Source organism: Lethenteron reissneri, chromosome 31, assembly GCF_015708825.2.
Source record: "Lethenteron reissneri isolate LAM-NWPU_2019-01 chromosome 31, ASM1570882v1, whole genome shotgun sequence".
Taxonomy (NCBI): Eukaryota; Metazoa; Chordata; class Hyperoartia; order Petromyzontiformes; family Petromyzontidae; genus Lethenteron; species Lethenteron reissneri.
Window position 1 is genome coordinate 13,076,268 of NC_083809.1, and position 72,089 is coordinate 13,148,356.

General features: G+C 49.9%; 1 protein-coding gene across 2 annotated transcripts; it reads left to right on the forward strand.

The window, feature by feature from the left end:
• Positions 1 to 12,859: 12,859 nt before the first annotated feature.
• On the forward strand, positions 12,860 to 41,918 carry LOC133349844 (odorant receptor 131-2-like). Of its 2 annotated transcripts, XM_061563647.1 has the most exons (4): positions 12,860 to 12,977; positions 29,888 to 29,945; positions 39,538 to 39,618; positions 40,740 to 41,918. In XM_061563647.1, exon 4 carries the CDS (start codon positions 40,745 to 40,747, stop codon positions 41,720 to 41,722), a length of 978 nt encoding a protein of 325 aa, XP_061419631.1. In that variant the 5' UTR covers positions 12,860 to 12,977; positions 29,888 to 29,945; positions 39,538 to 39,618; positions 40,740 to 40,744; the 3' UTR covers positions 41,723 to 41,918. The 2 variants fall into 2 exon arrangements, with proteins under 2 accessions (XP_061419631.1, XP_061419632.1); XM_061563648.1 differs by lacking the exons at positions 12,860 to 12,977; positions 29,888 to 29,945 and adding an exon at positions 37,497 to 37,552.
• Positions 41,919 to 72,089: the final 30,171 nt, after the last annotated feature.

Below are 72,089 nucleotides of genomic sequence, written 5' to 3' on the forward strand. Positions count from 1 at the left end.
GGCTGCGGACATTATATCGCCATCTAACAGCCCATGGGGCGCGCCTGTGGTTTTGGTTAAGAAAAAGGATGGCACATTGCGATTTTGTGTTGATTTTCGCAAATTGAATAAGATATCGGTGGCAGATGCGTATCCCCTGCCGCGTATGGACGACTGCCTCGATGCATTGTCGGGGGCGAAGTTCTTTTCTACACTGGACCTCTCTTCGGGATTTTGGCAGCTTCCCCTTGACGAGCCCTCACGGGAGAAAACCGCATTCCGTACGCCGCAGGGGTTATTTCAATTCAACTGCCTTCCGATGGGGCTGAATGCGGCCCCTGCCACATTTCAAAGGCTGATGGAGCTCGTGTTGACGGGGTTGCAGTGGGAGACATGTCTCATATATTTGGACGATATTATTGTCTTCAGCCGCACATTTGATGAACATTTAAGGCGGCTGGAGACGGTGTTCACGAGGATGCGCTCCGCGAATTTGAAATTCAAACCAAAGAAATGTCACCTACTGCAACGGTCCGTCCGTTATTTGGGGCACATCGTGAGTGCTGAGGGGGTGTCCACGGACCCGGAAAAAACGGCGTGCGTCCGGGATTGGCCAACTCCGGCCACCGTGGGGGATGTACGTCGGTTTTTGGGATTTGCCTCGTATTATCGAAGATTTGTACCGAATTTTGCGACAATCGCGAGGCCCTTGCACCTCCTCACGGGTAAGGGACGTAAGTTTGCGTGGGGACCGCCGGAAGAGGCGGCCTTTCAGAGTCTGCGCGATCTGTTGGCTACGGCCCCAACATTGGATTATCCCGATTTCGATCGCCCATTCATTCTTGATACGGACGCGAGTGACACAGGTATTGGCGCGGTATTATCCCAGTCTAAAGGGGGCGTAGAGCGCGTCGTGGCGTATGGTAGCCGGGTCTTGTCTCCCGCGGAAACCCGCTACTGTGTCACTCGCAGGGAACTCCTAGCCGTTGTTTTTTTCCTACGTCAGTTTCGACCGTACCTTTACGGTCGTTCCTTTATCGTGCGTACGGATCATGCGGCTTTGCAATATGCTCTTAAAATGGATCAACCATCCGGCCAGTTGGCGCGTTGGTTGGACACGCTGCAGGAATTTTCCTTCCAAATTCACCATCGGAAGGGGGTGCGCCATGCGAACGCAGACGCACTTTCCAGATTGCCGCAGCGCTCTCCTTGCAAATGTGCGTCGGGGACGCATAGATGTACGCCCAGTCTATCCCCCCCTCAGCCGCTGGCGTTAGCTGTCGAGAAGTCGGATGCTCCTATGGAACCGGGCCCGACTGATGGGGTTTTGAATCTGCCGCGGTCTGTTTGGATTCGGGAGCAGATGATGGATGAGTCGTTATTGTCCTTGCGGAAGCGATCTAAGGTGGAGAATGGGAGTCCGGGTACGGATGGGGTGCCAGAAACCGCTCTCCGAGATGGTCTGCTCATGTGGAGGGAAGGACTCCAGGAACGCTGGCGTCTGGTTGTGCCAACGTCCCTGCGATACGAGTTAATTAGAACTCTCCATTGTGACACGCTATTACATCTGGGTGTGCAGAAGACCTTATTGACGTTGCAACGTCATTACTTTTGGCACGGCATGGCGACAGATGTCGTAGGGCACGTCCGCGCGTGCCCTGATTGCGCCCGACGTAAGCCACCTAAACATCCTTATGTGCCGCCTATACAGTCAATTCAGGTGTCTCGGGTTAATGAATTGGTGGCACTGGACATTTTGGGACCTTTCCCACCATCGGCGAGGGGTAATAAATATTTGCTGGTTGGGGTTGAGTACCTCTCCCGTTGGCCGATGGCCTGGCCGTTGCCCGACCAATCGGCCGTGACCATTATCGACGCCTTTTTGTTCGGGTACGTTATGGACAAGGGTGCGCCTGAGAGACTCCTCACGGACCAGGGCCGAAATTTCTCTTCTAAATTATTGGCGGAAGTGTGCGCGGGCCTTGGGACTAAGAAAGTACGGACATCCCCATACCATCCGCAAACGGATGGTATGGTTGAGCGGCTAAACCGGACATTGTCTGCCATGCTGTGCCATACGGTGAGTGAACAACAATCGGATTGGGACCTGCACATCCCGGGGGTGCTTTCGGCGTACCGGATGACTCCTCATGCGGCTACAGGTTATTCGCCGTTTTACCTTATGTATGGTCGGGAAAACGTGCCGCCGATGGATGTGCAATTGGGAACCGGTGTGAGGGGACCTCGTAAACCACTCCCAGATTACATTCGGGACACTGTTCGCCGGGTCACGGAGGCGCGGGAGAGTGCCAGCGCGGCTACGGCCAAAGCCCAGGCCCGGAACGAGAGGTATGCTCGACGTTCCAAGGGGGAGTGCCCCTGGAAGGTTGGGGACCTGGCCTGGCTCCATTGCCCGCAGGTGCGGCCGGGAACCTCTCCTAAATTTCACAAACCTTGGCAAGGGCCCGTCCGCCTCATTGAGGTTCCCAACCCTCAGTCGGCGCGTGTTCAGGTTGGATCTCGCCGCTGGTTTGTTCACACGTCGCGCTTGAAACCGTATGTTGCTCCCCTACATGATACGTCATCTCCTAATGTTGCCTTGCCGGGGTCTGTTGCTGCCGACTCTCCCCTGCCTGCGTCCATTGATCTTGCGAGAGCGCCTGTCGTGCCTGTTCCAGACAGACCGGCCGTGACGCCGCAGGTGACGAAGGGCCCTGCTCGGAAGGTGCCTGCCAGGACTGTGGGAACTCCGGGCCCTGCGGCCCTTCCGACCCCGCTGCAGGCACATTCACGGGACACGTCCGGGGCTGATTCTTCAAGGACACGGGACGTTGGTGGACCTCCAACATCGACAGGAGAATTACGCCCTGTCACTCCTCAAACTCCATCACGTTCCCGCTCTGCGGGTGGGCCGCCGACCGTCCGGGACGGGCCGGCGACCCGCACACGTTCTAAATCCCTTACGTTTTGTTGATTGTTATGTTGCATTGTTGTTCTTACTGTTATATTTATTGCCTGCTTCTCGTACTTTCGTTGCTTGTTATGTTGTGTTGATTGTTCTTACTGTTATATTGCATGCTTGGTGTCCTTTGGTGTGTCAAGGTCGGTTTCGCCCGCATTACTGTTGGTATTGTTCAGCCGAGGTCGGCTGGGTTTTTCTCTACAGGGGAGGGTGGTGTAATGCGGGCGTGAGCGACCTTCCGGATATGACGTCACGAAGAGGTGGAGTTATGTGACGTGGGAGAAAGGTTCGGGTCCTTAAAGGGTGTAACCGGAAGGAGACGGGAGAGAGTGGAAGACTGAGCAAGGGTGAGGCCACGCAGGGCGAAACTAAGGAAGGGTGGCACCGTCGGCCAGCGGTGGCCAACCCCGGGAGCAGCCAGCGGAGCTGCGAGGAGGAGACAGCAGTGGGGCTGCTGGAGAGGGAGAGCGAGGAGGAGCTGCAGCGAGTACAGCCAGGGAGGCTGTGTACGGGAGACAGCAGCAAGGCTGCTAGGAGCTACGGGAGCGACACGAGGAGGAGCTGCAGCGAGTACAGCCAAGGGGGCTGCGTGAGAGTAACAGCAGCGAGGCTGCTAAGAGGCTACGGGAGCGACGGAGACCAACAGCGGGGCTGTTAGTGGTGACGGGTGTAACAACAGCGTCGGCACCGTGTGGGAAGTCTCAAAGGAGGACAGCCGTGTGGGAGACAGCAAACGAACCGAATAAAGGACACCAAGCCAGAGATCGTGGTCGAGTCTTTTATTACAACAGCATGGGCTAGAGAAGATATAGCCATAAGCGACGAATTGCACTCGTGACGAATTGGCATGTTCTGTTTACATGACAACCCTTACTGGTTGGCCGTGTCAGGTGGTGGCGGGTTTTAACGACACATTTATATATTTATGCGATCTAACCCCAAAACCTCTTATGGATGGTACATGAATGCTTTATTTACTTGGCAAATGCTTTTACACGTGACTGCACAATTAGAGCACCAGATATGGACGAGTCTGCCCAGCATGACTAGAGATTAGGAGACAGCTATCATTCCCATACTTCTCGTACAATTCTATACTCGGATCACTAAAAGTAATCTACTTTAAAGTAATAAAATGGTAATATAAACATGTATTGTGATATTTTATTATTTTCGAGGAATTTAAGAATGTCTTCCAAACTTGTTCTGCTGTTTCAATTTAATTCAGTATTTTTTGTTGCATCGAATATTCTGTTTAGCCAGGTATCCAGCTAGTTTCAGTGGTAACAGCCCCAGCCACTAACAATAAAGTAATTCTGGACAGGCTTTCGCGGTTTTTGGGTTAGATCATGTAAATATAGATGTCTTTAAACCCACCCCCATCCGACACAACTAATTACTAAGGTTTGTCATGTAAACAATGCATGCCAATTAGTTACTAGTTCAGCACACCGGGGTGTTCGAGAGTAAAACCACTCGAAGCACTACAAGTTAGGGAGTAAACCCACTAACACTGCCAGCAGGCAACCAGAAAACTTTAGGCATCGATTCTATTTAATCGTATGCTTTCAATGACCCACTTGTATTTCTTCCCATTAAATTTTCAGTTAGACATCAATTACCAAAAGACAAACATGCCTCAACATGTCACGCATGGTGTGCAGTAGAGGCATATTTGACACTTTAATCCCCCAGCAATTAAATATCTAAGGAACAAGACCTCGTTAGCATAATTTACAGCTATGCATCGCGTTCTCTATTCTGAACTATTTAAAGCACTACATTGATGTCACGCGATATTCTGTTGTGTTATGTTGCCTTGGTGAAGGTTGGGTTGGAGAATTATATAAAGCATAGAAAACCGTCATAAACAAGACAACAGGTCAAGTGCTGCTTTCAGGTGCGTAACTGTCACTTCAGAAATAACATATTTGATAAGCATGTATAGTATGTGCAGTTGTTCCTCTGAACATATACATTACAAACAACTTGATGTTGATTGTAAATATAGGCAAAATCTGCGTATCAATGTAAAATCAAGCATTATTGTTTTATAACGTAATAAATTGCATGAGAGATTTAAAACATATTTGGAGTTGGGGGTTCTGTTGGAATATCTATGCATTTGGAAATGTTGAATCCCTTGCTAAGTTTTAGTCAATGCAAATTATTCTGTTCACATTCATCATCATCACAATCCAGTGGGCAGATAGCATATAGGTGTCCATTGAACATTTCGTTATTTGTTTCCACTTTCCTCTCGTGCCAATATGCTCAAGTAGTGTACATCTTCCTGGCACCAATCTCTTCTGTCGTTAAGCCATTCACCGTTAGGTCTTCCTCTTTTTCTGGTTTGTTCCGTTTTTCCAAACACACTTCTAATTTTTCTGTTGTTGTCCATCCTACATGTGTCCAAATAGTGCCAGTTTCCTTGTCATCACTGCCTGCATCAGGTCTTCTTCTATGTGCAATCTTTTCTTACTTCTCCGTTGGTCACTCATTGGGGCCAGTTTAGATGCAGTATCTTTCTGAATCAATACATTTTGAATACCAATATCTTACCTCTGTCAGTCTTTTTCAACGTCGAAGTCTTGCAGGCATACAAAGCTACACTGAACACGCATATCCTTAAGATGTTCAGTTTGGTCTTGTATCTGATTTTCTTGTCTCTCGAGATGTTATCGATTCCTGCCATTACTCCTTTTGCCTTTGCGACCTTCGCTCTTATGTCTTTCATGCAGTCGTTATCCTTTGTCAGTCGACTTCCCAAGTTTACAAATTCCTTTGCATTTACAATGTTTTGAGTGTTACTTCTTTCTCAATGTCCTCCCTTCCGAAAACCATCGTCTTTGTTTTTTCGATGTTAATCCTCAGTCCTGCATCCTTTCCTGACATATGCAGTGTATGAACACCTTCCTTCAGTACTGCACAGCTTTCTTCCATCAGGTCAATGTCGGCCGCAAATCTCCGGTTATTAATTCTCTCCTTGCACAAATATTCCTGTGCCGTTGTCCTGAATGACATCCATCACTCTTTCCAAGTATGTGATGAAGTCATTTTGTGATAGTGGACCTCCCTGTCTCATACCTATTGTTGTTGAGAACCACTAATTTCCCGTCCAAACTTTCCTGCCGACTTTGACCTTTCACCTCTATCCTGCAGAATCTGTGTCAGTTTTCTCCCTCCTCCATATGTTCTTAATGTTGCTCACGTTATATATTGCTTAGTCGAATTGAATGCTTTCTGGAAATCTATGAAACATTTTTCGATTTAAAGCTTTCGTGACTGCAGGGATTCATATTCTTGGTTCTTTCGGTAAAGTCACGTAGAAGGGAGATAATAAAATAAAAATAAAACAATAAAATTCTCACGACACTGCAGTGTTCATTAGGACGCTGTCTTTCCGACAGCTCTGTTCTTCACCTGAGGACGGCTGCTTGCGTTGTGGCCGAATTTTAATGTTTTATTATTATTATTTCCCTTCTACGTGACTTTACAGAAAGAACCAAGAATATATACGAAACAGTTGTAAACCAGCTTATTTTTTCGATTTGCTTGATCTGCTATCAGCTTTAACATTAATCATTACAAACCCTCTATTCAAACATAGCATACTGGCGATATATCCACTAGTGTAAATAACACGTTCCTTCGGAGTGGGCAGGTAGGGACTTGGTTGGACAGCGCATTCGTGCGATCCGTGTCACGCTGGCACAAGCTGCGCGGGGCAGCGCGTCACGTGATGCTGACCTCGCCCGAAGCGCTCTATGAAATACAAATCGAGGGCGTGGCTATGCACGACAGACAGACAAAAAATCCCTGGTGGGCAGTGTGTAACTGTTGTTCCTACCTGTATTATCCCTGCACATATGCCATCCACTTAAAAATTTGGACTACTAATTATGGAGAGGCTTTTAATTCAGTCGCTACATTGAGTGATTACATTACTTAAAGATCAATAAAGACATCGTGACAAAAGCTATTGATGCCGCCACACCTCACCAATGCTTTTTACCACAATTACTGCACAGTAGACACGACCTCCAACATTGCCCTGATTGTATTCCACCACCTGCCATTAGAGTTCCTCTTGTAGCCAGACTCGTGGAGACCACTAATGCCTCTAAATGACTCTCCCATCTTATCGACACTTACCTGCCATGTTTAATTCTGTATTGCTCATTTTTTGCCACTAGATTTCTAGCATCCGTGTTAGATACCTTTTCTAAAATACAAGCACTTTGAGCTGCTTAAAGTTAGCACCCAGCTCTCCGATTCATGCAGGAATACAGATACAAATCCTACCTCGAATACCCGTTTCTTTACACCCATACATATCTCTTCCAATCTCAGACGTACTTGCGCCGCTAATTCTCCACCTGGCAAATATTTCGTTCAGCGACAGTTGTTTCCCAAACATGTTTAAAATAGCATAGGTAGCACAGCTCCTGAAAAACGTTCACTTTAGCCACACTGGTCATCAATGATACTGTAGAAGTCATAAATTACCTGTAATAGAGCTGTCTCAGTGCTATGGAACTTCCAGTATGCCGACTGCAATAGGTTAAATCGGCATATTACAGTGAAGTGAGAAATAACCAGTTCAGACAAAGATGCTCTATGATCTTTGCAATCATACTCATGTTTGAGATCGGGCGATAGTTTGCGGGGTCACTATGCAGTAATTGCCAACTTTTTCAGGAGCGATGTTAGCTGCGCCATTTTGAACCTGTCTGGGAAAAAGCCCTCACTGAATAAAATATTTGCCAGGTGGACAATCAGTGGGGCAAGCATGTGGATGTTGTAGAGTGGTGATGTCTTATTTGACAGCTATGCGATGATCATCACTCTTTGGTTCTTTCGGTAAAGTCACGTAGGTATAAAATTAAAAATGTAAAAATATATATATCACGACGTTTCCATCGCAACACAAGCGGTCGTCCTCAGGCAGAAAAAATAATCCAGCAGTTATCGAAAAATATAATCCAAATAGATCAAGCAGGTCTTCCATTGTAACCCACCAAAAACGAGTTCCATTAGTCGCTGAAATGTTGCACGGGTAGCTCCTAAGCTCATCAGGAGTACATTTAACTCAAAAAGCCTACCTGTTGTAACAAACGCCGTGTTATGTTTAGTATGTTCATCTAAAGTCAATTGCCAATAACCTGCACTCATATCCAGGGTGCAGAAAAGTGTTGCACCTGATAATGCATCAATTGAGTCATCTATCTGTGGGAGTGGATACGCATCAGCTCAGTAGTTTGATTGAATTTACGATAATCGACACAAAACCGCACTCCACTATCCCTCTTTTTAACCAATACCACAGGGTCCCCCCATGGTCTAGTCGACTGGTGAGATGATGTCTGCATCAACCATTTATTTTACACAATTTCTAATAACCGTTTTGTCTGGTATACTTATACTATATTCATTGTCGAATAGGCCATGCATCTCCCGTAACAATTACAGTCTTAATTTTGTCTGATCTGCTCAGATCATATTTTGAATGATTGGCCACATCCTGATATTCCATCATGAGATCACAAATCTGGTGTATTAGATTATTGGAAAGGCATGTGAATTTCTGACAGCAATGATAGATCACCAACATCACAACCACAATCCTCTGGCATCTCATCCACTCCCAACACCCCAACACGAGCCATCAGTGTGTGTGCGTTCAATGTAATGGCAGAGTTAGATGTGTTGCGTACCTGTACTATAAGTGGCTGGTCCCTACAAATCAAAGTGTCAGCTGCAACCAATGCTCTCTTAGACCTAGCTGTCCAAATTGGTGCAATTAATAATGCAGAATCACGCCTGAGTGTGACCAGTAGCATCCGTAAAGTTAACGGTGCAAGTATCTGTGAGCGCGGGGGAATAACCACTGCACAAGACAACAACCCCTGCACTACACTATTGGCCGTTTCCTCAACACTTGGCCGAATAAAGGGAAGAACCCCATCAGGCGTTTGAACCCATTTCTTTCTCATATACATGTTTACTGGTAATATGCCCAACACATCAGTCCCGATAATACATGGAACACTGAGTTTGGACAACACCAGAACCGGAGCGACAACCACTATTGTTCCCAATTTAGTTTCAATATCAGTCTGCACTTGCTTTAACGAACCCCCTTGTTTAGGCAAAATATCAAATATATCCATTCTAATAATCAGCAAATTGACAGCAACGTCATTTAACAACCCCAAAATAAAGGATGATCTACTAGCCACAGGCATCATTCTACGTCCCAAGCGTTTCCACTGGGTTTTGGACGTCGGCCATACTTACCTATCCCCCTCATCCCTTGTTGATATGACTATTGAATGCTCGGTAAGAGCTGTAGTTGTTATAGTGAGTATGTATGTGTCAGTCTGAGTTGCCTGTGACATAGGGCCAATGTTTGTCAGTAGGGTGCGTGAGTCAGTAAGCGCCGTGCAAGCCGTCGTGCTGTGTAAGATATCTTGCCTGACATTGTTCTGTGTAGACTTGCTTTGCCGAGAAAAAGACACAGGGAACCCGATTCCCGACTTCACAGGAGTCACCCGCCGTGTCCCTGCCCAGCCTGTGGGCACTCTCTCGTGAAGTGCTCCGGTGCACCACATGCAGAGCACAGCAGCGGTCGTGACAGCATGAGACGAGGTGTAGGACGGATGGCCCAGATGGACAAGTTGATTGGGGCGGACGAAAAATCAGTCTCGCTTTGCAAGTCATCCAAACATCGTTCGATTGCCTCCAGTCGACACAAAACGCGCTCCGCAACAGCCTCCCCCAGTGGCCTTTGCCGAAGGGTTGTTGGTCTTTTCACACAGCAGCAGCCCCTGTCATTCTTAGAGTAGTGCTATCCCGATGTGTTTCCGACCAACCTTTAGCCTCGTGCACACTCTCCCAATACTCAATTTAATTTGCCGCCCACATAAGAGTCCACAACTACTCCAACTGCGAGTGCCAACGTCATCTTCATGGAGCGAGTCGACTGCTGTGGCTAGCAGATCACAGAATGCACGCCTCACCAATGCCAAAAACGCCGTTTTAGATTCCCGTGGTGTCTCCCCTAACTTCCTCTCGGTTCTGTGAAACGGCTGTCTCAATAGGTTTGGTGAAGGCGGTCCATACAAAACTGCTATCTCTCGTAGAGCCAAGTCCAGAGTTATACGATTTTGGGCAGGGATGATAAATGGTGCATTCCAGGCATCGTTATCCAGACATCCTTTAAAACCACAAAGATGCAACGCGGCAGCTATCCTTTTTTATCTACAATTAAAATGCTTAATATAAAAAACCGTTGCTCACCCTGTTCCCTCCAAATCCAAACCCCTCTATCCCTCCCTTTGTATAACCCCTCCAATCATCTTCCCCGCACTCCCTTACTACCACCCAATCAACCGTCCACAGATACCCACGCCTTCCCAATCACCTACCTGTTCCAGCCAAACAATAACAATCACTAATTTAATACCACACACCCACCTTCCCATTATCGGTCACTATACACGTCACGGGACTGTGATCTTAAATACCCAATTCTTCTAAAACAATGTCAGTCACAGTTACGGCAGCGGCGGATGTGAAGATGTGATCCAGTATATTTCCCGAACGACATATTTTGCGCTACTGACGCATAGAGTTCAACTGTGACTGTCGTTAATCACTGTTGATTTTACCACAAGAACCTGTCGGTTCGGGACAGCTCAGGTCACCACAGATGATGCAACAAGAGCTAAGTAACCCACAGTCGACTATAGCGGAAAACTCGAAAAATAATTCCAACAGAGGTGAAGATAGTTTAACACGTAGGCTTTCGTGACCAATATCATCCATAAGAGGTTTTTTTGGGTTAGATCGCGTAAATAAATAAATGTGTCGTTAAAACCCGCCACCACTTGACACAACCAACTAGTAAGGGTTGTCACGTAAACAGAACATGCCAATTCGTGACTAGTACCAAAAGCAAATCAAATGACAAGAGCATTGAAACTGCCCAAGTAATTTAAACGATCAAAATACCGTACATTGCGGGAGTAACTGATAAACTAGCCAGATATTTGGAGAAACAAAACATCCGAATAAGATTTGGCACGGTACATAAAATACAGAATTTAATATCTGGTACAAAAGATGTATTACCGAAGCTATCAACAGAAGGTGTGTACAGGATTAACTGCACGTGTGATAAATGTTGTGTTGGGCAAACAGGACGAATGATCAGCACGAGACTAAAAGAACATCAGATAAATATTAAGTACAGTACAGTACTCCCAAATACAACTGTAAGCAGTAGCAGAACACGCGTACCAACAAGGACACTCAATTGAGTTTGATAATGTTGTTTTGTGCAAAACCAGCTACTACTGGCCAAGACTAATTAGAGAATCTATCTATGGAAATTGAAATAAATCAAAATAACTTTAACCGTTCGGATAACTACCGTCTTAGTGTTCCGTGGAAGCGAATCATCAAATAATACATTATTTAAATGCATGCCTACAAAGGGCAGCGTAATTCAATAGGGATTACCGTTGGTAGGGCTATTTTAATAACACAATAGACAGGAAGGACAAGTTCAAAAGGCTCGCATAATGCACATGCATAATGTATGTTGCCTTAGTAATCCCCCCCCCCACATTGTGCAAGAGCGTAGAAGGGTGGTCAACACATTCACGCCTCTTTATAAGGAACGAAACAGTAAAACTTCTCCACAAATCTGGCTGTCGTCTGATGAAGCTAGTTGTAATTACTGGCGAAACGTCGTACTCAGTTGGTAAATGTTGTGGCTTGGCTCTCCAACACACCGGTGTGCTATATTAGTGACGAATTGGCATGTTCTGTTTACGTGACAACCCTTACTAGATGGCTGTGTCGAGTAGTGGCTGGTTTTAACGACACATATTTATGCGATCTAGTCCAAATACATTCCTGCGGAGGGAGCTGGTAGGAACGTTGGGTTGCTCGGTCAATGGCCAGGGTCAACGGCGGCGTGGTGTATTCCGCAAATATGCCCGACTGTGAGGGTGGGCACAAGCCGGCGTGAGTAGGTTAAACGTTGAGTATAGCCCCACCCTCCTCACCCTCCCCTCCCCACCCAGCCCCACCCTCCCCACCCAGCCCCTCCCCACCCTCCCCTCCCCACCCAGCCCCTCCCTGCACGACGGACGGACGGACAGAATAATCCCCTGTGGGCTGGTGTAACCAGGAGGTTCCTACCAGTAAAAACCTCTATTATAGAGGTTAAGACGGTGGTCGATAAATGACAGCGATCACAAGCCCCTACATTCTATTCATTATTTTCACAAGCAGCTACTCAAATAACGTTATTGCTCATTAATCGCTCAGGACTTTCATGCAGATGTCTCCATGGTGAATCAGTTCAATCCCACCACCATTCGGGCTGCTGGTGCCATGTTTCCCGCAACATATCTGTTAGGTGCAGCCAAACACTTAATTGCGCCTGGTGAGTCGTCAAATACCCTGTTTTCGGTAATGGCCAATATGTCGAGCCCACAGTCTTTGATCAGATCCTGGATCAGCGCCGTATTGTTGACTATGGAGTGCATGTTGACCAATCTAAAGTTGAGGAGCCCTGGTCTTGGGTTTGGCTCAATACCCAACATCAGCAGCAGGATGGCGATAGAAGCACTCTTCTGCTGATCGTGTGGATGTAGGTCAGAAGATTTGACCAGATTTGCTGCACAACCATGTGCGAGACATTGCAACAAGTGACAAACACGGTCAGGTACGGGTCAGCATTTCTACAGCAGTACAGTGGGTGTGGAACTCGAGTATTTTGAACCGGAAAATGGGTCAGTGCTCTCTTCTCCATATTGGATGCTGGTCTAAGTCTGCTGGGTGAGATGGAATTGATTTGTCGATCCAAGCTAATAGAAGTTCCCGTTATGGTCGCCCGTTCTGCAGGGAAGAAGGGAGGCATTGCTTGACCAGACTGAAGTCCCGTGAAAGAAAGGTCTGCCTGCAACCAGCCGGGCAGCAGTAGCAACAGAAGCACAGGTCGCAGCGTCGCCATTGCAAGGTGCTGTTGTTGTTGCTACTGTTGTTATTGTCGTTGCTGCTATTGTTGTTGCTATTGTGTATGTGTAACGGGTTCCGGAGACACTTGTAGAGGTAACTTCTGTATTACAATCCAACAGCACTCCAACACTCCAACTCTCCAACTCTCCAACACTCCTGATACTCTGTTACAGCCTAGGTACACAGCCTAGGTACACAGCCTAGGTACACAGCCTAGATACTCTACTCTGGCTACGCTCTGGAACTCGCCCTCACAAGGTCGTAGAGTCGGGAGTTCCAGAGTCCCACCACTGGCTCTCACAACATCCCAGGGTCCGGAGATGGCTGGTCTTGGGTCTTGGGTCTTGAGCTACAACTGGCCCTGATCGTCCAGGGAGCTCCCCTTTTATGCCTAGTCCCCAACGAGGGGTGGGGCTGTGTGCGCCCCCAGATATCCCACAGAGCACACACAGCCCCCCCCCGTTGGTGGCGCCAAGCGGCTTAAGCGCCTGGGCCACCCGGGAACCCAACGCCTGGCGCCAAGAGGCTTAAGCGTCTGACCCGCCTGGGAACCCAGCGCCTGGCGCCAAGAGGCTTAAGAACCTGGCCCGCCCAGGGTCCCAGAGCCCCCAGCAGCCCCTCCCTTCTTATGTCACTACATATGCATTTGATTGACGGCCAGATAATGCCCACTGGGTAGTGCAGAATTCCCACTGGGCAGTACAGATTCCCGATCTAATGGGATACCATTCTTAAACGTAATGGACACTTCCATGTCAGCAGGTCAATTAGAAAAACACATGTATATTAGAATAGGGTTTCCCCTTTTTTCTGGCAACAAAACAGGTGTTAAGATATTCTTTGGGTCTTTCGGTTAAGTCACGTAGAACAAAATTAATTTACAAAAAACTACGACGTTTCGATCGCAAAACAAGCAATCGTCATCAGGATGATAAGGATGACGATGCTTGTGTTGTGATCGAAACATCGTAGTATTTTGTAAAAAAAATTGTCCTACGTGACTGTACCGAAAAACCCAAAGAATATGAATTCCTGCAGTCACAAAAGTTTTTAGTCAAGAGGTGTTAAGGTGTTAAAACACCTAACTGAAACCTTTTACAACGAATCATGTCTGCATTAACCACAATACTTGTGGTCAGAATGCAAACAACGAACATACTCTGATAAAAAAAAACTTAATTTGAAGCTTTCGTGACTGCAGGAATTACTCTTTGGTTCTTTTGGTAAAGTCACATAGAAATAAAATAAAATTAATAATAGAATACGACGTTTCGATTGCAACACAAGCAACCGCCATCAGGTGTGAATGAAAGCAAACTCAGAGAGAGACACATATACAGAGCAGTACATATACTAATAAAATATTTAAAATATACTTTAAAAGAAAGAGACAACACAGACACGGAGAGAGACGCATACACAGAGAAAGAGAGAGACACACAGAGAGAGAGACACACATAGAGAGACACATACGCAGAGAGAGAGACACACAGACACACTGAGAAACAACGCCTCTGTGACAAGGCATTTATATAGAGAAAGGGGGGTGGAGGAGATAAATTAGCATGTCAATGAGAGCAGCAGGGGGAGAGAAATTGGAAGTTTTATGCTAGTTGCAATTAGTGTTGAAACGTCATACTCAGATTGTAAATGTTGTGAATTTACTATCCAACCCACTCATGTTCTGTACTTGTGTAGTGAGTTCAACTGAGTCGCAGATGCACTTCTTGGAGGCACATTTATTAATGCCAACACACAGGGTAACTGCCCCTTAACAAGATAACAACCTATGGTGGTGGACCACCAGGCAAACTGCACTAACTACACCGAAACTGGCTGCAATGGACCGAACCACAGGTTGGGTCCAGATCCACGTGTTGGTAACTCTGTAGAATGTAGATCGTAGATTCTTCAGGATGAACAACAGCAGCCGGCCCCTCTCGGGGACCTGGCTTATATCCTCTGCGGCGTGACTGGCTCAGCCCTTAGCCACAACCACCTTCTAGAATGCTCGAGCAGGATCTCGACCCTGACATGTGACCACCCCTAGCCCCCATTTGGGGGCCTCGTGTAGACTTAACTGGTCATGTGTCCTCTGGGGTCAACCAGAGTGCCACAGGCTATAGTAACCCCATTCCCGTGGCCGGCACTCTCACACCCTATCCTGTAGGGGTCGGCACTGCACGCAGAGCGTGGTGCCATCTAGCACTGCCAGTCAGCGCTCACCAAGCCCCTCTAGGGCCGGTACTGCACCCACATATTTGTGGTGTCTGCGATGTCAATACATCATCCCCCCCCCCCTTTGTACTCTACTGTCCCGACTGTCAACTCCCTCTTTAAAACGAACAATGTAACAAAGCGAATAAAGTGAAAAAAGTGAGTAAAACCCCTATGTGTACCTCAACAATAACAATTAACAAATACATACCTCAGCCCACCTATACAATATATAAACTATCTACAAATGTACTGGAATGGACGGGGAAAAGTGTGGAAGTACAGAACAACAAAGCAAGGGGAGAGAGAAAAAAAATGCAGTAAAGCGGGAATGCTTGGAATCCCCTCCATTACCAACATCTCCCACCCTCACCGTGTAACAACACCCACAAGCACAATGGAAGCGAGGTTCAGCCAATAACCGATACGGCCTGCCGAGTGCGACAACCAACTGACGGTGTTGGAGCGCGTGTGTATGGGGATCACGAAAACCGAAGAGTCTTTGATCGAATCCTTGTGGCCGGGCCCGCAGGGGAGGTGGGCGCGATCTCCCTGGAGGTCCCAGGGGGAATATGCAAATGTACCATCGAACCCGGCTCCTCACGAAGAGCAGTCGGCCAGGTGGACGGGCTCTCCTCTCCCGAATCCAGTGGAGATGGCGCAGGTGGCGGCTCGGGGGATGTTAGACACGCGGCACGACAGGGTCACATAACTCCGCTTAGGACCAACCTCAGCGGGTACACACCTCAGCTCGCCAGACACATCTGACACTCGGCCCCTGCGGTGTGGAGATGGAATGAATTCACACGGAGCGATGAAAGGCTTGAGGCGTGAGGGATGTACAAACCAACTCCGCTGACCCAAGCGAATCTGAACACACTGTGCACTGTGGTCGAACGACCCGAATCACATCAACCAGCCCCCTCCAGGGTTTAAACAGTTTGGGAGACGTTACCACCGGTACCTGAGGATACATCAACCAGGCTCTGTCCCCTGGCACCCACTCATGTGCAGAAGTACGAGAACCCCTCAGCCGCTCATTTGCCAATTGGCGCGATTGGAATTTTCCCAGGAAGTCCCCCACGCTTTGGAAAGCTTCTGAAGGGTAAGGCGAGTCAGAAATGTGTGATTTAGCCTTGTTTGGCGCGGCTCGTAACTGGACATCAATCGGGGGGGTCGTATTCTCTTCCGTACATAAAAAAAACGGTTAGTAGCTGGTGGATGTGTGAGGAGCCTTCTATATGCAGCCAGGACTCCGGGAATATGCACATCCCAGTCAAGTTTGGACTCGCTGACCTGATGGTTCAACATAGAGGTCAGAGTCCTGTGCAGCCGCTCCACCATGCCATCCATCTCCAGGTGGTATGATGACGTGCAGCAATTTAGAAAAAAAAGTTTGCCATGATTGGTCAAAAGACGTTCAGGAGCACCGTTGTCCATTACATAGCCATTGAGGAATGCCTCAGTGATTGTCGCCGCCGACTGGTTAGGGAGCGGCCAGGCCACCGGCCATCATGAAAAATACTCGACTCCCACCAGAAAATACTTATTCCCACGAGGGGTAGTGGGAAATGGACCACGGATGTCCAGAGCAACCAGTTCATTTCTGCGGGAGACCTGAATCGATGGACAACGGGCTTCGACGGCAGTTTCCGCCGCGCGCACTGCACACACCCTTTAAACAAATTAGCGACATCTTCCGCCATGCCAGGCCAGAATAAGTCCAGCTTAAGTGAGGTCAACGTCTTATGCACCCCCAGGTGCAACAATCACTCGTGTACTGCCAAAATGACCTTACCCCGCAGGGTAGTGGGCACAACAATGTTATAATGGTGCAACCCTCAATCCCAATGCATGAGCAATCCGTCTCTGAGAATGACAGAGGCAACGCCCCGTCGATCCCCACCCCCATCAGCCTCCCTGACACGGCGTCGCAATTTAAGCAGGGAAGCGTCCTCAAACTGGAGGCGCCCCCATTCTTTGTGGTCCAACCCAATGACGGCGTCACGCGGCACCAGCCCGTCGGCCACCTCAGAGGTTCCAACCTGAGCCGACGCCGCAAGGGGAGGGGGCGAGTGTTCGGCGTGTGGCTTACAGCGCCCAGAGCCCAAAAAACACGCGCACCCATCGCTCATTGGTAATCGCGACAGGGTGTCCGCGTTCATGTGTCGGGAGCCTTTGCGATACGGAACATTAAAAGAATAGTCCTGGAGGACTTCCAACCAACATGAAAGTTGGCCAGGCGGCTGTTCAATATGCAATGCGTACTGTAGCGCTGCATGGTCAGAGCGCACCTCAAAGTGTTTACCATACAAATTGGAGTGATACTATTGCACACAAAAAACACAATAGCTAACAGTTCCCGGTGTGTCACACAATACCATTGTTCGGCCAGAGACAGTACTCTGCTTCCATATACAACAACACTCTCGACATCATTGACAACTTGAGACAGAACAGCTCCAATTCCGGTGTTACTAGCGTCTGTATCAAGGACGAATGGCAAGGAAAAGTCGGGGTAGCAGAGGGGAGGGGCGTTCACCAAAGCCATCCTGGAGTGCAACAAATGCGGCCTCCTCCTCCCCGAATGGAATTTCTGACCCTTCCCCGTCAGGGCATGGAGAAGTTTAGTGATGGTAGCGAACCCGGTGACAAAACTGCGGTAATAGGACGAGAATCCAATGAATCTGCGCACCTCCCCTACTGACATGGGCGTCGGCCAAGTACGAACACATGCGGTTTTGTCCGAGTCAGTCGCAATACCCGATTTACTGACTATGTGGCCAAGATACCAAACTGATTTTTGGAGAAGGCGACACTTCTGTGGTTTAAATTTTAGTTGGCCGCACGCATTCTAAGAAAGATAGCACGTAACCGTTCGAGGTGTTCGTCAAACGTACGGCTGAAACGATAATATCGTCGAGATATATCAGGCATGAGTCCCACTGGAGACCAGCTAGAACCAGTTCAATCAATTGCTGGAACGTAGCCGGCGCGGAATGAAGACCCATCGAAAGACGATTAAATTTGAACAAGCCTTGTGGTGTACGAAAGGCTGTTTTGGGCTCAGAGGCTTCGTCTAGTGGCAACTGCTAAAATCAGGATAGGTCAAGAGTGGAAAAGAACCGTGCTCCCGCTAGAGCAGGGGTCGGGAACCTTTTTGACTGGGAGAGCCATAAAAGCCAAATATTTCTAAATATATTTCATTGAGAGCCATATAGTATTTTTAACGTATAATAAATTAAATGTCTTGCTTTTAATGCGACTTCTGGTGCTGCATGGTTTTGCTGATGGCCTTGTAGTCTGGTTCATACGTGGTGAGGTTGAGCTTCATGCAGGCGTTGAGGCTTCCATCAATTAAACGTGAGCGTAGGTTGGTCTTAATGTTCCTCATATGCGAGAATGACTGCTCACATGCATATGTAGAGCCAAACATGGTCAATACGGCAATACTCACACGCTGCATTGTGTGGTATGTCACAGGAAGCTCGTTCCAAGTTTTAAGAATCAGCTGGTCTTCAGGTTGAAGATTTTTCATTTCTGTCCACTTGTGTTCCCTCGCCAGCTCTGCTCGCTGTCGCGCAAGACTTTCCAACTCTCGATTAAGTGACTTGAACTTACTCATCCACATGTCTGATGCCTTCAGGTCAGCAACTTCCAGCTCAAAGTCTCCGATAGAGACCCCGGGGATGCATGTCAGGTCGACTTTGTCCACTGCACACTCATGTGGATGAGTGACGAACTTGAAAAGACCAGTGCGCGCACGAAATTCTCCAAAACGTGCTTTGAATGACTGCAGGAGATTGGACGTAAAGCCAGCTAGCTGCTGGAGATCCAGATGTTGAGTGGAGTCACTTGCTAAGCATGCATCTCTAAATTGTCGCAGTCTTTCAAAGTGCAGAAGACGACCTGTTTCAATGTCCCTGAGAAAGACTTCCAGCTTGCTTTCAAATGCAAACACTGCTTGTTGAAGGGATGAGATTGTATTTCCAATACCTTGCATTTTCACATTGAGCTGGTTCAGATGGCCAGTTATGTCCACGAGATAGTGAAACTGCAGGAGCCAGTCAGTGTTGTCTAGTTCAGGATGCTTGACGCCTTTCATTTCAAGAAAAGTCCGGATTTCACTCAGGCAAGCTGCAAAACGGCCTGAGCACCTTCCCCCTTGACAACCAACGCACGTTGCTGTGTAAAAGCAGACCGGGATAATGATTCCCAACTTCTTCTAACAGAGCTTTAAACTGGCGATCATTTAAAGCTCGAGCAACAATAAAGTTGACCACTCGAATGACCAGCGACATCACCTCACCAAGCTCCTGGCCACACGTCTGAGCGCAAAGCGCCTCCTGGTGCAGGATGCAATGAAAACTTAGGATGGCTCTCTTTTCATGTTCACGGAGAAGCGCTACAAATCATTTGTTCTTCCCCAACATACAGGGTGCACCATCAGTACAGACAGAAATAAGTTTATCCATCGGTAGTTTTTTTTCTTTAGCAAACTCCATGAAAGACGTGAATAAATCCTCTCCTCTTGTTGTCCCTTTCATTGGCAAAACAGCCAAGCTTTCCTCACGCAGTGTGTCACCTGCAGCATAGCTGGCAATTATACTGAACTGAGATAGATGGCTAACGTCTGTTGACTCATCTAACGCGAGAGAAAAGTATGTCCCGGCGTTAATGTCCTTAATTTGTGTTTCCTCGACTTGATTTGCCATCATGATGCTACGATCGTGAACAGTTCTTGCTGACAGAGGCATGTCTTTTATTCGTTTGATTATCTTGTCTTTATTTGGGAAGTCATCAAACAGTTCATTGGCCACATCAAGCATGAATGTTTTGGCATACTCGCCATCTGTGAATGGCTTTCCATTCCTTACTATTGCCAAAGCACCCGCAAAGCTAGCGGAATTCCCGTCACCTTGCTTGGTCCACACACGTAGTTGCTGCTGACTCGTCTGCACTCTCCGCTGTAGTTCTTCGCATGCCTTTTTCCTGCTGTCCCCCGCTGGATATTTCGATGCAAATGAAGCATGGTGCGTATCGAAGTGCCGCTTTATATTTGACCGTTTCATCGATGCAATTTTATCATTGCATATTAGACATACCGCAGATCCTGCTCTCTCCACAAATGCAAATTCCTCTGTCTACGCAGCCTGGAATGCACGGTAATCATCGTCTTTTTTTCTTTTCGCCATCTTTTCCGTTACAAGGGTTGAAGCGGATAAACTAGTTGGCTATCTGATCAAATGGATTTCTTCACCTTTACAATGACCCGTGACATGCTCGCGAGCCATTGGTTCCTGACCCGACCCACGGGTCACGGGTCACGGGACCCGTGACCCGTGAAATTTTTCTTCAAAACTAATTTTTGTTTACTTTAAAATGACACAGTATTATTAAGCAATATCACAAGTATTTTAAAATCAGTTCCAAACTAAATTTTATTATTATTTTTTTTTCAACTCAAAATTGTCTGGGAGCCATATGCCGTCACCGGAAGAGCCATATATGGCTCGCAAGCCATAGGTTCCCGACCGCTGCGATAGAGCATCCAGGGAGTCGTCCATCCGAGGTATAGGGTATGCGTCAGCAACAGAGATCTTGTTAAGCTTACGGAAGTCAACACAGAAGCGCAAGCTAACATCCTGTTTTTTAACAAGGACAATAGGGGCTCCCCACGGGCTGGTGGATGGTGAAATAATATCTGCAGCTAACATTTCGTCAACCGCCTGCCATACGTGTTCATTTTCTGTAGGGCTCAGCCGGTAGGAATTCTGCCGGATGGGAGCGACGTCACCCGTATCGATGTAATGACTCAAAAGCGTAATGCGGCCAATGTCAAATTTGCCCTTGCTAAAAACATCCGAGAATTCGAGCAAAAGCACCCTCAATATCTCCCTCTGGACCTCGGACAATTCAACATTTTCCGAACAAAGCGTCTCCATTCACTCCTCATCAGAACCCTTTTGCGGCCGCGTATCTGATGCGGCCCCCACACTGCCAACGATGCTTCCTTCATGAAGCGCTGGGGACGCATGAGCTAGCATGGTACCTTCTTGAATGACCGACGTGTCTAACCCTGCGTTAAGGACCTGAATGAAGGGTTCCTGATCGTTGGATACCAACGTCTGGGCCCCTACAAACATCAACTGACGAATGGCTTTATTAGAGGGTCCCAAGAGGATTCTTCCTGCCATCGCCTCCTGGTCTAGTGGCTTCCGCAATCGCAAAGGGACCAACATTTGTGCGCCAGAGGGAATCTTAACTGTCCTACGTAAAAGTGCTTGCACGGCAGCGTTTTCTGTGCACAAGTGAGTGGAAGAAGGCAAAAATGCCATTCGGTGGCCGGATGGTAATTCAAGGCACCCTTGGTCGAACAAAATTTTCAGGGGCATCCTTCCCAAAAGTCGGTTCCGAGCAAGCAAGGAATAGCAAGGGACGTTAATACAAAACCTGGTCCCGTCAATTTGACATCCGCAATGCACACCCCCGCTGTTATTCTCCCAATGATGCCCAATGAGCCGCCATTTGCGGCGAAGCACGGAGCTTCGACAGGGCATTTAGGGGACAAGATGTTATAAATTGACTCTGAAATTATGGTCACTGATGCACCGGTGTCAATGAGCAATCTGATTTTAACCCCCTCTATCAATCCAATAACAGCGGACGAACCTGCGGTTGCGGCAATCACTCTATGGGCCAGCTCCGACCACTGACCCAGTCAGAACGGCCGGTCGGCCCAATAAAAGTCTGAACCCTCCCACACCAATGCACGACGGGAACGGAAACCGAACGAACGAGATGGATGAGGTGGATTCAGGGGCCGAGTGTGTGATGTGTCGCGACTCGCTTTCAGGTGTGGTAGAGTGGAGGACGGTCGGGCTGATGACGGCGGGGGCCCCGGGAGGCGTCATCGCGGCACGCGACAGCCCTACGAGACATGTCCCGGCAGGCCACAGTTGTAGCACATGATGAGCCCGCTTCAGGGATGAGGATATGTCTTCTGCCGTCGTTGTTCTTCCATCCGTCGCACCATGCCGTCTCCTCGCAAGCCTCCGCCCTGGGTCGATGCGCAGACTGGGACGGGCTCCACGTCTTTGGATGGATCGCGTGCCTCACGAGGAGCGGTACACGCCACCAACACCTTATGCCATTTCAAGAGCTGTTGCGTCTGGATACATCTTGCAACCTTGATGGACGATAGATCATCGTCGTCGACAACCGGCACGACAATGTTGAGGTCCTTAGCCAAAGCCAGCAATCTCTCAAAGACCAGCGAGTCAATTCCGTCATGGGCTATCTTCGGAAAGGCAGCCTTCGCTAGCACCATGGACGGTGAGGGGCGTCTCGGCCTCCCCCCTCCTCCGTGCAGCGAACTTATGGTGCACATTCAATGGCGGTTCATAAATCGCCGTCATTTGGTCAAAGTCTTGAGTCAAGCGTGGCCCTCTCTGATGGCGGGATGGTAAGAAACGCCGCCAGGGCATCGTCATCAAGAGCGGTGGGCAGTGCTCTCAGCACCTCCGCCTCCGTCCACCCCGCCAAGTCGGCGTTCGTAAAGAACCGGCGCTTGAAGGCCACCCAGTCACCTCTGGCGGGTGTAAATTATTTTACGAAGGGCAGTCATCGCCAGACAGATGGGACGTCCACAGGCAACCTCGATGCAGCTTCAGATTTGGCAGGCTCTGCACTCCGCTCCTCCATCAAAATGGTGGCTGTAAGCGTGGGCTGCGCCACGGAGGTTCCCGGTTGGTGGGAAATGGCGGTGGGATCCTCGTTCCCATGCAGCTCCGTTGCTCTCCCCTCCACCGCTGGCTCCTCGCGGTGGGGCTCCGCGGCGATGGACGCCGCGGCTTGGAGGAGCCCTGCGAGGTGGGAGTGTGCTGTCCGGCGCTCCATCTTTGACAGCGGTGAGCTGTTGCGTGCCTGGTCGGTGCGCTGCCTCACCAACAGCGCCTCGCCTCTCTTCTCTGGTGTCGCCATCCCCGGGGCTGTTTGAAGGATGAGGTCTTTGTCCTCTTCGTCCGAAGTCCTGGTACATGGTCTGCTTCGTGTAAACATTACCTAAGATGGCTAACTTACTTAAAAGAACGTTTGGCTACTTCCGACACCAGTTGTAGTGAGTTCTACTGAGTCACAGGTGCACTTCTTGGAGGCAACACATTTATTAATACCAACTCACAGGGTAACTGCCCCTTAACAAGATAACAACCTATGGTGGTGGACCACCAGGCTAACTGTACTAATTTCACCATAACTAGCTACAATGGACCGGACCACAGATTGGGTCCAGGTCCACATGTTGGTGACTCTGTAGGACGTAGAACGTAGATCGTAGATTCTTCAGGATGAAATTCAGCAGCCGGTCCCTCTCAGGGACCCGGCTTATATCCTCAGTGGCATGGCTGACTCTGCCCTTAGCCATGACCACCTTATATAATCCTCAAGCAGGATCTCGACCCTGACACGTGACCACTCCTAGCCCCCACTTGGGGGCCCTGTGTAGACTTAACTGGTCACGTGTCCTCTGGGGTCAACCAGAGTGCCACGGCCTATAGTAACCCCATTCCCGTGGCCGGCACTCTCACACCCTATCCTGTAGGGGTCGGCACTACACTCAGAGCGTAGTGCCATCCAGCACTGTCAGTCAGCACTCACCGAGCCTCTTTAGGGTCGGTACTGCACCCACATATTCGTGGTGTCCGCAATGTCAATTTATCACATGCCATGCCTCTCTAGGGCCCGCATTACACAATGACATCCGCGATGTCATTACACTAGCAACAAATTGGCACATTCTATTTAAGTGACAAACCTTATTAATTGGCTGTGTCGGGTCATGGCGGGTTTAACGACACATTTATATTGACGTGATCTAACCCAAAAAACCTTTATTATGCATAATATTGCTTGTGAAAGCCTATGTGTTAAATTCGTATTTTTGCTATTAACGGAAGTCGGGTGAGGAGCCTTAAGCCCATCATATCAGGCATTCTTATTGGAGGAGGTCAAAAGCATTAAAAGACATTTCCATACTTCCCCTGGGATGCAATGACTAAGGTGCAAAGGAATGGACAAGGAGAGACTAACAACAAAACCAACAAACTTTGGCCCAACACCAGTGGCACCGCCAGCCGCCAGATGGTGATGGGAATCAGGTTTCAGATAGGAATCTGTGTGGAAGAGATATGTAGATGACACTTTCGTCATTTGGCCACATGGCCTGCCAGCATTGAACCAATTTCTCAACCACATTAATTCCATACACCCATCCATCAAATTCACCATAGAAGTGGAGAAAGATGGTAAGCTACCATTCCTGGATGTTTTGTTTGAGAAGATACCTCATGGCTCATTAGGACACTGTCTACAGGAAAGCCACCCACACAGATTCCTATCTGAGAGCTGATTCCCACGACCATCCGGCACACAAAAATCCCCTCATCAAAACACTACACCATTGGGCCCATTGCATTTCTGACCAACACCACCTAGCCAGTGAACTGGAACATGTACACCAGGCCCTTAAGATGAATGGGTACTCGGACCGCATTATTCGCAAAGATGTTTCTCCAACCATGGAGAAACAACCCCCTGAGACGCCGATCAAAACCATCACGTTACCATACATAGCTGGCGTTACCAAAAAGATTTCCAAAATCTTAAACAAACACAAGATCCAGGTCTGATTTAGTACAATACACAAAATCCATGATCTAATCCCATCTGTGAAGGATGTCATTCCTGTCATGCAATATCCTGGAGTCTTCAAACTAAGTTGCACCTGTGATGGGTGTTACATTGAGGAAACAAAACGACATATCTCGGACCGTGTTCGCGAGCACAAGTCATATCTGAAACACGGCAGAACTAATACCTCCACCGTGGTTGACCATTGCTATAACGCTGTGGGCTCTCATGATGTTGTTTTTTTCGAGACCTAAGGTACTCTGCAAACCTTCAGGCTACTATCAGAGGTTTGTTCATGAAGCCATCAAAATATATAAACATAGACATAACTTCCCCCCCCCCCCCCCCCCCGGCATTTTGTCTGCTCTTCCTCTCAACGTTCTCGCAGCACCCCCTCCCCCTAACCCACACCCCGCCTTCTCTATCGCTCCCCCCTTGCTCTTCCCCCTCGCTTACCTATATAACCTCTTGTTACAGCAGCCCTTTTGCCCACTTCAGCAATTGTTTCTTGCTGTGGTTGTCTCACCTGATGACGGACGCTTGTGTTGCACCAGAAACGTCGTGATTTAATTTATTTTATACCTACGTGACTTTACCGAAAGAACCAAAAAGTATGGATCCCTGTAGTCACGAAAACTTCAAATCTAGGTCTAACACTCTTTAAGACTTTATTCATTCATAGGCCTGTGTGTCTCGATAGACAATTATTTTTCAGCTTACGAGGTCAGCTGTAGGTTTTGCAGCGCCAAGAATGACTTAGTAGGCCAATCCTTGAGTGACAATCCTTTCCACAGCAATTGCAAGTGAATGCGGTGGCAGCTCCAGAGGTATTTATTGCTTTTAATTTACGTCGCTCCCTCTTGGTCTGCCAAGCAGTGTTTATTTTCTCCTCGCCTCTCCTGAGGCCTGTTTTCACAGCCTGCTGCCAGCAAAGTTGGTCGCCGGCAGTTTTCTCCCAGTCACTTGGATTGATGTCGCAGCTCTTCATGTCCCATTTACAGACATCTTTTAAGTGCAGGACTGGGTGACCAGTGGCCCGTGTGCCTGTTGCCAGCTCGCCGTACAAGACATCCTTGGGTATTGTGCCATCCTGCATGCGGCGCACGTGTCCAAGCCATCTCAGGCGCCTATGACTGAGTAGAGAGTACATGCTGGGAATGTTGGCCAAGTTGAGGACTGGGGTGTTGGGAATGCGATCTTGCCATCTGATACAGAGGATGCGCCTGAGACATCAGAGGTGGAATGTGTTTAGTCGATGTTCTTGATGGGCGTATTTTGCCCAGGATATAGAGGAGTGTGCTAAGGACACAGGCCCAGTACACCTGTACTTTGGTGTTGAGCATTAGGGATTTGTTCTCCCACACTCTTTTGGTCAACCTGAACATAGCTGTAGATGCCTTCTCAATGCGCTTGTCAATCTCTGTGACAAGGGACAAATTGCAGGTGATGGTGGAACCCAAGTAGGTGGAGTCCTGAATGGCTTCCAGGGTATAGCTGCCAATGTTTATGGAAGGGGTTTCTCTGACATCCTGGCCCATGATATTGGTCTTGATCAGACTGATTGTCAGGCATTGGTAAGGTGGTCGATGAGTGTCTGCAGACCTTGTTCTGTGTGAGCCGTCAACGCGGCATCATCATCGAATAAGAGTTCTCTGATGAAGACTTTGCGGACTTTGATTTTGTATCTGAGATGGCCAAGGTTGAAGAGTTTGCCAGATCTTGTATGGAGAAAGACTCCCCCTTCTGCTGTCCCAAAGGAATGTGTGAGCATAATTGAGAAAAAGATGCCAAACAGTGTTGGGGCAAGCACGCACCCCTACTTTACACCGCTGAGTATGGGAAATTCTTCTGAGGTGGTGCCGCTGTGCTGTATTGTTCCTTTCATGTTGTCATGGAAAGAGGAGATGACTGCCAGCAGCTTCGGTGGGCAGCCAATCACTTTGATGAGTTTGAAGAGGCCTCTCCTACTGATGAGGTCAAATAACTTTGTAAGATCAATGAATGCCAAGTACAGGGGCATTCTCTGTTCTCAAAATGTATCCTGTAGCTGATGCAAAAAGAAGAGCATGTCAATTGTGGATCTCCCTGCTCTGAAACTACACTGAGCGTCAGGATACGTCCTCTCAGCTAGTATCTGTGTAATAAAGGACTCCTTCACACTTCGTTGTTCTCCGTGTCCTTAATTGGGTTCTTCCACGCACCCGCCGTTCCTCGTTCCGGCCTCGCCTTCCGTACGTCCGTGCGCCCCACGCACTCTCCCCTGTGGCTCTCGCCCATGCCGTCACCTGGCTCCCTTCCGTGTGCTCTCCCTCACCCGGCCCGGCCACACCGCCCTTCGGGTACTCCGCACATGCTCCATTCTGTGTCTCTCTCCGTGCAATCCTGCAAGCTCCCCTGTCTCTCTTCGTGCGATCCTGCATGCTCCCCTGTCTAGGCGCTCCTCACGCACTCTGCCTTCCCGTGGGCGCCTATCCCTTCTCGACCACGTGGCGATGGCGCCACGGCTCTTTCCACCCTCCTGCATGGATCCCACTTTGGTTCTCTCTCTCTCCTCTCTCCTCCCCTTCTCCTTCCGGCCCTCCTCTTATATCCCCCTCTCCCACGTGACCCAACTCCACCTTCCATCCTGCCTCTGCCTCCGCCCCCCCGTTCACCCCGCTCCCATTGGAGCGAGGCGAGCAGTGGCCCCTCCCACACGCTCTCACTACACCGGCGCGTGTGAGCGGTGCAGAGGCCGGCAAGCACCTTGTCCTTGCTCGCATTACATCTGTAACCTGCTGAGGACCACACGGGCAAAGGTTTTCCACACGATGCTCAGCAGGAAGATGCCATGGTAGTTATTGCAGTTCCCATGGTCACCCTTGTTTTTATATAGGGTGATGATGTTGGAGTCTCTCATGTCTCGAGGCACTGCTCCTTCTTCCCAGCACTGGCAGATAAGTTCATGGAGTTTTGTGAGGATGGCGGGTTTCGCACATTTCAGTACCTCAGGTGTGATGCCGTCCTGTCCCGGGGACTTGCCACTGACTAGTGAGTTGATGGCGTTGTCAAGTTCATTCAAGGTTGGAACATTGTCCAGTTTGTGTATCATTGATTGGTAGGGGCTTTACAGCAGCAAGGGCAGCTTCTGACACACCTTTGTCTTATGAGTAGAACTCTCAGTAGTGTTCTACCCACCTGGCCATTTGCTCTTGTTTATCAGTGATGATGGACCCTGTGCTGGATTTCAGGGGAGCAGTCCTCCTGATGTTTGGACCAAAGGCTGTTTTGATGCCTTCATACATGTGTTGAGGAGCAGGCGACGACTCACTCAGAGACGGAGGTGAGGTTAAGGGCTTTCGCCGTTTATTAAGGGCTACACAAGACACGGGGGGGGTGAACCACTTCCCAGGGGTTAGGGGTCCCGGGCTAGGTCCCACTGGGTCCCAACACAGCCGGCTGCCCTATGCTGTCTCCTCTGCTCCGGCCGTGGGATCATCCAACACGGCCGACCGAGGAGCACAGCCACGTCCAGCCCTGGTGCTGTGCTATATCCACTATCCCTACCCTCTTGCTCCTGGCTCCCCGTTTCACCCTCTCTCGACCTTTGACTCCAACTACGACCCCGCTTACGTCACGGGGTCCCCCCTTTACCCTCGAGGAGCTGTGTCGTCATGTGCACTGTCCAGCGCGCATGACCCCATCTCGTGACGCCATCGCACCGGACAGCGCACATGATGCCACCACTCTCTTCTACTCCTCTACACATGGCATGGATATTATCAGTGTCAGAGGCGAGTTGGATCCTACTGCTGAGGTTCAGCCAGTAGTTGTTGGCACAGCATCTGGCGGTCGTTTGAGCTGCACTGCGGGCAGCTTTCAAAGCCCTTAATGATCATGTACTTGGGACTTGCTTGTACTTCAGGAGCACCATGCTCTTGGCTTGGAAGATGGGTTCCAATATAGCCAGGTGTTCTTCAAACCAGTCTGTGTTCCGCCTTGTCTGCTTGCCGAAGGTATTGATGGCTGCATTGAAGATGGCGTCTCTGATGTATGCCCACTTTGTCTCCACGCTTCCATATGGTGTGTCGTGTAGGGACTGCTCAAGGATGTGTTGGAATGATTGAGTGAGCTCTGGGAGGGAGGTCTTGGCAGAGTTGATGCATAGGTAGCGTTTTTGTTTGAGGCGGTGTATCTTTTTGGGGCGTAGTCTGACCTTGCTGGATACCAGCGAGTGACCGGTGTTACAGACTGCACCGTGGTAGCTGCGTGTAATGAGTACTGAGTTGAGGAGGGCTCGTTGGGTGATGACGAGGTCCAGGCGGTGCCAATTAAGAGACCTTGGATGTCTCCATGATACTTTATGGCATGGTTGTGTGAGAAAGAATGAGTTTGTGATACAGAGATTGTGGTATGAGCAGAGCTCCAGTAGTCTTTGGCCACTGGCATTCATCTTTCCGATGCCATGATAGCCAAGGCATGCGGGCCATGTATCGTAGTCAGCCCCAACCCTTGCATTGAAGTCTCCCAAAAGAAACATGTGCTCAGAGCTGTGCATTTTGCGAATAATTTTGTGAAGCTCTTCATAGAACTGGTCATGAATCTCCGGAGGTGAGTAGAGTGTTGGGCATAGACACTCAGGATGTTTACATGGCCAGAAGCAGTGAGCAATCTCATGAGCAGAATCTGCTCAGAGTCTGTGGTTGGTGGTTCTATCATGCCAAGGAGTGTGTTTTTGACGGCGAACCCAACCGTATTGCCTTGGTTCATTCTGCTGTTTGCCTTGCCAGTAGAAAGTGTAGTCACTCTCTTGTAGTGAGCCACTGCCAGCCAGCCGGGTCTCCTGCAGTGCTGCAATATCCACATGGAGTCTCGCCAGCTCTCTGTCATTAACTGCAGTCTTGCGGATGTCCTCAATCTGCAATAGATCTTCGGAGAGTACAGAACACATTGTATGTACATTCCAGCTTGCAAAATGAAGGGCTGGTACCTTCTTTCCTTTTGTTTTGCTTTTGTCTGGTGCAGGTGTTGCAGCCCACTTGTCTGGTGATGAACCATAAGCTCCAAGCACCCATTGGAGCAGGTGAGCCATGGCAGGAAAGCACCTTATTGGCCGGGGGTTGCCCAGCTTGAGGTGGGTGATAGCTATCCTTTGGGGTGCAATGACCCCTCCCACCAACGATGGCAACCCGTGGCGCCCATCTTGTACGCCAATCCAAAAGTATAACCCGTGACTGCTGCCATCCGTGTTTCTTGGCCACGATTAGGTGGCCGAGGAGTGTCCTCTCCCCATTTTTGCATCTCTTGCTGGCGCAAAGCCTGGGCAAGTTATTCTAGAAATCTTGGGTTGCCCATGCATCAGGATCCCCCCCTCGTACTAGTTTGGCTGCAGGGGCTGCCGAGAATGTGCCGCGGTGCGTCACAAAACTGCCTAAGGGGCCCCACTTCTGATTTTCTGTAGGGGTTTACTCCTTTAGCTATTGACTCTCCCGAGACACTCACAAGGCAGTGAGAAACCCGCGTAAACCTGGGAGGGGCCCTTATCAGGTACTGACAGCAGGGCCAGCTGTGCCTGATACTCGCGTAAGGCAGGTTCGTCACGCCCTGAGGTAGTTTATCGCAAACTACCCGCTACTAGCCTTAGTTTGTGTCATGAGTGTGTGTGGGTTTTATAGACATGGCACGTATAGTTGAACACGTAGGCTTTCGTGACCAATATCATCCATAATAGAGTTGTTTGGGTTAGATCGCGTACAAATATAAATGTGTCATTAAACCCGCCACCACCCGACTAGTAAACGTTGTCACGTAAACAAAACATGCCAATTCGTAACTAGTACAGCACGCTGGTGTGTTGGAGAGCCAAGCCACGACATTTGCAATCTGAGTACTACTTTTCGCCAGTAATTACAACTAGCTTAATCAGACGACAACCAGATTTGTGGAGAATATCAACGGGCTCGCATAATGTGTATGCATAATGTACGTTGACTCGTTAATCCCCCCACCCCCCACCTTGCCCAAGAGCGCAGAAGTGTGGTCACCACATCTACGCCTCTATATAAGGAACGAAACAGGTGGACTGTTTCATTGCTTATATAAATTACGTCACCATACTATAACATATACGAATATAAAAACCAACAATCTTCAGTGTCTGTACAAAGCAATTCAGAGTTATTCAAGGTGTGGGCACCTCCGCTGTGCTGATACCTCAATTCACATATGTAGCATCTTGTAAATCACTCAGACTGACACGTTGTAACAAGTCACCTGCTTACACTTTATTAGCCTATTCTTGCACCAGTTGTAGGCACTCCTATCACTGTCGCTATGGTCACTTCTGTTTACTAATTCCCACTCTTATCTACGCTACACTTCACTAACCTGCACACAGCAGCTCTCGCTCTCGGCAGCTCCGCACTCAAGGCTTTGCACACAGCAGCTCTTGCTCTGAGCAGCTCCGCACTCAATGCTCTGCACACAGCAGCGCTCATACAGAGGCTTGCACACAACAGCGCTCACACAGAGGCTTGCACCCAGTTTCGCTCACACAGAGGCTTGCATACAGCAGCGCTCACACAGCCTACGTTCCCTCAGACCCACTCACTCGTCCGACCCAGACGGGGGATCAACCATCACCCGCCCGGCGACTCGTGAGGGTTGAGGTCCGTTCCCCGCTTGAGCGGCAGCGGCGAGACGTCTTCTCTCTCTGGTCCCCAGCAACACGAACTCCCGCTCCGCTCTCACACGCCTCCTTATATCCCCCTCCAAATCGTCCAGCTCCTCCCATGTGTCTCTTTAGGGCCGATAGGCTGGCGCCTGTCAGGCCATCAATCACCTCTTATCGCACGTCTCCCTGGCAACACCTTCGGTGTCAGCGTTCAACCCCGGGCCGACCCCGTCTGCACCCGATTCTCCCCTTAATGAGGTGGAGGTTTGCTCGTGCAACTTCACGTTGCACACGCGCACCTGCCTGCCCTCGGTTGCCCTCGGCCAACAGTGCACACCGCGTATTTTACCACACTACACACATAGATATACCACAGAACTAAGCCACGAGAAGGAGTCTCAGTGGAGTCCCAGCAGCGGAAATCAGCACAGTACAAATTGAGCAGTTGGCATGCAGGGTTGAGCAGCAAGCAGACAGCACCTAAAGAAACCCCGTAAAAATAGTAATAATTTACATTTGTAAGGCGCATTTCATCCGTAGATTCCAATGTACCATGCATGGTAAGCAACAAACAGAACCAGGATAGACAGCTAGCACTAGCTGGGGGTAGAGGCCAGTTTAGGGTTGATTGTACGCTGTGGGTTAAAACAGCAGGAAAGCTGTACAGTTGAGTTGGCACATATGTATGTACGTAGGTAACATTCGCTGGAGGAGGCAGCTGCAGGTAGAAAGCAGCAAATAACAAACTCCTACCAAAACCCCAGTGGAACACGGCACACTACAGAGATTAAATGTAGGCAGGCAGGTCCCATCAGGGCCCTAGAAATAGAGGATCAACAGAGATGAACTGCAGTAACCAGAGTTGCATTGGAGATGTGCGGCAAACGCAAGCAGAGCCGTTCCAAAGGCAGACAGCCGTCACTAGGGCCAGGCCGGGATGTGAGCACACTCCAGAGTTGAGCTGCAGAAATTCAGCTCCCAGGCAGACAGGCTTAACACCAAGCCCCACACCAGGGTCCCAGCAGGGATGAACAAAATACTAAAATAATACCAAAACGTATGTGGGCATTTCATGAATGTAATGCCCTCATATCTTCTGATATGTGGAGGTCAAGTCTCGTCGTTTAGACCTCAATATTTTAATTTAAGTGACCGCGCTATCCTCCAAAATATTTTTCAAGACTTTGTGTATGCATGTTTAACTTCTTTCACACCGTACATAGCCAACCGTATTAATTGTAAGTGCGGGGAAGGACAAACAAATTAAACACAAAATCAGTTCTAAAAAATATAGTTTTCTAATTTAGATTTAAAAGTGCATAGCTGAAGTGACCTGATACAAGAGTTTCAAAAAACGTGTATGATTCTACTTTAGGTAATGTTATGACTCCTGAAGCCCACTATTGTCTGTTTTGCTATGGAAATCACAGGCGTCTGTTGTGTCTTTCAATTTATCTAATTCCACCCGGGAAAATCATCCCAGCTTCAACTGTGACCACCATTTAAATGATGCTACCATATAAACACCAACTCACGTCTAATCTTTTTTTGTTGCCTCGATTATTTGTTTACCCTTCACTGGCTTCAACCTACTCCAACAAAAGGTATCATTTCTCATTTGTTTAAAACATGGGAGTGGCTTACTTGGTCACATGAAAAAAAAATGAGCAATCGAATGACATTACCAGGAATCTCATTCTTACATACAAGCATAACCACTTGTCTCATTCTCAAGGACTTACTTCCTGTTTTTGGCATTTCATGCTCTTCCTTTGCATACTTATTAACCATTCATCCTCCGCCTGATGACTGGTGGCTTATTTACTTTTTCAACTCCCTCTGTAATCCCCTGCTTATGGTCCTGTGCATTGCTGGCGAATTTCCCCTGCTTTAATTCAGCCTTTAGGTGTGTACATTTATATTATACCTTAACCCTGATCCGATGGCATTGAACTTTGTGTTTTCCTATTTTAAGTCTCAAGACTCCTGTTCAGGAGGGTCCTGCCAAGTATTGAAATCGGCAGAATTTTTAAAAAATATTTATTTATTTATTCTGGAGAACTACACTGTATTATTTTTCAGACGGGTCCTGCTTTGGGTTTTATTTGAAGTGTTTTCAGACAACTCATGAGTGTTTATACGTGTAGGAAAAAACAGATTACCCGGAGAAAACCCATGCACGTGAGGGGGCACCACGTGCTTAATGTACTGCCTTCTCCTGGCGACTGGGGAAGGGAGTTGCACAAAATATATGCGATTCATCAACGCTCGCCTCAGTGCTGGATAACATGCATGCGGCACCACTGATATATGCAATCAGAATTGAAGAATGTGCAGATATGTTTTTCACCATTTGGATATTTGGCAAATACCAGTTACATTGAATGATTTTTAAATATGGGACGACACCTGAGCACCTAGAGGAATCTCATGCAGAACAAGGTGAGAACATAAAAACTTGAGACAGAAACCATTAGCGCCACTTCGCTCCCTTGCCTGCCCTCCAAGATGGTCGAAATCTTTTAATTTTGGTGTTTATGCAAGATAATAGAATTTCATGTACTATTATTTAAGATACCCCTCTTCCCTATTGCACAATAAGATGAAATTGCGTATAAACACTCTACAAATACAATTTGTATTGTATGAGCCAGGAAGTATAACAATGGATATGGGTATAAATATAGATCACGTATTCTGTATGATGATAAATTGATTATGAACATTTGGATAGGATAGATTTGAAAAGTGAATTCCATGTTTGATAATGCAATTTGTGGAGTTTAATTGTAAGAATAAACAGACATTTACTTTAGTAAAATGCATTTGTTTTTACGTAAAAAGCTCGCTGATACTATCAAACTCTTAGTTTCATTCATGTGTCGGGGCCGCTGGTCCCCGAAGTCCCTCCCTGCTCCGTGCCTATGGCAGGGGCTCCGCCGTTCGCCGATCCCTCGCTACTCTGCGAGCAGCTGCTGCCGTCGCTGGGCTCATCGCCCGACGGCTCCTCTCCCTGGTCCATCCCTCCGCGCGCTCGTGTGAGAGGCATAACTCGCCGCCCGCTCTCGTTCACCTGCAAACGCTGCGTGGTTTCTCCACCAATTACGCGCTCTAAACGGGGGTCAGGGGTCGGAGGGCGAATGACGCTGCCCTCACAGCGCGCGAGTCCCTGCGGCGATAGACGGAGCGAGTACCTGTGGACGCACCGACCCCTTCCCCCACGCTACGAGCGCACACACCTGCACACACGCGACACCCACTCGTGCGCCGCTCTACGCAGCGCTCCCACGTGGCGAACTGCTGTGTACACAGCACCACACGCGTTCCCACTTCTCAGCGATATCACACGGGGACACTGATCGGCTATTAACGATTTATTGTTTGCTACCTGGGACTGGTTGTTGAGTCAGTATGGATCGACGAGGTTGGCCTATTCTATTACCCCTGGACCTATTCCCTATTTACCTGTTTACGAAATACTTTTACCTCCTTACTCACTGTTAGGTGCCCACGGCGGTCCGTTGATCCCGTGCTAGCAGTGTACCTCGATGCGTCGCACGGACGCCCGGGTCGCTGGGCTGGAGTAAGAGAGAGATCTCCCCTTTTGCGCCCCCTTTTTATCCTCCCTACATCAAAGGGATGTTGCCCCGCCTGTCGTCGCTCCCCTTCCAGTTTCTTTAACAATGGGCGCGCGTGCCCGTCAGGGCGCGTGCGGCGGTTCCGGGCGCCTTTGATATGCTAATCGGATGTGCTGCGTGTGCGGCGTTAATTCTAATTAATCCCTTTCTCATGCATGTGTGGAAGTTAAGCGCGGAGCCTCCGCATGTCCCTACCACCTGCCCCACCAATTGCGCACCCTAAACTATGCCGCCCCGTCCCTCCTCTGCCTGTCTCGTCGACCCGTGGGGGTGTGTGTGGGGGGATGCGTTTTAACCGCGGTGGCCGAATGCCCTTCGCCGCGACCATACCATCTTAAGGCCGGTCGCAGCGCCGCGGTGTAAAGTAGCGTCGGGGGAGGTCATCCAATTCCCTGGTCGCCGGAAACCGTGAAAGTTAATCCCGATAAGGGTTTCTCGGATAAAAACCGGTCGGTCAGGTGACCTCCCCTCAGAGCTCTATGGGTGGGGGGAAAATGCGTGTGGGTGTGTTCATGTGAGGGGAGGTGAGGGGGACGCGGGGTCGGCTCCGTCGCTTGGTGGTGGCGAGGTTGTAGATGGGGCGCCTGCTGAACGGCTTCGTGGTGGCGGCATCACATAGCCCCCCGAGGTGCCAGTCCCCGTCCCGGGTTGACTGGAGCAGCTTGCTTGGGCCGCGCCCACGAGGAAACGCTGCGGGGTCCGGGGGATCCGTCCGGATCTTGTGGCTGGTCTTGGGGCGGGTGGCTCCATCCTCTGTAGCTCCTGCGGCGGCCTCCTCCTCCACTCCAGCGGCTCTCCCTGTCCCTCAGGTACCCGCGGACTGGGGCACAAACTCAGCAGCAGAAGGGTTTAGGAGCCGTCGTCCGCGTCGTCTCCTGACTGGATCGGGGCGTCTCGGGGGCCCGGTGGGGCCCATGTAGTGTGCGAGGCCCCCCAACATGAGGGGTGCGGGTACCCCGGGATTTCGGGGCCTTCGGGCGACGGGGTTCTCTCTCGCCGGGGCCGCTTTCTATGGTTTTAAGCGGCGGATGTTGACCACCGTCTCTCGACCCCTCTCCCCGCCATAGATTAGTACCGTCCAGGGGGAGATCTGCCGTACCACGGTCCAGGGTCCTCGCCAGTAGGTCGTCAGTTTCCCCACCTGCCCGGCCTCGACGCGAGGGGTGTGTAGCCACACCTTAGCGCCGGTCAGGAATAAGGGGGGTTCCATGCGGGGTCGAGCGCCCTGTTCTTGCCGCCGATGCGCGGCTTCCCCTTGCGGGTATGCTCGGCCTCGGGCTTCTCGCAGGGTCTCCATCAAGTGTTCCACGGGGCGGCTTCCCTCCTCCGGCTGGGGGGAAGGAACGCCGAACAACAGATCTGCGGGTAAATGAGACTCACGGCCGAACATCATCAAAAATGGGGTTTGTCCCGTCGACGTGTGTACGGTGGTGGCGTAGGCGACAAGTGCGTAGGGGAGGTGTTCGTCCCAATCCCGTTGATTTGCGGCCGCCATACGTTTGAGTTTCCCCGCTAAGGTCTGATTCATGCGCTCCACCATACCGTTCGCCTGGGGGTGGTATGCTGTGGTTCGGTCCTTCTGGATTCCGAATTCTCGGCACAGTGCCTGGAACAGCTCGGCCTCGAACTCGCTACCCTGGTCGGTGAGGACTCGTTCTGGGATCCCGTGCTTAAGTACGTAAAGCTCCACGAATGCCCGGGCTACCACCAGGGCCGTTTTGTCAGGGATGGCCACTGCCACGGGGTAGCGGGTGAAATACTCTACTGCGACTAGGATATACCGGTTGCCTCGATGGGACCGTGGGAATGGCCCTTGTAGGTCGATCCCGACCAGCTGGTTCTTGCAGCTGACGCGGAACGGCATTAGGGGTACCTGGTATCATGCCGGTTTCGGCCCGCACTGCTGACAGGCGCGGCAGCCCTGTACCCAGGCGGCCACGTCTTGTGCCAATTTGGGCCAGAGATACTGGCGACGCAGGGTCTCTCGAGTGCGTCGTTCCCCATCGTGGCCCCCGAGTGGGTGGTCATGCACCAGCCGTAGCAGCTGGGGTCATACCTGGGCAGGAACACAGATGCACCCCGGCTGGCCGGCCTCGGTTAACTCCCGTACCACCCCGTTCTGCACACATAACCGGCCATACAAACCGCTCCAGGGTCCTGGTAGGGCGCCCTTTTCCTCCCGCAGTGCCGCCTCCACCGCCGCCAGATCGGGATCCCGCTGCTGGGTCTGTCTCAGCTGCTCGTCGTTCAGGCCTGGGAAGGCAGCAGCCGACGTCCTCCTGGATCCGTCCGATCGGGGCGGGGTGATCCGCCGGGTCCCGAGCCGTGGGTCCTGCGCTTGCCGGGCGGTCGACGGGATCCTCGGTGCCACCTGTGAAGGTCTCTGTGGCGCACACTGCACTCTCTCTTGCTGGGGGGGGGGGGGGTCAGTGGCCGCGGCCTTTCGGGGGTCCGTTGCCTGCCGGCAGCATCCCCCCGTGAAACACGGCCAGGCCTCCTGCGCCCTTGTTTCGGCGTACACCGTGGGTCGCCTCGACAAGGCGTCCGCGTTTGCATGCGTCCGGCCAGCCCGATACTCGATTTGCAGGTTGTACTCCTGCAGCTGCGCCAGCCACCGGGCCATCTGCCCCTGCGGCTCCTTGAATGTAAGAAGAAACTGCAGAGCATTATGGTCAGTGCGTACGCGACATCTCCTGCCGTACAAATACGGCCGGAACTGTTTACATTCGAAAATCACGGCGTACAACTCTTGGCGGGTCACACAATAGTTCAGCTCGGCCCCACTCAAGGTCCGGCTGGCGTACGCGATGACTCGTTCCATCCCATCCTGCACTTGTGACAACACCGCACCCAGCCCGCTGCTGCAGGCATCGGTGTCCAAAATAAAATCGGTGGTAAAATCGGGGAAAGCGAGGGTGGGGGCGTGGGTGAGGTGGTTTTTGAGAGTGATGAAGGCCGTCTGGCAGGCCCCCGTCCACTGATAGGGGTGCTTAGGGGAAGTGAGTTGGGTGCGGGGGCGTGCAATCTCGCTGAATCCCTTTACGAATCGACGATAATAGGTGGCGAGCCCCAAAAATGATCTGATCTCCGTCAGATTCCTTGGCCGTGGCCACTCCACTACGGCGTGTACCTTCTCCGGATCGGTGTGTACGCCTGCCTCGCTGACGTGATGCCCGAGGTACCCCACCTCGCATTGTGCGCTGTAACACTTACGTGGCTTAAGCTTGAGATGAGCCGCTCGCAGTCGCTGGAATACCTCTCGTAACCTGGACCAATGCTCAGACAAAGATCTACTGAACACTATCACATCGTCCAAGTAAATCAGGCACTGTTCCCATTGCAAGCCCCGCATCACCAACTCCATCAGCCGCTGGAACGTCGCGGGCGCATTGGTGAGTCCGAACGGGAGTACTCGAAACTCGAATAGTCCCATCGGGGTGGTGAATGTAGTTTTCGGCCGATCCTCCTCCGCCATCTCCACCTGCCAGTACCCGGACGCGAGATCGAGGGTGGAAAAATATCGCGCTCCGGCGAGGCTGTCAAAAGTGTCGTCGATGCTGGGGTATGGGGAAGGCGTCGCCGAGCGTGACTGCGTTCAGTTTACGGTAATCGACGCAGAACCGGGTTGACCCATCCTTTTTCGTTACTAGTACCACTGGGGCTGACCAGGGGCTCGCCGAGGGCTGAATTTATGTTATCGCGAAGCATGTCCCCAACTGCCTCTTTGATCTGGGCGCGTTCGGGTGCGCCCACTCGGTATGCAGGGAGTTTGATGGGTCGGGCTGCACCGGTGTCAATTTGGTGCTTAACAAGGTCGGTCCGACCCACGTCCGAGTCGTGTTAACTGAATATGTCGGCATACTCCTGCAGTAACTCGCACAGCCGATCGGCCTCTCCCTTAGGTAGATCCGCCCATGGTACATGTAACGCGTCGAGCAGGGGGACGACCTCGGCTCGGGGAGTCGGGCCGACTCGCCAGGCCAGGTCCTGGTCCCCCTCAGGACGACCGGGGTCCTCAGCCCAGAGTGCGAACACCGATTCGTCAGAGTGGCGTGCGTGCAGGGGGTGTACGGTGGCGATCGGGGTGCACCGTCGCAGTATCGCTGGGGTATTGTGAGGGTTAAACATCTGCATAAACAATCGGTCCCCATCTGCGTTTACCAACGTGGCGGATCCCACGACCCCATACCGTTTTGCCAACTCCGGGTGAGGAGTTAGCATTACCTCCCCTGAAGGTCGGAGCGCGGGGTCGGTGGGGGATGTTGCTACCGGCACCAGGATCTCGGTGAGCGGCCCGATGGTGACTGCCGTCGCCAGGATAGCGGCCACAGGTGTGAAGCGGGGTGCGTCGGTTCTCGTCCCAGGAACGGTATCCGCTCGCCGTTGCTCTCCATGGTGGCGCATCGCTGGCGGGGTTGCACGTTGAGTCCCAGCTTCTCTAGGAGGTCGGTACCTGCAATACACTCGTGACACAACACACTCGACACGTAGAACTCCTGGGTGCACACCTGGCTGCCTATGCGGACCTCTAGGGTGGCTCTCCCCAGCAGCCCCATTCCGGCTCTGCTCGCCGTGTGCAGCGCGCGGTCCGGGGCCTGCAGGCGGCTCACATCGACCCCGATCGTGCTTCAGTGCGCCGCGCTCACGAGCGAGACCACCGCTCCCGTGTCCAGCAAGATCTGGGTACGGCGTCCGTTGACCTGCCCCTCCACCAGCGACGTGGCCCCCGTGATTCCCGCCACCAGCTCCCGCAGCCAGTCGCCAGGAGTCGCCGCGTTCCTTGGTGTCGTTGCTGGAATCTGCGTGGAGATCACTCGCTCGCCATTATCATTACAGCTTGTTTGGGTCAGGGCTACGCTGATTTCATCCCCCGGTGGTCCCCTCTCTAGGGGGGCCTTAGTGTTTGACCTATGCATCTGCCTCGCACGGGCAAGCTGAGGGCAGTCCCTCCTGAGATGCCCTCGACGGTCGCACACATAACACGTCCGGGGAGGGGTGGCGGCTTCGTAGTGGGCCCCCTGCCCGCTCCCTCTCCCTGTACGCAGTGTGGAAGTTAAGCGCGGCGCCTCCGCATGTCCCTACCACCTGCCCCACCAATTGCGCACCCTAAACTATGCCGCCCCGTCCCTCCTCTGCCTGTCTCGTCGACCCGTGGGGGTGTGTGTGGGGGGATGCGTTTCAACCGCGGTGGCCGAATGCCCTTCGCCGCGACCATACCATCTTAAGGCCGGTCGCAGCGCCGCGGTGTAAAGTAGCATCGGGGGAGGTCGTCCAATTCCCTGGTCGCCGGAAACCGTGAAAGTTAATCCCGATAAGGGTTTCTCGGATAAAAACCGGTCGGTCAGGTGACCTCCCCTCGGAGCTCTATGGGTGGGGGGAAAATGCGTGCGGGTGTGTTCATGTGAGGTGAGGTGAGGGGGACGCGGGGTCGGCTCCGTCGCTTGGTGGTGGCGAGGTCGTAGATGGGGCGCCTGCTGAACGGCTTCGTGGCGGCGGCATCATACATGTTCTTGAGATATTTACATATGCAGTGATTTTTGTATTGGCATGTGTGTGTTTTTTCCAGACATAATGGCGGCATCAAACTTCTCCATCGCTGTCAACAAGTCAACAGATGATGACGCTATCGGAATTGTACGTGTTGTGGTTGACGCGCTTGGTGACATGTTGATTCTCATAACTCTTGTACCATCAATGCTGTTTATTACGTGCATGATATATGCAATCTGCTCTGAAATTACGTTGAGAGCAAATGTAAAGCACATATACTTGTGTAACTTGGTTATTTGTGATAACATTTTTTTACTCTCTATTACCATTGCGTCAATATTTTATTTATCTAGAACCTATTTTAATGTTGGGGGTTGCCGCATCTACATGAATCTGTACAGAGGATTATTCAACAATGGGATTTGTTGTATCACAATGATGGCTGTGGAGCGCTATGTTGCCGTATGTCACCCACTGCGTTATCATGCTATTATAACTCAAAGGTTCGCGTTTCAATCCCTGGGTGTAATTTGGTTTATTTCATTCCTTCTTCCATTAACAGAAATCTGTTATCTCATTTCAAGTGACCGCGTGGCATTCGAACATACGATGTACATGTGCGACAGTATGCATATACAGGACAATTCACAAATTTGGCACATTTTAGGAACTGTGAGGACCTCGGTGCTTGTGATTTTATTTATAAGTAGTGTTATTACACTTATAACTACGTATGTGTGTATTGTTAAAGTGGCTAAACGAGCGTGTACAAGTCAGGTTGAGTCATCAAAGGCTAAAAATACTGTATTGTTGCATATGGTTCAATTAATAATGTACATGGGTGCTTTTGCAATTCAGTTATGTTACTTGTTAATAGAAATGTTTGTGAGCAAATATGAACTAAAGTCTGCGTTAAAAACAGTCGTCTACCTTTTGCTATTTGTCTGGCCAAGATTCTTCAGCCCCTTCCTCTATGGAATCAGAGATGAGGAAATCCGTCGACCTTTAAAACGGATGTTGGGTCAACTTCATGCCTTAGCTAAGGTTAGGCCAACATAAAATAATGTACATAGACATGTATGAATAGCAAGAATGTTTGCAGGTCATGCATGATCGGTTATAGAACATATTTAAAGAGCGACATTTTAATACGGAATCATGTTTATTAGGCAAAAAAATATTTAAACTGTTGTAAAAGAGTTATGTGCTTGTTTTATGAAGTATTTAGTTGGCATCTTGTTCCATTAATTGTTACTATCTCAAACACAAGTTGATAATCATTACATCATTACATATGTAATAAAGGACTCTTTCTCAATGTCGATCTCCGTTGTCCTTTATTTGGGTTCGTAGAATCTCGTTCACACGGCGTCCTCGCTCAGGCCCGCTTCTCTCCCGACGATCACTCCACAGCCACTCTGCTGCTCGTTCTGCAGCCACACCGCTGCTCCGTCTGCAGCTTCACTGCTGCTCCGCTCTGCAGCTAGCCTTCCACCGCTCGCTAGCCCTCTGCGTCCTGACACCGATGGCTGACGGTGCCGACGTTTCCCACTGCGTGGCGACCGCGCCACTCTCCCCGTACTGCCCAGCGTGGCCTCCTCCCGTTTCACTCCGTCTCAACTCCCCGTTCCCCTTCCGGTTCTCTCCCTAAATCCTCTCTCCCACGTGACCCTAACTCCTCCCTCTCCTCACGTGACCCAGACTCCGCCCCCCTCAATCCTTGCTCGCATTACACGACCCCCCCCCTGATGAAAACCCAGCCGTCCCCGGCTGCAATAAATATAATAAAATAATGCGAGCAACATTTTAACCATCTGGCATCACCGGACAACGGAGAATATAACAACGATAACAAGAACAACAATAACAAGAAAACAATCAACGAAAGGAAAGGGATTTGGAACGCGTGCGGGTCGCCGGCCCGTCCCGAACGGGCGGCGGCCCCCCCACAGACCGAGAAGGCAACGGAGTTTTATAAGCGACGGGAGTAGAACCGCCCGCCGCTGTTGGAGGCCCGTCAATGCCAAGGTCCCGTTCCCCAGAGAGACCCAAGTCCAGGGTCTCCCGCAACCGTGTCTGTGGTAGGGTTGGAGGGGCAGCGGGGTCAAGTGGCCCCGTCGCCGTGGTAGGCCCACCCAGAGCAGGATTAGCCGCATCCGCCTGCGTCACGGCTGGTTCGTCTGTAGAAGGCACGACAGGTGCGCTTGCAGGGTCAACAGGCAAGGGCAGAGGTGCATCGGGTGCAACAGACACCGGCAAGGCAACATCAGGAGATGACGAATCCATCCGCGGGGCCACGTAGGGCTTCAACCTAGACGTATGGACGTACCAGCGCCGCGATCCGAACCGAACCCGCGCGGACTGCGGGTTAGGGACTTCAATAAGCTTAACCGGCCCTTGCCATGGTTTGTGAAGCTTAGGGGAGGTCCCCGGCCGCACCTGCGGGCAGTGCAGCCATGCCATGTCCCCCACTCGCCAGGGGCATTTACCGGTCGAGCGCCGGGCGCAACGCTCGTTTCGCACCTGAGTCTTGGCAGTAGCCAATCGGGCCCCCTCCCGTGCCTCGGCGACGCGTCGAACAGTGTCCTGAATGTACTCGGGGAGAGGCTTAACAGGACCCTTCGCCCCCGTACCCAGCTGTACTTCCACCGGCGGCACATTCTCGCGGCCGTACATTTGAAAAAATGGAGAATACCCTGTGGACGCATGAGGCGTCATCCGATACGTGGAGAGTACCCCAGGTATATGCAAGTCCCAATCAGCTTGTTTCTCGTCAACCGTGTGACATAGCATGGCCGACAGCATCCGATTAAGCCGTTCCACCATGCCATCCGTCTGAGGGTGGTAGGGAGATGTACGAACCTTCTAGGTTCCCAGAGCAGCGCACACTTCTGCCAACAATTTATAAGAAAAATTTCGCCCCTGATCCGTGAGTAGCCTTTCCGGTGCCCCTTTGTCCAGTACATATCCAAACAGGAAGGCGTCCGTGATAGACGCCGCCAACTGGTCGGGTAAGGGCCAAGCCATAGGCCAACGGGAAATATATTCCACCCCGAGCGGATGGCGGGAAAGGTCCCAAAATATCCAGCGCCACCAACTCGTTGATTCGAGACACCTGTATAGACTACACCGGCGGCACATATGGGTTTTTAGGCGGCTTCCGCCGGGCACACTCGGGACACGCCCGAATGTGTTCGACGACATCCGTTGTCATGCCGTGCCAGAAGTAGTCTCGCTGCAATGTTAACAAAGTTTTCTGCACCCCGAGATGTAATAAAGTGTCGCAGTGCAGAGTCCGAATCAATTCTTACCGTAACGACGACGGTACCACCAGACGCCAGCGGTCATGCAACCCCTCCCTCCACATGAGCAAACCATCCCGGAGAGCGGCCCCCGGCGTCCCACCGGACAGCAGTCCCCCCCCTCCCTTCGCAGCCCGACTCCGTAAAGCCCCCAACGAGTCGTCAAGCAATTGTTCGCGAATCCATACCGAGCGTGGCAGGTTCAGAACCCCATCGGCCGGTCCTGGGCACAGCGGAGCCCCAGGCACCTCGACAGCTGAAACGACAGGCCGAGGGGGTAGCTGAACCGGCGTACACCTATTCGTACCCGACGCGCAAGCGCACGGGGACCCCTGTGGTAATCTGGAGAGTGCGTCCGCGTTCGCGTGACGCGACCCCTTCCGATATTGAATGTCGAAGGAAAATTCCTGCAGGGTCTCCAACCATCGTGCAAGTTGGCCAGATGGTTGGTCAACTCTCAGGGCATATTGCAGAGCCGCATGGTCCGTGTGCACAATAAACGAACGGCCGTATAGATACGGCCGATATTGGCGGAGAAAATAGACAATAGCTAATAGTTCGCGGCGAGTAACGCAGTAGTGGGTTTCTGCCGGGGACAGCACACGGCTACCGTAGGCTACCACGCGTTCCACGCCGCCCTTGGACTGTGACAGATTGGCCCCGATCCCGGTGTCACTAGCGTCCGTACCCAGAATAAAAGGTCGATCAAAATCCGGATAGTCCAATGTCGGCGCCGTCGCCAACCGATCGCGTAGACCCTCAAACGCCGCTTCCTCGGCGGTCCCCAACTGAACCTCCGACCCTTACCCGTAAGGAGGTGCAAGGGCCTAGCGATCATAGCAAAGTTCGGAACGAACCTGCGATAATATGAGGCGAACCCAAGGAAGCGACGTACGTCCCCAACTGAGGCCGGGATTGGCCAGTTGCGGACGCACGCCGTCTTCTCTGGGTCCGTGGCCACTCCGTCCGCACTAACTATGTGTCCCAAATAACGCACGGAGCGTTGCAGTAGGTGACACTTCTTTGGTTTGAATTTTAGATTGGCGGAGCACATCCTAGCAAAAACCGTCTCCAATCTCTGTAAATGTTCGTCAAATGTGCGGCTAAAGACGATAACATCGTCTAAATAAATCAAACATGTCTCCCACTGCAGACCCATTAACATCAGCTCCATCAACCGCTGAAAAGTGGCGGGGGCCGCATTCAAGCCCATCGGAAGGCAATTAAACTGAAACAATCCCTGCGGCGTACGGAAAGCCGTCTTTTCCCTCGAGGACTCATCGAGGGGAAGCTGCCAGAATCCCGAGGAGAGATCCAGCGTTGAAAAAAACTTCGCCCCGGACAAGGCATCGAGGGAATCATCCATACGCGGCAGGGGGTACGCGTCTGCGACGGACACCTTGTTTAATTTTCGAAAATCGACGCAAAATCGCAGTTTCCCATCCTTCTTCTTCACAAGGACTACCGGCGCGCCCCATGGACTGTTAGACGGGGATATTATGTCAGTGGCCAGCATGTCCTCCACTGCACCGCGAACCTGATCCCGCTCCGTCGGGCTCAACCGATGCGAGTTCAACCGAATCGGAGCGGCGTCCCCCGTATCAATGTGGTGGGAAAGCAAGGAGGTGCGTCCCAAGTCAAAATCATCCGAGCTGAACACGTCGGAATAGCTAAGCAACAGCGCACGAAGCGCAGACCGTTGTTCTCCGGTCAGGGATGAATTCTCCCCGCACAACTCGGCAACCCAACGATCATCCTGCCCCGTAGGCCCCGCAACCCCCCCTACCATGTACCGGCGGCCTCGGTCGTCATGGGTCATGAACGCGGTCGTGGCGTGAGCCAAAACCGTTCCGGCCGGGACGCTAACATTCTCCGCACTCCCATTCAGCACTTGTAAAAATGGGGGTTGGCCCGGCCGGACAATCGTTTGTGCCCCAACCAGCGCCGAGCCGCCCGATATAGCCGTGGACGGCGATAACAAAACCCCCGCCGCTCCCTCAATGCCAGGTACTGGCTTCCGATATCTCAACGGGATAAGCATCTGCAAACCAGGTGGAATGTCAACAGATACCTCGGACAGCGCCTGTACCTGGCAAACACGTCGGAATAGCTAAGCAACAGCGCACGAAGCGCAGACCGTTGTTCTCCGGTCAGGGATGAATTCTCCCCGCACAACTCGGCAACCCAACGATCATCCTGCCCCGTAGGCCCCGCAACCCCCCCTACCATGTACCGGCGGCCTCGGTCGTCATGGGTCATGAACGCGGTCGTGGCGTGAGCCAAAACCGTTCCGGCCGGGACGCTAACATTCTCCGCACTCCCATTCAGCACTTGTAAAAACGGGGGTTGGCCCGGCCGGACAATCGTTTGTGCCCCAACCAGCGCCGAGCCGCCCGATATAGCCGTGGACGGCGATAACAAAACCCCCGCCGCTCCCTCAATGCCAGGTACTGGCTTCCGATATCTCAACGGGATAAGCATCTGCAAACCAGGTGGAATGTCAACAGATACCTCGGACAGCGCCTGTACCTGGTAAACATGGGCAGACCGTCCCCATGGCGACGGCAAGAACGAAATTTTCCGCCCCCCTGGTAATTAAATGCAATTTTGATCAACTCTTATTTGAATGGGCATTTTTGCCAGGAAATCGGTCCCCAACAAACAGGGTACCGCGAGGAACCTAGAGATCAAAACGGTCCCTGAAGCCGACACCCCCCCAATCGATATGTTGGCGTCCACCTGGCCCACAATGCCCATACTTCCTCCGTTCGCCGCTATGCACGAATCATAAACCGGTCGCACTCTCCCCGGCGGAATGCCCAAGAGATGGAAAATGACGTCCGAAATAATGGTCACGGGCGCACCGGAGTCCACCAAAATACGCACCTCGACCCCCTAAATAGAACCCGGTACAGTGGACGACCCAGTAGCGGCCGCAACCACCCTCCGTGCCAATCGCCGCCATTGCGTCAGCGAGCGACACGGGTCAATCGGCGGCCCCTTGTTGTTAACGACACACAGACCGCGCGGCGATGGTGATGCATGAGGTGACAGGCCTTGCCGGGTGTCTGATGCGCACCGACTTGCCTGTCCTGGATGGTCCTGTCGCGTGACGTCCGTGGTCAAGGCCTCCTGCTGGGGCAGCCCCGGGATGCGAGCCCAACAATCCCTGGCGAAGTGGCCCTTACGGCCGCAGTGGAAACACTCCACGTGGTTTCGGCGCGCGGCACCCCCTCTGTCCCGACGCTCCCGCGCCGGCGGCCCGGACCTCGGCCCCGTTCCCCCCCGAGCAGGCCACTGGGCGGAGGCAGCCGTCAACTCCTGCGGACCCTTGTCGTCAGGAACGTAGACCGCCTTCTTAGGATCCCACCCCGTAGCACCGCCTTCGACGATGGGGCCCCCGTCCAAGCTGACACCTGTTTCCAGCGTCGGAGATTAAATTGAGTATCAAAGCACTTAGCCGCAGCACGGGACGTCAACTTATCATGGCTGCACACCGGCATGGGGATCCCCAATTCCAGCATCTTGCCCAACACAAGGGGTTCCAACAAATCCAGCTCCGTCTCGGGGTATGCTGCCATCGCCAGTTCCAGAACGGCGCTTGGTATGGGCGCCCGTTGCCGCTGTACGAATCTAAGATGGGCATCGTCCGGAGGCTCGTACGCATCCGCCATTTTATCGAAGACACCCTGCAGCGTCCTCTTCTTGTCGGCCTTGATGGAGCGGAAGAACCTGACGGACTCGTCGTCGAGAAGTGTTGGTAGGACTTCCAGGGCCTCCGCGTCCGTCCATTTGGCGGATCGTACAGCCGCTTGAAAACGGCAGGCAAATGCGCTCCAATCACCGCCGATGGAAAACTCTTTGACCGTTGTTAAATGACGGCTGCGGGTCCTTGCTCCGCCGTCCTCCGCCGATGGTGACTCACGCGGCAGCGACAAGATGGCGTCACTCCGCAACGTGTGCAAGATGGCGGCTTCCCGCGGCGGAGGGCGCAAGATGGCGGCTTCCCGCCGTTCCTCCTCCGCCACGCCCAAGATGGCGTCTTCGTGCCGCGTGGTCGAGAGGGCTGATGGCGACGGCAAGGCCCCGGCCCGCTGTTCCCCGCCGGGCCTCCCCGAAGTCGTTGCCGGCGTCACGAGGTCGCATAACTGCGCCAACACCGTCTTCAGTGCCTCCAGTTGGGCCACCACCTGTCGCCATCCTTCATCAGCGTCCACTCGCGTGGATGGACCCACCAAAACGGCCACGTCCTGCACGCCCAGACCGCCGCTCGTCCCAGTGTCGCTTTCCCCCTCCATCGTCGGTAGCGCCACCGCTGGAGGGAGGTCGTCGTCAGAAGATGCTGCAGAAGATGGTGCAGGGACGTTCTTCCTTCTGTGCTGTTTTGACATGCCGTTTCACTTCTGACACCAATGTAATAAAGGACTCTTTCTCAATGTCGATCTCCGTTGTCCTTTATTTGGGTTCGTAGATTCTCGTTCACACGGCGTCCTCGCTCAGGCCCGCGTCTCTCCCGACGATCACTCCACAGCCACTCTGCTGCTCGTTCTGCAGCCTCACTGCTGCTCCACCCTGCAGCCACACCGCTGCTCCGACTGCAGCTTCACTGCTGCTCCGCTCTGCAGCTAGCCTTCCACCGCTCGCTAGCCCTCTGCGTCCTGACACCGATGGCTGACGGTGCCGACGTCTCCCACTGCGTGGCGACCGCGCCACTCTCCCCGTACTGCCCAGCGTGGCCTCCTCCCGTTTCACTCCGTCTCAACTCCCCGTTCCCCTTCCGGTTCTCTCCCTAAATCCTCTCCCAACGTGACCCTAACTCCTCCCTCTCCTCACGTGACCCAGACTCCGCCCCCTTCAATCCTTGCTCGCATTACACATATATAGCCAGGCTACAATACGAGATTCATAATTATTTTATTGACGGTGTTTGAGAAACTGATGTGGTAAAATTAATGGACCACGAGTTGGAATGATTTGACTTCAGGTCCGTCGAGGCGACAGAGACTCTGTCGCCTCGACGGACCTGGTTTTCACCTGAGGACGGCTGCTTGCGTTGTGGCCGAAACGTCGTGAGAATTGTTTTATTATGTTTTATTTTTATTATTTTATTACTTCCCTTCTACGTGACTTTACCGAAAGAACCAAGAAGAGGGGCCTCAAGAACTAATTATGATCGTAAGTCGATGACTGTCTTGTATGAGTTTTAATTGAGGCCACAGACCGGAGTAAATTTTACCTTCGAGTCACAACACAATCCAGTATTGAAAGCTGACTTGGGCACAGAGAAGGATAGAAAGTACTTCCTTTTGCTGACCATGAAATGAATGACTCGCAGCCTTGCCAAGATAAACAAACACTATCTCCCTCCAAAAAGGGAGGCACCATAAGTAATAAGTATACATTGGTCAATTCAGAATTATAATAATAAGTTTATTTCCCGAGTGAAGACCATTGAACTAATAAGCTTATTTTCAAGGGCGACTCAGCAAACAACATTTAAGCACTCCACAATTACAGATTTAAAAAAACTTCATCACAGCAATGATATTGTAAAATTACATTCACACTTAATTTAGTGATTTTAATAATCAGTTTTAATGAGGACAGATGGTAGAATGGAGATGGCAACAGACGAAACTAGGTGGTTCCAAAACTTTGGGGCAGCTCCACTAATTGCTTTTAATCCAAATTGTGTGTGGAATATGATAACCATTAATAGACACTCTGCACGTCGCATATTTTTTTAAATATAGATGTAGTGGGCCCAACTGAGTTGCAGGCGTACTTCTTAGAGGCAACACATTTATTACACCAACACGAATACACAAAAGGGTAGCAGCCCCTTTACCAGATAATAGCCTAGGGTGGTGGACCACCCGGCTAACTACACTAACACACTGGGAGTTAGCTACAACGGACCGGACCCCGGCTCGGGTTCCGGACCACGTGTTGGAGACTATTCTTGATGTAGAAAGTAGATCTTTAGATGACGGTAGCATCGCCGACCCCGGTCCCTGCAGGAACTCGGCTTATAAGCTCCCTTGGCTCCGCCCACCTTCGAGAGAGCTCTGGCTCTCTCTCAACTCTTCTTGAGACAACTTTCCCCCGGACACGTGACCACCCCTTAGCCCCCATCTGGGGGCCCCCTGGAGACTTTACCGGTAACGTGCCTTCGGGGTCAACCAGAGTGCCATGGCCCAGGGTAACCCTGTCCCTGGGCTGATACTCTCCCACTCCTTCCGGTAGGAGACAGCACTGCACGCCATGCGTGGTGGCACTGCGCTATCCCAGCGCTCACCAAGCCCTCACTAGGGCTAGTACTACACCCACCTACAGGGTGTCCGCGATGACGGTGCATCGCACGCCGTGCCTTACTAGAGCCGGAATTACTCGGTGACATGCATGACGCTGCTACATACGTGATGTCCGCGATGTGAGTACATCGCATGCCGTGCCCCTCTAGGGTCGGCACCATACAGTGACATTCGCGATGTCACTACACCCCCCCCCCCTCCACTTCGTAGTACACAGCCGTCCCGGCTGTCAACTCCCTCCTTTAAAACAAACCAAGTGAGTAAAGCGATAAAAGAGCGAGTAAAAGGTGATAAAACACTATGTGTATCTCAACAATAACAAGAACAATTACCAATAATAAATACCCAAACCCACATATACAATAATTACACTATGTACATAACCAACAGGGAAAGAGGGCGTAAGCCCGAACAATAACACGCGAGAGGAAGAGAAAAAAAAAGAAAACACGCGAACACTCGGACTCCCCTTACTCACCAACACCTCCCACCTTCACCGTGTAACAACGCCCGCGAGCGCAATAACGGCTAGGTTCAGCCAATAGCCGCCATGACCCAACGAGCACAACAACCAACTGACAGAATGGGAGCGTGTGTGCATGGGGATCACGAAAACCGAGTCTTTGAGCGAGTCCGTGTTGCCAGGCCCCCAGGGGAGGTGGGCTTGCTCACCCTGGAGGTCCCAGAGGGAATATGCAAATGTTCCACCGAACCCGGCTCCTCATGAAGAGCAGTAGGCCGGGTCTACAGGTCCTCCTCATCCAATGCCAGCGAAGCCGGCTTGGGGGATGTCAGGTGTGCGGCACATGAGGACGGAATGAAATCACTCCACTGAGGACCAACCTCAGCGGGCACATACCTCAGCTTGTCGGACACACCCGACACTCGGCCCCTGCAGTATGAAGATGATACGAACTCGCGCGGAGAGATGAATGGCTTTAGGCGAGAGGGATGTACGATCCAACTCCGCCGTCCCAAGCGGATCTGGACACACGCCGAACAACCCGAATCACATCAACCGGCCCTCTCCAGGGTTTGAACAATTTAGGCTACGTACCCACCGGTACCTGTGGAGAGTGCAACCAGGCTCTGTCCCCAGGTATCCACTCATGCGTAGAAGTACGGACCCCCTTAAGCCACTCATTGGCTAATTGGCGCGATTCAGAATTTACCCTGGAAGCGTAACGTGCCTCGGAAAGCTTTTGAGGAGTGAAGCGCACAGAGTCTGAAATGTTAGATTTAGCCCTGTTGGGTGCGGCTTGTAACTGAACATCAATCGGGGGATCGTGTTCCTTTCCATACATTGAAAAAAACGGTGAGTAGCCGGTGGATTTGTGAGGGGCCATCCTATAAGCGGCCAGAACTGCGGGAATGTGTAAGTTCCAATCGAGTTGGGACTGACATGATGGCTTAACATAGAGGTCAGAGTCCTGTGCAGCCCCTCAAACATGCCATTCGTCCCCGGGTGGTACGGTGACGTGCATGCTTTCTTAATTCACAATAAATCGCAGACTTCATGCAACAATTTAGAAGAAAAATGTATGCCCTGATTGGTGAAAAGATATTCAGGAGCACCCTTGTCCATCATGTAACCATTGAGGAATGCCTCAGTGATCGTCGCTGCCGATTGGTTGGGGAGCGGCCAGGCCATGGGCCAGCGTGAAAAATACTCAACTCACTCAAGCAATGCTTATTCCCCCAAGGGGTAGTGGGAAACGGACCAAGGATGTCCAGAGAAACAAGTTCGTTAACGCGTGAAACCTTAATTTATTGTAACGGTGGACAACAGGGTTTTGCTGGTGGCTTCCGCTGCGCACACTGCACACAACCTTTGAGAAAATATTCGACATCCTAACTTGAGTGTGGCCAGTGTCTTTTGCACGCCCAGGTGCAAGAGACGCTCGTGTACAGCCCACAACAACCCTGCCTCGCAGGGCAGTGGGCACGACAATGTTATAACGGTGCAGCCCCCCATCCCAATGCATGAGTAAGCCGCCTCGAAGGATGACAGAGGCGACGCTGCGCCGATCCGTGCCTACATCAGTCTCTCTGACATGACGTTGTAATTTAGTCAGGCAAGCGTCCTCCGCCTGGAGGCATCCCCATTCCTCGTAGTCCAACCCAATGACAGTGTCCCGCGCGGCTGAACTGCCGTCCGCCTCGACTGCCACAGCCTTGGCCAATGCCGCAAGGTGAGGGGGCGAGGTCACATTGGCTGATTTACAGCATTCAGAGCCCAAAAAGTATGCGCACCTCTCGTCCATTGGCAATAGCGACAGGGCGTCAGCGTTGATATGACGGGAACCCTTGCGATAAGTAACTTGAAAGGAGTAGTCCTGGAGGACCTTCAGTCAGCGTGATAGTTGGCCTGACGGTTGGTTTGACACGCAGCGCATACTGGAGCACTGCGTGGTCAGAGCCCACCTCAAAGTGTCTACCGTACAAGTAGGGGCGATACTGTTGCACAAAAACTACGATAGCCAACAGTTCCCGGTGCATGACACAGTACCGCAGTTCAGCCGGAGTCAGCACCCTGCTGCCATACGCAACAACACTCTCAATGCCGTTGACAACCGGGGACAAAACAGCTCCAATTCCGGTGTTACTAGCGTCCATATCAAGAATGAACGGCAAAGAAAAATCAGGGTAGCGCAGGGGAGGGGCATTCACCAAGTAATCCTGGATGGCACAAAATGCGGCCTCCTCCTCCCTTCAATGCGTGGAGAGGTTTAGCGATGGACACGAACCCGGCAACAAAGCGGCAATAATAAGACACAAATCCTATGAAACTGACGTGGGGGTCAGCCAAGTTCAGGCGCACGCGGTTTTATCCGGGTCGGTCGCAATACCCGATTCGATAACTATGTGGCCAAGATACCGAACCGATTTCTGGAAAAAGTGACATTTTTGTAGCTTAAATTTCAGGTTAGCCGCACGCATTTTGAGAAAGACAGCGCGTAGACGTTCTAGGTATTCATCGAACATACGACTGAAGACGATAACATCGTCGAGATATATTTAGCACGAGTCCCACTGGAGACCAGCTAGGACCAGTTCCATTAATCGCTGGAACGTGGCTGGTACGGAATGAAGACCCATGGAAAGCCGATTAAATTCGAACAAGCCTTGCAGTGTACGAAAGGCAGTCTAAGGTTTCTAGGCTTCATCAAGTGGCAACTGCCAGAACCTGGATACGAGATCAAAGGTAGAAAAGAACCACGCCCCCGCCAAAGCGTTTAGCTAGTCATCCATCCATGGTAAGGGATACGCATCCGCGACGGAGACCTTATTAAGCTTATGGAAGTAAACGCAGAAACGCAAGCTACCATCGTGTTTTTTTACAAGTACAATTGGGGCTCCCCACAGGCTGGTGGACGGTGAAATAATGTCCGCGGCTAACATTTCGTCAACCGCCAGGGGAACGTGTTCTTTTTCCGTAGTGCTCAGCCAGTAGGGATTCTGCCGGATAGGAGCGGCATCACTCATATCAATATGATGACTCAAGAGTGACGTGCGGCCAATATAACATTTTCTATTGCTAAAAACATCAAAAAAATCGCGCAAAAGCGCTCATAGCGTTCCCTTCTGGCCCTCGGACAAATCCACACTCTCAGCATAAAGCTTATCCATCCACCCCTCATCCGTATTTCGGGGGGGGTCGTGTATGAGATGCGGTGCCCACATTTCTGACTACGCTCCCCTCAGGAAGCGCCGGCGACGCATGAGCTAGCACAAAACCCTCCTGGATAACCGATGTGACTAACCCTGCATTTAGAACTTGAATGAAAGGTTCTTGATCGTTGGATACCAACGTCTGAACTGCTACTAATGTCAGTCCACGACTGGCCTTATTAGAAGGCCCCAAAAGGATTCCTCCTGCCATCGCTCCAAAATCAAGCAGCTTCCGCAATCGGAGGGGAACCAACATTTGCGCACCGGGGGGAATTTTTACCGTCCGATGCGCAAGTGCTTGCACGGTAGCATTGGCCGTGCATAAGCGGGTGGGTGAAGGCAAAAATGACATTCGACGGGCTGATAGTAATTCCAGGCATCCCTGGTCAATCTGAATTTTCAGGGGCATTCTGCCCAGGAAATCGGTCCCGAGCAAACAAGGAATGGCAAGGAACGTGGAAACAAGAACATGTCCCATCAATTTAACATCAGCGATTTACACCTCGGCTGTTCGCCCAAAAATACCCAACAAGCTGCCGTTAGCGGCAAAGCACGGCACTTCGACAGGGCCTAAGACCCGACATTTAGGGGACAAAATACCATAAATCAAGTCAGAAATGATGGTCGCCAATGCACTGGTGTTAATGAGCCTCCTAATTTACACCCCTTCTATAAACCCAACCACGGCGGATGAACCCGTGGTCGCGGCCACCACTCGATGGGCCAGCTCCGACCACTGACCAGGTCGGAGCGGTTGAACGTCACGATCACACTCAGGGACCCCCCGTACCGACGCTCAACTAGAACGCGATCAGAACCTCCCAGATGGGTGAGGTGGAATCAGGGGATGAGTGTAGAGCGCGTCACGACTCGCCTGAAGGTGCAGGGAAGCGAATGATGGCAATGTTCTAGAGAGGCGTCGTCATGGTACATGGCAGCCTGACAAGATGTGCCCTGGCAGGCCGCAGCTGTAGCAGACGACGTGACCGCCTCCGGGATGTGGCGATGCCTTTGGCCATCGCTGTTCGTCCGTCCATCGCACCACACCGTCCCCTCGCCCGCCTTCACCCTGGGTCGATGCGCAGGCTGGGACAGGCTCTGCTTCTTCAGGTGCAACCGGCTCCGCACAGTACACGCCACCAACCCCTTGTGTCGTTGTAAAAGCTGCGGGGCCTGAATGCATTTAGTAACCTTGAGAGACGAGAGATCATCGTCGTCTACGGCTGGCAGAACGGTGTTGAGGTCCTTGGCCAAGGACAGCAGTCTTTCGAGGTCCAACGCGTCAATTCCATCGTGGTCCATTCTCGGGAAGGCAGCCTTCGCCAGTGCCAAAAGTGCACTATGGAAGGCGAGGGGCGTCTCGGCTTCCCCTTTTCATCGTGTAGCAAACTTGTGGCACACATTCGATGGAGGCTCGTAAATTGCTGTCATCTGGTCGAAAGCCTGAGTTAGAGTGGACCTCTCTGATGGCGGGATGATAAAAAATGCCACTAGGGTGTCGTCAAGGGCGGCGGGCAGTGCTCTCAGCGCCTCCGCCTCCATCCACCCAGCCAAGTCGGCGTTCGTGAGGAACCGCTGCTTGAAGGCCACCCAGTCACCACCGGCGACTGCAAATTATTTAACGAAGGGAAGCCGACGCTGGAGAGACAGGATGTCCACCGGCGATGTCGACGCAGCATCGGATTTGGCAGGCTGCACGCTCCGCGCCGGCGAGAAAATGGCAGCAGTGAGCGTGGGCTGCGCCACAGAGGTTTCCGCCTGGCGCGAAATGGTGGCGGAGTCGTCGTCCTTGAGCGGCTCCGCTGATCCCTCCACCACCGCCGAGTCTGCTAGTTAGGGCTCCGCAAGGATGGACACCGTGACTTGGAGGAGCTCCGCGAGATGACCGTGCACCGCCCGAAGCTCCGTTCCCACCAGCAGTGAAGTGTCGCGTGTCCGGACGGCGCCCTGAGAGAGTTCAAGCTTCAAATTAAGTTTTAACCACCTCTAGGGGAGGATGTAAGTTTGTTTTCTCTCTCTCTTTGTGTCTCTGTCTGTCAAATTTCACACTTAACTTCTAATTTAGCAATCTTTGGAGAACGTAATCAACCAGGATATGCGTTAACTGTGTGTTAGCCGACTCTCTGCGTTGCATTGCATTACATTTCCAAAAAATTGCTCAGATTGTTTTCTCAAACTGCCTATTTCTCTCTTTAAAAATTTACCAGGCTCTCATAGGTCCATTTGCTCTTTCTCTCCCCTAGCCGCTTCAGGGTAGATTTCCACGCAACTCTCTCTAAAATTTACCAGACTTGCTGGGTCTTTCTCTCCCCCTGCCACCGCGGGGTAGATTTCCACACAGCTCTCTCATTGACATGCTAATTTCTCTGCTCCAGCAGACCCACCTCTCTCTCTGCCCCCCCCCCTCTCTCTCTATTTAAGGCCACGACACAGAGGCATTGGGTCTTTGTCTGTCTATAGTGTGTGTCTCTCTCTGTGTGTCTCTGTGTTGTCTCTCTCTGCTTGTGTGTCTGTCTGTGTGTCTCCGTATCTGTGTTTTGTCTCTCTCTCAAATTTAGTTTATCTGATGACGGTTGCTTGTGTTGCAATCGAAACGTCATATTATATTATGTAATTTATTTTCTTTCTACGTGACTTTACCGAAAGAACCAAAGAGTAATTCCTGCAGTCACGAATGCTTCAAATCAAGTTAAAATGACTGTAGCTTCAATAATCTGCCTACGAATTTAAATTGGAATACAATGCTTGTTTCTGTATAAGAAGCCTTACATTTCAATGTTTTAATTACCTGATCAACATGCCTACGAACAGATAAGGAGACATTAATAATAAACCAAATGTATTTCTAATGAGCAATCGGTTCAATAATTTGAGCATTAAATGTAAAAATCGAGATTGGAAAAGAAGCATCACAATTTGCTTCAGAGAAATAATACTTAATTTAGTTTTACGATTGTAAAAGTAAATAGTAAATAGTTAAATCTGAATAACATCAAATGAATTTGCCAATCATGATATGAACAACCTTAGATAACAAAATGATATCACCTACAAAACATTTGTTACATACATTTTTAAACCATTACCGAATCTAATTATATATAGAAAGAATATAATGGGTCCCAATACCGAACCCTGTGGCGCACCTTGTGTTATATTTCCGAAACCAGATGACGTTATCCTGGTTAACAACCTGAAGTTGATCAGATACATTTTAGTATATCCACGCATGCCACCACTGAACTTTGGGCAGACCAGCAGTGGCTACGGAGCTGTGTGATTCATGTCGGCCGAGCGCCATAGCTCGTGCCATTAAAAAGCACCCCACCCCCCCATCATGAGAGACGGTTGTACGCCGTCAGGACAGAGAGCCATCACTGCACCTGCAGTGGAAGGCAGTGGAGAATCAGAAGAGGAGAAGCTGTTACACAGCTGTAATAAGTTAATAGCAATTAGCTATAGATGACATTCAGGAGTTAAGAAGCTGCAGTAATAGAACAATCGAGCTGTTGAAATGAGATTTGAAGATATGTCATTATTGGTCTAGCACTGGCTGCTAGCGAAACTGCGGTGTACGGCAGTACTCGCGTCAGCAGGCCACGATATATACGAGGGGGACATCTAGGGGAAAGGTCACAGAAGGGGCCCATCGGGGAGCCCCGGGAACCCGCTAGTAGGTTCCAGAAAGGGGGCGTGGCCGAGGCAGAGCAAGACCATGCTGGGAGTACAAGAGGGGGCCCTGAGCGGGAGCTCGGGGCTGTTTCTGGAAGTGGAATCCCCGTCGTGCTGTTCAAGATCATCGTTGTCACCATCTCGTCGTTGTTACCATCTCCTCGTCATCGTCTCCGTCTTCACCATCCCAGGGCGCTGACAGCCTTACCAACTGTTCTAACTAAGTTGTGCCGCCGACAATAGATGGTCTTAATTATAATAGTGGGCACCCACGTAGGGTGTGTATTATCCCAATGGTGCTTGTTAAATAAAATAAGTGCCTCCAGTTATTACTGTCTCCGATCTGCGTCACTACATGTGTAAAGAGTATTTTGTGAATAAGTGGAGACAAGTACGATGGAAGAAGGTTAACAAAGAGAGGACACCTACTACACTGAACTGTGCCAATCACGCTACAAGACATAATCAACACGAGCTTAAGAGTAACTTTATAACTACAAGTTCGTGGACTATCATCACGGTGAAGATATATGTCCAGCTGTCACCTGACAGGGAGAGAGTGCTGTGCTGTCCACATCCACGAGGAAAGCGTATTTACACTTTGTCAGAGTTTAGCGCTGTTGGCACTGCTGCTGCACTGTCATTAACGGCCTATGATTGCATCATCACTGTGACGGGGCTGTCGTTCATCAAGCTGCCAGCTTCCACAGCTAGGGTTATACCAGACATGGGCAAAGTACGGCCCGCGGGGCGTATACGGCCCGTTGGGCTTTTTAATCCAGCCCGCCGAACTTGTCCAAATATTATTATTAAATTAAATTTGACCTTCCTCCTGTAATGCCCCCATTTCCCCATTAGATGGTGCACTTTGACCGGGAGAGAGAGAGAATATTCGTATGAGCAATTCATGTTTCTATTGAAAGTAAGTTAACAGTAATATTTGGGTACAGTATTGTTTTTGGAAGCATTCACTGTAATATTGTATGAACGTTTACTTCACCGCATCATCGTATGAATGATGCGAGAAGAGATTAACGGGTTCTTATTTTAGCGATTTACGTCCTCGGCGCTTTCGCTCTCTAAATTACGGCTTGAATGAGGGGGAGGGGTATGACTACATCACAAAATTAATATCTTACTAGGAATTTTATATAAGAAAGTTATATACATAACTGTTACGCTTTGTGTAATTCAATAAAACAAACAAAACTTAACTCCGAGTTCTGTCCGAATTTTACGAGTCCGTTCTAGACCCCACAGTTTTTTTTAAGTTTTAAGCACAGTAAACATAATTAAAGTTTGAAAAATCATTAATTATACAAACTTTTCAATAATTTCCTTCTTCACTTCGATTTAAATTTTCTTTTAAAACTTCTTCTCACCAACATTACCACTTTCTCCGAAGGCAAGTTTGTAAAAGAATACATTGTACAGACAGCAGACATCTTGTGTCCGGAGATCAAAAGCAAATTTGAAAAAGTCAGTTTATCACGCAGGACTGTGACTCGCCATGTGGAACTGATTGATAAAAATATAGCCAGTCAATTAAACAAAAAGTCTGATTCCTTTGAATTATATTCACTAGCACTGGATGAAAATACGGACGTAAAAGACACTGCTCAGCTCCTCATTTTTATCCGAGGCATTGACGACAGTTTTGCGATAACAGAGGAGTTTTTGACCATGGAGTCCCTGAAAGGAACAACGCGGGAGAGAGGACTTATATAACCAGGTATCTGCTGTCATCGAAAGAATGACGCTACCTTGGAGTAAACTTGTCAATGTCACAACGGATGGATCGCCAAATTTAACTGGAAAAAATGTTGGACTGCTGGAAAGAACCAGGATAAAGTGAAAGAGGAAAACCCTGTCCAGGATCTTATTTTCCTTCACTGCATCATCCATCAGGAATCCCTGTGTAAGTCTGTATTGCAGCTTAATCATGTCGTGAATCCAGTCGTAAAACTTGTGAACTTTATACGAGCAAGGGGACTTCAGCCCCGTCAGTTTATTACGTTCCTGGAGGAAACTGATGCGGATCATCAGGACTTGCTGTACCACTCTCGTGTCCGCTGGTTAAGTTTGGGGAAAGTGTTACAACGAGTGTGGGAGCTGAAAGAAGATATCATCGCATTTTTGGAGTTGATGGGGAAATCTGACGAATTCCCTGAGCTAAGCGACAAGAACTGGCTTGGACATATTTTCACACATGAATGAGCTGAATGTGAAACTGCAGGAGAAAGATCAGTTTGTTCACGACATGTACAAACATGTGAAAGCCTTAAAATCCAAGCTCACTTTGTTCTCCGGACAAATTGCGAACAAATCTTTCGCTCATTTCCCCACACTTGCCATGCAGGAAGAGGCACCGCGAAACGCAAAAAAATACAGCAAATCACTTGAGGACCTGCACGGAGAATTCTGCCATAGGTTCTCTGATTTCGAAAACATTGAACAGTCACTTCAGCTGGTGTCCTGTCCCCTGTCACAAGACCCTGAAACAGCACCACAGGAGCTGCAGTTGGAACTGATAGATCTTCAGTCTGACTCCTTCCTAAAGGAGAAGTTCAACTCTGTTAAACTGAATGACTTTTATGCTTCACTTAACAAAGCCACGTTTCCAAACCTCCGGAGGACTGCACAGAAGATACTGACTTAGTTTGGCTCGATTTATGCGTGTGAGCAGACATTCAGCGTCATGAACGCCAACAAAGCCCGTCACAGATCAAAGTTAACGGATCAGCACCTCAGATCTATCCCGAGAATTGCCACAACCAAAATAACTCCAGACTTGGATGCAGTGGCAAAAATGGGAGATCAACAACACTGTTCCCACTGAAACTGAAAGTGATTATGTGTTGCTGCAGCGAGGTTGGAGCCAAATCTCCATCACACAGCCTGCGTGGCTGCTCTAACCTGTTAATGTAGATAATAAAGAAGTTCAAGTTAGGTAATTGGTTTGGGCGCAGGCCTCAGATGTTTTCATGATGTTTGATCAGTCACGTTACGACATGTTTTTGTATTGTTCATGTTCGTGCAATTTGTTAAATTGCCTTGCAAATAAATGCTTTGCTACCTGTTAAAGGCCAAATCCTTTCATGTAATGATTTTTACATGTCATTTATATTAGTTCACACAAACACTCCATCCATCTGTTCCTGGCCCGGCCCCTCTGTCAAATTTTAGAACCCATTGTGGCCCGCGAGTGAAAAAGTTTGCCCACCCCTGGGTTATACTCTTTCCCTGCAGCATCATGCTGTTAACATCTGCACTGCACCGGAGGAGGCATCATGTACAAAAACTCTTACAGACAAGAGAAGATGCCTGTTCACTGTGATAAGGAAACCAAACTGTGCTTAACGTCCATTCATCAATAAGTATCACAACTATTTTGGGTCTGCGGTATCGAGTTATTAATTTTGAGTCGCGCATATACATTTGTTGTGTAATAGCGCCAGCTGGTGCCCAGCGGCGGCAACTGCGGTGGACAAACAGTACACACGCCAGTGAGCATATACACGGGTGTGTCGGCAGGGCAGAGGAACTGGGGCAAGGGTCATGTAAGACCCCATCTGGAAGCCCCTGGAACCTGCTAGTGGGTTCGAGAAGGGAGGCGCAGCCAGGGTGGAGCCAGACCACGCAGGGTAACATAAAATAAGCTGAGAACGGGAGCCCAGGGCTGCCGGTTTGGGGAGTGGACTCATCTCGTCATTGCTGTCGTCTTGCCACCTTCATCGCTGCCATCTTCGGGCAGCCGAAGCCCCGGTGGTCGCGCAGCCCAGCGAAGGAGCCATCCGACGCAGGCGACGGAGCGGCCCAATGATCACACAGCGAGCAACCCCTAGCAGCCAGGCTGCTAAGAGGACGCCCACTGGGCACGGGGGCAGACAGGGGACACGGGGAGGGAAGTGGCCCCTCCAAATATAAACAAAACAATAGCGTCGCCAAAATTATAAATAAAACAAATAAAACTAAATAATAGTGGTGGATGACGGGAAGAAGAAGAGAGAGGTAGGGGAGGTAAGGGGTGGAGGTGGAAAAACAGGCATTGAGTAGATGGCTGCTGCTACCAGCTTGCGTGGTGCTGATGCCGTATTGCTCAGATGAATACCAATACCTTCATAACAGCATTATAAGTTGAACCAAACACCGGTTGCATATTAATGACTGTTATTCTGGCTCGCATTGAAGTCCTGTTACCATGTTTGGTTTACCAGTATCTTCAACTATTCCATTGCATGCGACAATATCAAACGATTCTAGTTTCATATTCTTGGTTCTTTCGGTAAAGTCACGTAGAAGGGAAACAATAAAATAATAAAAACAATACAATTATGACGACGTTTCGACTGCAACACAAAAGCAATCATCATCAGGTGTGAAATCCACAGCAAGAAAATTTGAAAAAAGTGGCGGTTTTCTTCTTAACGTCAGCACCACGGAGAGCGATTTGGCAGTTGTTCAGATGAAAAAGATGGCAAGCTACCTTTTTTGGATGTCCTAATAAAAAAGAGACCTGATGGTTCAATGAGCCACTCTATCTACAGGAAAGCTACCCATACAGATGCTTACCTGAAAACGGATTCCCACCATAATCCATCCCAGAAGAATTCCCTCATCAAGACTCTGCACCATAGAGCCAAATGCATCTCTGACCAGGAACACATTGCCAGTGAACTCAAGCATGTACACCAAGCCCTTAAGGCTAATGGTTACTCCGACTACACAACCCACAAAGCCATCACTCCAACTATAAAGAAGGACTCTCTTGAGGAGCCATTCAAAACCATCACCTTATCATACATTGCGAGGATCACAAAAAAGATCTCCAAAATCTTGAATAAACACAAGATCCAGGTACGATTCAACACATTACATAAAATCCGTGATCTAGGTTCCGTCTCTAAAGATCTGATTCCGGACATACAGTACCCTGGCGTCTACAAACTGAGTTGCCTCTGTGGTAGTAGTTATGGATTCTGGCTTAGCAATCATTGGAAAGATTTGATCAACCATTTCGGGTCTTAATTGATTGTGTTCACGCTTACTGTGACTTTCAGACCGCATTCCATTCTCTTCCTCTCCCCCCTCTTCTTTCCCGAACATAGATGGACTCGTTTATCTGAACAACTGCCAAATCGCTGTCCGTGCTGCTGACGTTAAGAAAAAACAGCCACTTTTTTCAAAATTTCTTGCTGTGAATTTCACGCCTGATGATGATTGCGTGTGTTGCAGTCGAAACGTCGTGAGAATTTTATTGTTTTATATTTTTATTATTTTATTGTTTCCCTTCTACGTGACTTTAACGAAATAGCCAAGAATATGAATCCCTGCAGTCACCTAGTTTCATTGGGTTACTGTCATTATTCAACGATATCCTTCACAACGAAACACCCAAATAATTAACAGATACCAATGAGAACAACACTGGGTGAGGTGATATCACTCACAAACATCTACTCGATTGTGCACATTAATACTTCTATTATTAAATCATAGGCAAATCTAAAATATAAACATGCAAGAAGAATCCGATATGAAGCCTAAATATTGAATAATAGGAAAGTCTACCCTGTACATTTTTTATACAATTTTTATATTAGGCCTAAACATTTTATAAAAAAACATAAATATTACATCTAAATTGTAAATACTGAATAGGTCTGAAATATAAAGTCCAAATATTGAACAAGAATAATATATAAATCCTATATATTGGCTACATATTGAATAGTAATAAGTCCAAGAGTGAAATCTGAAACCTAATTATTAATTAACAGGGAAGTATAACGCCTACGTATTGAATAATAATGTAGTCAATAATATACATGTTGAAAAAGAGGGAATTCTAAAGCATAATGATTGAATAACAGTGGATGTGATGCCAATACCACGTGGATGCCTCCCCTATGACCTGTTCACCTATCTTACCATGGTGCACTCCTCCATCGGGCAGACTCCCTATCTGAGAATGTTCGGCCATGAGTCTTGCTTGCCCACAGATTTACTCTGCATCGAGAGTGTCCCCTCTTGCAGCTGCTGTAAAGGTCACCAAGCTCGTGGTCAGGCCTACGGGGAAGGGGTGCTAGCCACCCAAACTTGAGTTGAGCCGGCATTCTTTGTAGGCAGCACAAAGGTCTGGAAGATCGTTTCCCAGTTAACCCGGGCAGGTAAGGAAGCTAACCCGGCCCCGGAAGGGGCCATTCACTCTTGTTCTACAAGTTTCCTCCTGGATAGTGGAAATTAATGGTGATGGGTGAGCCAGGAAGGTGTTCGTGAATGTGTAGTTTGTTATACGGAGGTACACTGGAGTTTGGAGACAACACGTGTATTCCAACACCTCAACAGGGTAACTCACTAAACGTACACGGATTCTACTGCTAGGTGATAGCTACACGGTTAACTATGTGAACAGCAAATTAACTGCACAACCGAGTCAGTCAGCCTACACACTGCCTGACCCACGATGCCGGGCGAAGACCGAAGACCGAAGAGACGTAGCACCGAGGGTTGATTCCACAGACGAGCCCTGAATTATGTTGGGGCTTCGCCTTTATCCCGCCGAACATGGCCTCGCTCCGCCCTCGCCCACGCTCCCTTCTGGAATCTTGCCGGAGGGCTCCCGGCTTCCCATAACATTGTTACCCTGTCTCCAGGACTATGCCCCCTCGGACCTGCTCGCATGCCGTACTTACTCTGTCCCCCGAGAGAGGTTCCAGACGCGCAGTAGCACTCCTGTGATAGTGGCTGGCGCTAACACCATAGTGACACCATCAACGTTACTACATCACCCCCCCCTCTTTCTAAAACACAGCCGTCCCGGCTGATAACTACACCCCTAACAACAACAATGACAACATTTTCTGTGTAACAATAACAAAGAACAACTGTATGAGCAAAATGCTATGAATACCAAATGTACAATATATACAATTACCGCGAGGGGGCGAGAGAGAGAGAAAGAAAGTTAGGTGTATACCAGAGCTTACCCGACCCCCCAGCGGAAAAAAGGTTTCAGTCGCGACGAATGCACAAACCAGCGCCTGCGACCGAACTGGATGCGTACACTTTGCGGACTCTTAGCCACAATAATTTCCACGGGGCCTCGCCAAGGCTTATACAATTTTGGGGACGTACCCACTGGAAGTGGGAGGGCAGTGAAGCCAAGCCCTATCACCTAGTGACCATTTGGTCCCATTTCTCGGAGACCAACCAGCCGTTCGTTTGCAGCTTGCCACAAGGCCACATTTCCTCGAGAAGCTTCCCTAGCTTCTGACAAGCGCTTAAAGGTAAGGCGTACGGGATTAGGCATTTTCTTATTAAACGTCAAGAAACCGGTAGAAGCGTGAGGGGCCAATCTGTACGCCGCAAAAACACCCGTAACGTGTAGGTCCCAGTCAGTCTGCAGGTGATAGGGCGAGGTGCGAACCTTTTTGGTGCCCAACAGGTCGCATGCCTCCTTGGGTAACTTAGACGTAAAATGTTTGCCTTGGTCCGCAAGAAGGCGTTCCGTTGCACCCTTATTCAAAACGTAACCGTGGAGAAAAGAATCAGTAATCGTCGCAGCCGACTGGTCCGGCACCAGCCAGGCCATTGACCATCGCGAAAGGTACTCGACACCCACCAACAAATATGTATTACCCCGCGGGGTGGTAGGAAACGGACCGAGCATGTCGAGCGCGACGAGTTCATTGACCTGGGACACACTGATCGATTTTTGGCAGAGGTTTCTGACGAGTGCATTCCGTGCATCCTTTTAGAACATTATAGACATCTCCTGCCATGCCGGGCCAGAAAAAGTTCAGGCGGAGAAGTCACGTGGAAGGGAAGTAATAAAATAATAAAAATAAAACATAATAAAATAATTCTCACGACGTTTCGGCCACAACGCAAGCAGCCGTCCTCAGCTGAAACCAGGTCTGTCGAGGTGACAGCGTCTGAATGAAACAGCACACGTGCTTGGAGCATATATATATAAGCTGGGTTGGAAGGGGGGGGGGGAACGGGGCGCCTTGACAGAAGAATTTGCATATCAAGAGGAATTTAGCATATTTATGGGAAATGCAGGTATGTGATTAGTACTATATTCTTGGTTCTTTCTGTAAAGTCACGTAGAAGGGAAGTAATAAAATAATAAAAATAAAACATAATAAAATAATTCTCCCGACGTTTCGGCCACAACGCAAGCAGCCGTCCTCAGGTGAAGAATGAAACACCACCAAGCTTGGAGCGTATATTAAGCTGGGTTGGAGGGGGGGAGGTGGGAAGAAGAGCGCCTAGACAAAATAATTTGTATAGCTGCCATCGTTGAGTAGTTCTTGGATTATGTTTTGTCCATGATGACAGTGGCATTGCCTTTGTCGGCTGAGAGGATGACAATGTCATCCCTCTTTTTTAATTGAGCTAATTCAAAACGCTCATCTTTGCTGATGTTGCTAGCTGGCATCTTAGCGTTTTTGAGGGTTGCAGAGATTTCAGATCTTGCTACGTCTGCAGCGATGTGACTCAGGCCCTTGAGAGCTACATCTACTCTTGCAATTATATCATTAACTGGTATGTGTCTAGGTGTGACTGCAAAGTTTAGTCCTTTAGCTAAAACGGATTTCAGACCTTCAGAAATAGAACTTTTACTGCGATTAATTACGACTTTGTTAACATCTAGCTTTTCAATGTGTGGGTCCGGTTTTTTGTTTGAGAGGCAGTTGAATTTGGAAATCAAGTTGTCCTTACATTTGGTCGACATAGCGTCAGCTGAAGAGGCAGTCATTTTATCTACATGTTCCCAATCCGATGTGGACATTGTTGCACTCAAAGATAAGTGTGATTTGTAGAGTGTCTTGTCTAACTGATCTAGTTCGGTGCGCGTAAGTCTGATTTTCTCTGAGATAAGAGCTAAGCTAGTTCTAGACAGAATTCGTTTCGCATTAGAAGAAGTTACAGCAGCAGATGTTAGTGTAAATGAGTTTGGTATTACCTTAGAGTCGCGGCATCTCTTCAGAAAGGAGAGAGACTCGATTAGCTGAGCCTTCTTATCCCGGAGCTTGTTGAAGGATCTCAAAGTTATGTGGAAACCCTCCCCGTAGAGGCGGTTAAATTTCGATTTAAAGCTTTCGTGACTGCAGGGATTCATCTTCTTGGTTCTTTCGGTAAAGTCACGTAGAAGGGAAGTAATAAAATAATAAAAATAAAACATAATAAAATAATTCTCACGACGTTTCGGCCACAACGCAAGCAGCCGTTCCTGAGGACGGCTGCTTGCGTTGTGGCCGAAACGTCGTGAGAATTATTTTATTATGTTTTATTTTTATTATTTTATTACTTCCCTTCGACGTGACTTTACCGAAAGAACCAAGAAGATGAATCCCTGCAGTCACGAAAGCTTTTAATCGAAATTTCAGGCGGAGAGTCAACAGGGTATTTTGGATACCGAGATGCAGCACTCATTCGTGCGTCTTCCATATGACTTTGTCCCGCAAAACAGTGGGCACAACGATGTTATATTTCCGAAATTCCCCATCCCACCTCATCAATAGACCCCCTCTAAGGATCATGGAGGACAAAGTTCGTCGGCTCCTACCATCCTCGGAGTCCTTAACACGGCGTCTAATTTTAATTAAGGAGGCATCCTCCACCTGGAATCGCCCCCACTCAGCGTTGGTGAGGCCGAGTGTGTGATCCCGCAGGTCAGCAGCGCTTGTGAGTGCAACGTCTGCTGCAGCTACAACAGCGCGAGATGGTGCCGCCTCAACGGGCTTGCAACGTCCCGCACCCGAGATGCACGCACACTGATCACTGGGTGGCAGTCGTGACAGTGCATCAGCGTTTACATGGCGAACACCGTTTCTATAGGAGACTACAAAAGAGTAGTCCTGAAAGACATCCAGCCATCAGGAGAGCTGGCCGGATGGCTGTTCGACTTGCTGCACATACTGGAGAGCCGCGTGATCCGAGCACACCTCAAACTTCCTCCCATAGAGGTACGGACGGAAGTGGACGATAGCCAGCCACTCACGGCGCGTCACGCAGTAGCGCTGCTCTGCTGGGGACAGTACTCTACACCCATACGCGACCACACACTCCACTCCATTTACAACTTTTGAAGCCAGTGTTACTGACGTCGGTATCCAGGATGAAGGGCAAAGAAAAACGGGGTACCGAAGGGGAGGTGCATTGACCAGGCCGTCTCGCAGCGCAGCAAACACTGCTTCCTCCTTCTCCCATCGAAATTTCTGACCTATAGCCGTGAGGACATGGAGAGGTTTTGCGATCGTGGCGAACCCGGGAACAAAGCGTCAGTTATAAGAGGCGAACCCAACAAAACGAAGCACTTCACCCACCGACTTGGGAGTTGGCCATGTGCGCATGCACGCAGATTTATCAAGGTCCATCGATATCCTGGATTCGCTGACAATGTCCTAAATACCGGACCGACCTTTGCAGAAAATGACATTTCTGCAGCTTAAATTTGAGTTTAATCATCCGCATTTTAAGAATAACCACCTGCAACCTCCGCAGGTGTTACTCGAACGCACGTCCGAAAACAATGATGTCGTCGAGGTATATTAGACACGCATCCCATTGAAGCCCTGTCAACACCAACTCCATTAACCTCTGGAACGTGGCAGGGGCCGAGTGAAGTCCCATCACGAGCCGGTTAAACTCGAACAACCCTCGGGGTGTGCGGAACGCAGGCTAAGGTCTAGAGCTGTCGTCCAAGGGCAATTGCCAGAATCCAGACAGCAAATCAAGGATGGAGAAGAAACGCGCCCCCGACAAAGCGGCTAATAAGTCATCCATCCGTGGGAGCAAGTACACATCAGCCACGGAGACTTTGTTGAGTTTGCGGAAGTCAAAACAAAACCTCAGACTCCCGTCCTGCTTTTTAACAAGCACAATGGGTGCCCCCCACGGGCTGTTTAATGGGGAAATTATGTCAGTGGCCAACATCTCGTCGACCACGTGACGCACGTGGTCTTTCTCCTTGGGACTCAATCTGTATGGGTTTTGGCGAATGGGAGCGGCGTTCCCCGTCGTATCGATGTGGTGATGTAACAGCGGCGTGCTACCAATATCGTATTTAGATTTACTAAAAACATTGGAACTTCCTTCAAAAGTGCACGCAACTCGAGCCTCTGTGCCGCGGAAAAATCTGGGCTCTCAGAGTAGAGTGTGTAAATCAATTCTCGTCACATTCCTCACCCTGCCCCACAGCCGCTGCAACTCCCACAGTCCCGTTGTTTTCCCCCTCGCAACACGCGGCTGACGCGTGAGCCAGAACAGTATGGCAGACATTAGTGAACTGACGTTCAGAAACTGGACAAATGGTTTCTGATCGTTTGCCAACCAAAGTCGGCGCGTACAATAAAGTTGAGCAGCATTGTTTGAGGGGACCAAAAACATCCTTCCGTGGTCGTTCCCTGGTCGAGTTGTTTTTTCAGATGCAAGGGAACGAGCATCTGTGCACCGGGGGAAATTTTTACTGTTTGGTTGGCCAGCGCTAGGACCGATGCATTAGCCTGTGCGGAATTGAGTCGGCGATGACCAAAACGCCATTCGGCGGCCCGACGGTAACTCAATGCAGCCTTGATCCACAAGGATTTTCAGTGGCATTTTCCATAGAAAATCGGTCCCTAACAGGCAGGGTACAGCGAGGGACATGGAAACAAGTACCGGACCCATTAACCGAATGTCACCTATGCAGACTGTTGCCGATATCTGACCAATAATCCCTAAGAACTGTCCATTCGTGGCAAAACAGGGAATGCCAAAGGGCCGAATAGTGCGCGATTTTGGCGGCAAACAATAAAAAATCATTTTTGAAATGATGGTCGGGAATACACCAGTATCCACAAGCACCCGCACCTGTGACGAGGAATTATATAGTCGCGGGGGATGGAGGGAGGGGGGGGCATGGTGAGTGTGTGGGCTGGCTGTGGACTGGGAGGCAACGTTGTGAAAGCAACGGACGCTGTGAAGCAACGCATGGAGTTCAAACTGAAGCTTTGTGATGCAGGGGGCGGAAGTAGATAAGAAAGCTAAGATTAAGCAGCCTTTTGTTATGCTGCCAGGGGGTTAAATTAGAAATCCGCAAGTTGAAAAACAACGTGTGGTAATGGTGATGGTAGTGTGTGAAGCTGGGGGTAACAGACTGGGAATATGGATATGATTATGAAAATAAATCTAAACTGGCTGTCTAGCAGTAAACTGCACGGCAGCTAAAGTTGAACTTGGTTAATTACATCCTTCCAATGATGGCTCAATTTCAATCCATCATCTCGGTTGAAGTTATCTCTATGTTTGTATATCTGGAAAATTAGACAGGCGCAAGCTAAACGTGCACGCTTGAAATAACGTGTGGCAATGGTGATGGTAGTGTGTAAAGCTGGGAGTAGAAGACTGGGAATATGGATATAAATATGAAAATTAATATAAACTGGCTGTCTAGCAGTAAACTGCACGGCAGCTAAAGTTTAACTTGGTTAATTACATTCTTCCAATGATTGCTCAATTTGAATCCATCCTCTCGGTTGAAGTTACGTCTATGTTTGTATATCTGGATGGCTTCATGGACAAATCTTTGGTATTATCCAGGAGGCTTGCAGAGTACCTTGGTATCAGAGAACACAATGTCATGAGAATCAGCAGTATTATAACAGTGGTCATCTACGGCCGAAGAATTCGTTCTGTCGTGCTTCAAATCCGACTTTTTTGCGAATGCGGTCAGAAATATGTCGTTTCGTTTCCCCGATATAACAATCACCACAGGTGCAACTCAGTTTGTAGACACAAGGGTGCTGTAAGTCAGGAATGACATCCTTTACGGATGGGATCAGATCACGGATATTGTGCACTGTACTGAATCGGGCCTGGATCTTGTGTTTGTTTAGAATTTTGGAAATCTTTTTGGTAACGCCTGCTATGTATGGCAACGTAATGATTTTAATCAGAGTCTCAGGGGGATGTTTCTCCACGGTGGGAGAAACAGCTTGGCGGATAGCACGGTCCGAGTATCCGTTCATCTTGAGGGACAGATGTACATGTTCCAATTCACTGGCCATGTGGTGTTGGTCAGAGATGCAGTGGGCCCTATGGTATAGTGTTTTGATGAGGGAATTATTTAGTGCCGGATGGTGGTGGGAATAAGGCTTCAAGTAGGAATCTGTGTGGGTGTCCTTCCTGTAGACAGAATGTCCCAAAGAGCCATTGGGCCTCCTCTCAAACAGAACATCCAGGAATGGTAGCTTGCCATCCTTCTCCACTTCCATGGTGAATTTGATGGATGGGTGTATGGAGTTGATGTGGTTTAGAAATTGGTTCAATGCTGGGAGGCCATGTGGCCAAATGACGAAAGTATCATCCACATATCTCTTCCACAGGGAAGGACGCAGAGTGGATGTCTGGATGGCGTCTGTTTCAAATTTCTCCATGAAAACAAGGGGGAACCCATAAGGATGCCCTCATTTTGTTTGTAGAATGTCCTTGACTAGAGAGACCAAGTGAGTTGAGATAAGTACTGCTGAGGTGGTCTTGCCAGTGAAGGGAAGCAGAGTATCCGGTAAAAAACGGGCTAGTTTGTAGGTAGGTGAGTTGATCGTGGACACGATGGGCCGTAGTGGATTTCCTTCTTTATGGATCTTGGGAAGCCCATAGAATCTGGGAGGTCTCGCAGCCGAGGGTTTCAGGGAGAGCCGTTTGATTGGTTCGATTAGGGAAGTCGAACTAGTGATGATCTTGTTGGTTTTCGTAGTTAGGCTATTAGTCGGATCTCTATTGATTTTGGAGTAGCTGCCATCATTGAGTAGGTCCTGGATTTTGTTGTTGTATGAGTTTTTATCCATGATGACAGTGGCATTGCCCTTGTCGGCCGAGAGGATGACTATGTTATCCCTCTTTTTCAAATTTGCGAGTTCAGAAAGGTAGTTTTTGTTGATGTTGCTAACGGGTTTCTTAGCATTCTTGTGGATAGTGGCTATTTCAGCTCTCGCAACGTCCATTTGGATGTGTCTTAAACCTTTAAGGGCTACATCGACATGGAAGATTATATCCTCTACTGGGATATGTTTAGGGGTAACTGCGAAATTCAGCCCTTTAGCTAGTATCGTTTTAGATTGTCAGAGATTGGGATGTTACGCTGATTAATAACGATCTTGTTAACATCTCTCTTTGTAATGCGTGGTTCTGGCTTCTTCTTTGCTCGCAGGTTGAATTTAGCGATCAGGTTAGCTTTACATTTGGTTGACAGTGAATCAGCAGAGGAGGCTGTCATGTTGTCAATACGATCCCAATCGGAAGGGGACATTTTTGTGGTAACATTAAATGTGATTGTAAGAGAATCTTGTCTAAATTATCGAGTTCAAATCGGAGTAATAGGCTAGCTTTAAACAGAATCCGTTTAGCGTTCGGTGAGTGTGAAAGCGATGGGTATTACCTTGTTGTCGCGGCATCTCTTGAGAAAGGTTAGTGTTC

What these genes read in the sequence shown, in the direction of transcription:
- LOC133349844 (XM_061563647.1), top strand. Translation starts at nt 40,745, where the DNA reads ATGGCGGCATCAAACTTCTCCATCGCTGTCAACAAGTCAACAGATGAT.